This window comes from Schistocerca piceifrons, chromosome 11 (genome assembly GCF_021461385.2).
Source record: "Schistocerca piceifrons isolate TAMUIC-IGC-003096 chromosome 11, iqSchPice1.1, whole genome shotgun sequence".
NCBI classification, from domain to species: domain Eukaryota; kingdom Metazoa; phylum Arthropoda; class Insecta; order Orthoptera; family Acrididae; genus Schistocerca; species Schistocerca piceifrons.
The window spans coordinates 43,044,257-43,116,345 of NC_060148.1; the positions used below are offsets into that span (position 1 = coordinate 43,044,257).

The following is a 72,089-nucleotide window of genomic DNA, read 5'->3' on the forward strand; positions in this document are numbered from 1 at the left end:
TGCTTAAGAGCATGGTAGCTGTAATTAAATTGATGATGCCTGTCATTTTAGAGGTTTTTAATGTTAGACCTGAATAAATAACAATCTTTTTCATTGATTATGCAATCTCTCTTCTAACTCATTTGACACGTTTACATACATTTGATGCTTCATTAATCATACTTTCACATTATAATCATTATAAATAGTAGCGCGCATGATAATGGGATGTTTGTGCTAGAACACTTGTCTCATTAAATTTAATTTCATGATTCCCATCTCGAAAAACATGCTCAGCTACGGCCGATTTTTTGATGTGTCCTAAGCGACAGTTTCTTTTATGTTCAGCTAAGCGGGTATTTACACTTCTTTTCATTGTTCCAATATATACTTGTCCGCAACTGCATGGAATTTTGTATACCCAGGTGTTGCTATGGGATGTCGGGCGTCTTTTGCAATTCTTAAATATTCCTTAATCTTCTTGGTGGGTCTGAAGATTGTTTTGATCCCATACTTGGCCAGAACTTTCCCGACACGGTCCGTAACCTTATTAGTAAATGGTAGGAAAACTTTTCCAGTAGGTGACCATTGTTGCTCTGGACATAGCAGATTTTGTTGGCTCTGGCCACCAAGGTTTTAATGACACCTCTTTTTTGCCTAGGATGAGGGTTAGATTCCTTGTGGAGGTATCAGTCCATGTGAGTGTTCTTTCTATATACCTTGTGGCCCAGCGTCCCATCCACCCGTTTAATTACCAACACATCCAGGAAATTGAGTTGACCATTGCTCTTTTTCTCCATCGTAAACTGTATCTTCGGATTAATGCTGTTCAGGTGCACCAAGAAGACATCCAACTCTTCTTCACCATGAGTCCACACTACAAATGTGTCATCAACATAGCGGTACCATTTAGCAGGCTTTTTACTGGCAGTCTGCAGTGCTGGCTGTTCGAAGATCTCCATAAATAAATTGGCAACAGCTGGGCTGAGAGGGCTTCCCATAGCCACCCTGTCGATCTGTTCGTAAAACTAGTTATACTGGAAATAAGTTGTTGTCAGGCAGTGTTTAAATAAAGCCACTATGTCAGTCGTAAAAATATCTGCTATATATGAAATAGCTTCATTTACAGGCACAATGGTAAACACTACATCGAAGCTCACAAGAATATCACTTGGGCTGATGTTAAGCTCCCTCAGATTTTCAATAAAATGCGCCAAGTTGTTAATGTAACTGTCCGTTCTGCCGATGTGTGGTTGCAGCAAGCAGGTGAGGTATCTGGCCACCTCTTGTGTCGGAGATCCTATGGCACTCACAATTGGTCTCAACGGGACCTTTGGTTTATGCACCTTTGGGAGTCCAAAAAGTCTTTGTGGATAAGCTTCGTTTTGCAGAGTTGTTTTTTATCATCCAAAGAAAGAGAAGATTGTTTCACCAGTTGATTGGTATTTCTCAATATTTTGGTTGTAGGATCCTTCTGAAGCTTTTTGTACATAGTGGGATCCAAAAGGTCACTAATCTTGTGATAATCTTCAGTATTCAGGAAAACCGTAGCATTTCCTTTATCAGCTGCAAGTACAATAATGCTCTTACGCGCATTGATCTCCCTCAGTGCCCTCCTTTCCGATTGAGACAAATTGCTGGTAGATGGTTTCGCTTGGCGTAATATTCTGGCTGTTTCAGTCCCAACTGCATCCACGGAGTGCGATGGTAACAAACGGATTCCTGCCTCCACATTCGCTATAATGTCCTCCGTAGGAACCTTTAGTGGCGTGACTGGAAAGTTGCCTCCTTTCGACAGAACTGAATGTTCCTATTTTGTTAATTCTCTCCCAGACATGTTAATCACAGTTTGAGAGTTGCCAGCGACTGATGTTTCACCTCTGCCTTTCTGTAGGCCATGGAATTTCCTCTTATTGCCCATTAGTTGCCATTTCTGCACTGATCTCCACGGTCCTGAATGTTACAGTCCACCTCATTCCAGTCATAACACTGCATTGTGTTACTGATGTATAAATGGAGATGTAAGAGCTTACTGCTAGTTTCCGCTAGTTCTCGCTGCGTATGGTGAATTCGTTCAGATATCGCTAAGACTGCCATCCGTGCTTCTTCACAGAGCAGGCGAGCCACAGACCTCCACACTCTGTTAACTGGCACAGACATTAAACACCTTGTCACCGACTTGCGATTCCACCACCCTTCGACCACTGTCCGTAGATGCTAATGACGGCAGTACGCCAAAATCCAATGAACTGTGCAGTTTCCACAGTGCTCATAGCCACTTGTTCTCACATCACATACCTACAGTGCACCAGGCTGCACTGAATCTGGCAATAGGCAGCGGCCTCACAATTTTGTCCTGTCGGTGTAAACACGGATTACTGTCACGATACCGTGAACAGACTGCCGAGAGACCACCGCCGGAACATTGCAGAGACAGGTATCAGTTACTGTGTTAGTGCAGGGGCTCTGCGTACATGGTCGCTAGCCAGCTGTGCGATTGCCGTTCATGACGAAACGGTGACGCAGTTTTGCGGTGTTCGGCAGCCACTGTACGTGCGGTACCGGGGCCACCCGCTGGGGGAGTCGCGGTCGCCGCTTGTGGGGAAGCTGCTGGCACTGGTGTTCGGACTGCTGTTCCTGGGACTGGCATTCATGGCGCAGTTCCTGGGTGGCATGCTGCAGGCCAGCCTCACGATATTCGGCGCCGTTGGCGGACCCGTGCTCGGCTTCTTCTCGCTCGGCATGTTCCTGCCCCACGCCAACGAGCCGGTACGTACTCCTCGTTCTGCTGCCTCGCCAGAGACTCTGCTAGAGAGGTCTGGTGTGTAGAACTGGGATGCCGAGATATACCGGTAGTGAACTCACTTATCTATTGTTATTGGCACTGTGATGAAATAACTGAAGTAAAGCAGATGAGACATAGCAAGCCTGACAAACTCCCACAGTGATCTGTTTGTACCATTACCCCTCAGTGTTCTCAGAAGTAAATACAAGAGACGACATGAGACCTGTTTTTCTGTCAGTGTTGAAATAAATGATTTTGTTTTATCTGCCATTCAGTGTTAATTCATTATCAGGGTTTGTTGTGCCATGCACAAGGCATCTACAGATGCGGAAGAGATTTTAGGGTTCAAATTTCGTTGTGTGTACTATATTAAAGGATCTGTAACAGGCAGGTTACTTCTTTTCTCCACATTTCATTCAATCTTTACTGATAATTTACATCTATATTTCTACCATACACATCACTGTGAAGTGCGTAACAGATGGTATGTCCCACTGTACCAGTTATTAGGCTTTCTTCCCACTGCATTCACGTACGGACTGCAGGAAGAATGATTTTTGAATGCCTCTGTTCATGCAGTAATTATTCTAATCTTACCCTCACAATCCCTATCTGAATTGTCGCATCCTGTACAACACAATGCACCTTGCCTTTATGCTACACGGAAACTTACTTCCAAAACATGTCAGACTGTAACTGGTGCTGCTCGCCAAGGGTCAGTGGGTCCAAAACATCCAAAGATATTGCTTGCTGTAAGTATCAATCACATCGTAAATATAAGCAACTTCTTGCATATTTCATTTATAATTAATTTTTAATTTTTGTAGTTCAGTATCCAATATTAATGCCAACAGTAGTAGTAATTGTGGTGATGGTGAGGAGGAGGAGGGGGAGAATGTTTCTAGTTACATGAATGCACAAAATATGCATGACAGTTTTAAAATTACATTATTTGTGTGAAAATATTTTTCCTTATATAAATTTTTGTTAGTTTGTGTGTGAATGTTACACTAATTTTTTAATGTTGTAATCCAAAAAAATTGTGGAAGATATCTTGTTGTACCATAAAGGAAATTAGGAGTCTATCACATACTTCACTGATACTATTGAGCTGTTCCATTACATACTGAACATCACCAACAAACTGGTTACATACAGCTCTCCCCAAACACGTCATGTCTAAGCTGCTTAATGACTGCAACCTTCATCACTTGAACCTGCTTGCTGTGTTTGAGCCTCGGTCTCCCTCTGCAATTTCTGTCCCCCATACTTACCGTCTGTTACCAAACTGATGATTCTTTGATGCCTCCAGATGTGTACCACTCATCTGATCTTTTTTCAGGTGTGCCACAATTATTTTCTCTCCATTTTGATTTGGTACCTCTTCCGTAATTATCCAAACAACCCACATGTCTCTTAGCATTCTTCTGTAGCACCCATTTTGAAAACGTTCTATTTTCTTTTTGTCTGTAGTGTTTATTGTTTTTGTCTAACTTCCATATAATGACACATTCCAAACAAATTCTTCCAGAAAAAACTTACTTAAATATGTGTTAGAAATTAAGGTATTTCTCTTTTTCAGAAAAGTTTCCCTTTCCCTCCTTCATCCTCTCTGCCCTCATTGTCACAATCAGTGGCTCCTTTTCATTCTGGTGTCCAGGTGAGCTACCCCTCCTTCTAACATTCCCCAATCTATCCATCTCTGTTCCCTGAGAAAGGAACTAATAGTGCCATAGTGCCAACTGCAATGACTAGCCCTTTTGCTTTAGATCGGTCTATAAAATAATTGTCAATTAGGATGAGCAGTACTCTGATAGAAGTGTGAATAAATGAAAGATAAAAGGTATTATAAAAGGAGGGAACCTGATAGCACTCAGTTAAAAAATGGATGATAGCTTGTGTAGGCTTTCATATCACCTGTCCGAAGATAATACTAAGAATGATTATAAAATGAAATCTCGAAACCAGTTGTAGCAAAAGTTCTGAAAAACCAGGACTTGGGAGGGTCCTGAGAATATGCAATACATGTGTGAAGGGAAGGAAGGAAGAAAGAAAGAAAGGAAGGAAACATTAGTATTTAATCCAGTCAACATTGAGATCAATAGACGGAGCAGAAGCTCAGGATGTTCAAGGATGTGGAAAAAAATTTGCTATGCCCTTCCAAAGGCATCATCCTGGAGTTTGGCTGGATTCATTTTGAGAAATCATGGAAAACCTAAATGTGGATGACGAGACACAGATTTGAACTGTGGCCCTCCCAGGTAGGAGTCCAGCGTGCTAACCAATGCACCAGCTCGCTTTGTATCTGTAAAGGAATTGACGCATGAGACACCAGTTTTAGCCATGCAAGACTGCTATTCCAGTGTTAAGGTCAACTTACTGACCTGACGGCAGCCATCCGTGAAACTGAGACAGACATTGCGAGAATTGTAACAGCTCAGTATATGTCATATAACAGTTTTAGCTTACCGAACTTGCACATAAACATCTGCACCTTCTGCTGCTTGATAGTTGAATGTGGTGCACTGTTATTAAATGATATCCCAACACTGTGGAACAATGTGTTCGTTTCTCTTCACATTTATTAACACACAGCTCAGTTGATGGTCAGCTTTGTGAACTATAGAATGTCCGTATCTTTGCCAACATCATTAAGCGGCAGCAATCAGTAAAAAGTCCGCCAACACAAATGACACTGTTTTGCACTATTCCATTGTTGTTTCACAGTTGTGGGGCTATACCAATTCCTTCGTTTTTGCATCAGCTAGGTTGGTGATTGACATATGTCCAAGTGATTAGCAGTAACATAAAATAAACAGCGTGTTAGGAAACAAAAAAAATTCATGGGTCACGCACGAAAGTGACACAGATGGTGAGCTAGCAGCAAAACCCCCTAATGAAGCTGTTCTCTACGAGTTAATTAGTAATCAAATAATTGGTTGGTTGGGGTCTGATGCAGCTGTATACCATGGGTCATTACCGAGAAGTAACACCTATCCTTGGCAACAGATCGACGTAATGAAAGTTTATTTCATTATAGTTTAGTTAAGCAATGCTTTAGCAAGGGTATGTAAGTTTATTATACGGTTGTGTAATCAAACTAAGATTAAACAATGATTTTGCTCACACATCTTAATCTCGGTATCATAAAGACCACTACTCTTTACAAGTGTACAAAGTATACCGTATGCCAGCTTGTGTTACGAAAAATGGTGAACCCACTGCATGGTTAAGTTCGTTTCCCGTTGCTTCACTTTTAAGGGTAGTAATCAGTGACATTTTTCCTCGTTACTTTTCTTAACAATCGACACGAATTTCCCAAATACTTTGGTATCAGAAATGGCAGTATTAGTCTTGCCCAGATTGCATAAATATCTACAGATGCCCACGAGGCTTTCTCATCCTTCAGTTCTTTCTGCTCACCGTCAACTGAAAGAGCGACGTAAACTTTTCTCAGATGCCTGCAGACTCTTTTGACTATTTTTCATCACCTCTTCCCACTGAGGCCTACTGCTACGTGACGGTGTTGCAGGGAGCCATAACGGGCCTGGCCACAGGGCTCGCCTTCTCCATGTGGGTCGGCTTCGGCGTCCCCCGGCCGGACGCAGTAAGGCTGCCCACGAGGACGGATGGCTGCGACTTCAACATAACGGCCACACCGCTGCCGCCCACCCAGGACCCAAGGTCGGCCGCAGCATCTCCTCAAACATTTCCGCAGCGTCATAAATTAACACTGTACTTTTGGGTGCTCAGCAGAGTTGTCAGTTCCATTATTCCACACGATACTTCAACGACTGATGCAGTCATCTTCTTCAGTTGACGTGAGATGTATTGATAAGTGTACCTGCTGCCTGGACTCTCACAAAATTCAATTTTTTTCCCTTTTTTCACACATTATATCACCTTTGCTATCACCTGCATGACATTAAAATATTTAGTTTATAACCTTGAAGGCACACATTCTTTTGATCCCCTTGGGGGAAGGTTTGGGTCATAAGTTGTTAGTTCCACACCTCACGGGTTCCATGCTACAGAGGAAAAACTTTGCTTATTGATATGTAATTTTTAATAGCACATAGAACCTGTTTTGGGGTCTAGATTCTTCTTCATAAATCTCATTTCTTAATAACAGTATTGTGAAAAGTATAGTTGCTACTCACCATATAGCAGATATACTGAGTTGCAGACAGGCACCAGAAAATGAGGGTTTGGCCAACAAGACCTCATTGGGCGCACGTCCCCCCCCACACACAGACATTCAAATGGGGCTCACTCACACATGACAGCAGTCTCTGTCTGATGAGGCCACAAACCAAGTCAGGTCTCAGTAGCCAGAGACTGCAATTATCTTTTTCATAATGTTGTTACATTCCACACTTGATTTACCTTTTTTTTTTTTTTTTTTTAAGAAAGTCATACGAGGGCTATTCAGAAAGTAAGGTCCAATCAGTTGCAAAAAAGGAAACCACAGTGAAACCCTGATGAAGTTTTGCACAGATCTGTAGGACAGCGTCTGTAATACACCTGTCGACCGCGCGTCACGTCGCTCCTCACAGCTCTGAGTGCACAGTGAGAATGTAAAGATGCCCCAATTTGGAAGGGAAGGAAGGGGGGGGGGTGCACAGAGATTCCCAAGGATTCCACCTAATGACTTATTTTGTACTAATTGGTCTATTTTGTTGAGTAATGGAGGGAAGTTCCCAGATTATAGTTCCTTACATGGGTGCTGAAAGACATGTTCCCATGTTCGTATAGAATATGACTTTGTTTTTGACTTGGAGATATCTTTTTGTAAAGAATGATGTTAAAATTTGTATTACACCACTATTTATAGCTGAGTTTGACTCCTAGCTCCTGCTGCACTGCTTCACATGTTTGTTTTACTGAGATGACACAATTTTTTCTGAAATACACATTCTCTTGGTGTCCCAGATATTTTGCTAGCTGGTATGTAATGGGTCTTCTAAAGCCACCGTGTCCTGCTGTATGATTAAAATATGTTTGAATAACTGTTGCAATAAAAAGTTACACGTCTGTCTGTGGACACGATATGTAGAGTTGACTAAAAGAAATTGCAGGGCTCAGGTGCTAGAAATATTTCATTAACATAGTGAACAATAAATAGTTAAGAATAACACTAATCATAAGTACATTGTTGTACTTGTTGTTCTTGCTTGCTGTCTGGAAAAAAATGGGGTATGATTTTATCAAAAGGGTGTCTGGATCTTGACAACGTTTCAGAACAATATATCCTTCTCCTTCTTGGTCTCAGTATACTAGCACAATTCATTCATGCAATAAAATAGTCAACAATGCATTTCTGTCATGTTCTCAGAATTATCTAATCAGGTATAAAATAAAATTCTTAAAAAAAAAATAAAGAAATAAATAAAATAATAAATTTCAGTTTTTCAGATTTGTTCACACATAAACAATGTGTTTCACATGGGTGCAATGGAGAGAAGTTGCAGTTTTGCCTCCACATGTCTGATCATCAACACAGTTACAAAACGGGTTCCTTTCTCCACAGCTCACTGCCAACTACCTCCTGCTAGAGAAACATAAACCAAAGATATAAGATGGATTGTAGAGTATCACTCATATCAATATTTGTTCACAAATGGAATGTGTATAATACTTTAACCAAATAGTGATTTAAGTTTTGTTAAGCTTGAATAATCAATTAGTGTCAGATGCAATAAATTTAAAATGGGGTTTTAACAGTTTTAAATATTGATAAGACCAAAATTCTCTGCTGATAATTGATAAGTGGGAACATAATTTTTCACATATGGTTATCAGTATTTCATCCTGGAAACTCAAAATACAAAGGCATAGGCTTTCAGAAATAAAGGAATATAGTTAAATGTGACATAAGAAACATGGGTCCCCAAACATCAATATAAATCAATAAATTAAAACTAAGGAAATACACTTTGCTATTGTTACAAAATATTATAATAACAAAAGATATATTACTTTATACATTAGTTCCAGCTGAATCACTATCCGATGTACTCCAGAACTACACAGGTGTAGGCTCATTGTACTGTGCCATTATTACGAACTATGGGCATTGCAACAAAGCCTTCCTCGTGTAGTGTCATATCATGAGAGCACTGCTGCAGAATTATATCATCTACAAGAAGTGTATTGAAATAGAGGTTAGTTGGATTGGTACACTGAGTGGGCTTTGTAATCAACTCCTGAGATACAGGGGGGTGGGGAGGTGACATACAAATAATTACTCAATATCTACTGAAATTAGTACGCCTGTATGGAAAATGGCATCCACAGTCTTTCACTCACGTCAACAAAGATAAGCAATGTGGCTTGCAATATTAGAGATGATGTTCTTCTCAGAAGGTCAAGTGTATGTAGCATATCTTACATTGGGCAGACTAGTAGAACAATTGAGAACAGGTTCACTGGCACACCCAACTAAAACAGCTTGGCAAATCAGTTGTTGCTGAGCACTGCCTCTGATATAATCTCAAGATGAAATGCTCTAAGGCCAGTGTCCTCGTGTAAACACAAAGTTTCTGGGACACTGTAATTAAGGATTCTAGCAATACAAAGAAGTCCAAAAAGTTTAGTAAACTGGGATGGAGATAGCAGTTTAAATAAGGCTGGGCACCTTGCCCACCAGGGGTGGTAAACACTGAAGGCATTTGCATTTCACGGAATATCAGTGCGGTCTCTGAAAAACAAAAGAGGATCACAGTGTGTAACTGGCACTAGGAATCAGTCTCAGCTACGAATAACTGTGTGACGTAGACAGTGTTTCGGTCCAGTTGTAGGCCAGGCAGCAAGTATGCATAGTGACCCAGCTAGCAGCTCCCAAAGGTGACAACTGTATCTGTTGTTGAAATATCATACAGGAACGTGCATTTCGCAACTCAGCTGGTCACCTGGAAGCACAGTGTCAAGAGCTTCACTGTCCACGGTGGTGTCGGCCTGCAGTAGTAGTGGGGCAGTGAGGAGGTTGTGGACAGTGGGTGCCAAAAGTCACCCGAGCAGGCATGGAGCAGCTACTGCCACATCTCGTACACTTTCTACCTTCCATAGCATATAGGACTTATATTCATAAATCTTTTTAATAAAATATCGAGTAACAATTCAGCGATAACTTCAGCCTGGGATAATGTTAGCCACAGATAATGCAGTGTCGACACCACAACCTGCCTTCCTATGTTCTCACCTGGAACTAAAAGAGAAAATTAGTGAAGATCAGCTTTGCACTACCTGTCTTAGTTAAGGCTGTAGATCACGAGTGTGTAAAAAGAGCACCGATGCTATTACACTGAACGATATAAGGATTGGTTCCAGTGTTTATCACCACATGTTCCCATTGCACACCTGGACATGCACAAAATGTGAACATATATTTTGTTATTTATTATTACAGGGGGGTGGGGGTGGGGTGGGGGGGGAGGTTACATACAAATAATTACTCAATATCTACTGAAATTAGTATGCCTGTATGGAAAATGGCATCCACAGTCTTTCACTCACGTCAACAAAGATAAGCAATGTGGCTTGCAATATTAGAGATGATGTTCTTCTCAGAAGGTCAAGTGTATGTAGCATATCTTACATTGGGCAGACTAGTAGAACAATTGAGAACAGGTTCACTGGCACACCCAACTAAAACAGCTTGGCAAATCAGTTGTTGCTGAGCACTGCCTCTGATATAATCTCAAGATGAAATGCTCTAAGGCCAGTGTCCTCGTGTAAACACAAAGTTTCTGGGACACTGTAATTAAGGATTCTAGCAATACAAAGAAGTCCAAAAAGTTTAGTAAACTGGGATGGAGATAGCAGTTTAAATAAGGCTGGGCACCTTGCCCACCAGGGGTGGTAAACACTGAAGGCATTTGCATTTCACGGAATATCAGTGCGGTCTCTGAAAAACAAAAGAGGATCACAGTGTGTAACTGGCACTAGGAATCAGTCTCAGCTACGAATAACTGTGTGACGTAGACAGTGTTTCGGTCCAGTTGTAGGCCAGGCAGCAAGTATGCATAGTGACCCAGCTAGCAGCTCCCAAAGGTGACAACTGTATCTGTTGTTGAAATATCATACAGGAACGTGCATTTCGCAACTCAGCTGGTCACCTGGAAGCACAGTGTCAAGAGCTTCACTGTCCACGGTGGTGTCGGCCTGCAGTAGTAGTGGGGCAGTGAGGAGGTTGTGGACAGTGGGTGCCAAAAGTCACCCGAGCAGGCATGGAGCAGCTACTGCCACATCTCGTACACTTTCTACCTTCCATAGCATATAGGACTTATATTCATAAATCTTTTTAATAAAATATCGAGTAACAATTCAGCGATAACTTCAGCCTGGGATAATGTTAGCCACAGATAATGCAGTGTCGACACCACAACCTGCCTTCCTATGTTCTCACCTGGAACTAAAAGAGAAAATTAGTGAAGATCAGCTTTGCACTACCTGTCTTAGTTAAGGCTGTAGATCACGAGTGTGTAAAAAGAGCACCGATGCTATTACACTGAACGATATAAGGATTGGTTCCAGTGTTTATCACCACATGTTCCCATTGCACACCTGGACATGCACAAAATGTGAACATATATTTTGTTATTTATTATTATTATTATTATTATTTGTTATTGCTGTTGTTGTGGCCTTCAGTCCAGAGACTAGTTTGATGCAGCTCTCCATGCTACTCTAGCCTGTGCAAGACTCTCCATCTCTGAGTAACTACTGCAACGTACATCCTACTGAATCTGCTTACTCTGTTCATGTCTTGGTCTCCCTGTATGATTTTTACAGCCCCCTTCCCTCCCACCCCCACTTCCCTCCAGTACAGAATTGATCACCTGGTATCTCAGAATGTCTCCTATCAACCGATTACTTCCTCTAGTGCGGTTGTGCCCCCCAACTGTATTTAGTACCTCCTCATTAGTTACACAATCTAGGCATTAAATTTACAACACTCTTCTATAGCACCCCATTTCAGAGGCTTCTAGTCTCTTCATGTGTCAACTCTATCTTCCGAACATGGCTACATACACTGATAAAAATAGCTTCAGAAGTGACTTCCTAAAGCTTAAATTGATACTCAATTTTAACATAATTTCTCTTCTTCAGAAACGCCTTACTTGCCATTGCCAGTCTAAATTTTATGTCCTCTCTACTTCAGTCATCCTAAGTTATTTTGATGCCCAAATAACAAAACTCGTCTACTGTTTCAAGTGTGTCATTTCCTAATTTAATCCCCATAGCATAACTTGGTTTAATTAAACTATATCCAATTATCCTTGTTTTGCTTTAGTTGATGTTTATCTTATATCCTCCTCTCAAGACACTGTCCATAATTTTCAACTGCACTTCCAAGGCCTTTGCTGCCTCTGAGGGAATTACACTGTCATTGACAGACCTCAGAAGTTTTATTTCTTCTCCTTGAACTTTAATGCCTACTCCAAATATTTCTTAGGTTTCCTTTTCTTCTTGCTCAATGTACAGATTGAATAACATTAGTGATAGACCTACAATCCTGCCTCACTCACTCAATGACTGCTTTCCTCTATTCCCCCAACTGTTATATCTTCCACATGGTGTAAATAGCCTCTTGCTCCCTGTATTTTACCCCTACTATCTTCAGGATTTAAAAGAGAGCATTCCAGTCAAGGCTGTCAAAAGCTTTCTTAAGTCTACAAATACTGTAAATGTAGTGTTGCCTTTCCTTAATGTATCTTCTAAGATAAGTTGTAGGATCACTATTGCCTCATATTTTGCTGCATTTCTCCAGAATCTATACAAACTTTCCACCAGGTCAGCTTCTACCAGTTCTTCCATTCTTCTGTAAAGAACTTGTTTTAGTATTTTACAACCATGACTTACTAAACTGATAGTCTGGTAATATTCACACACGTCAGCAACTGCTTTCATTCTAATCAATACTAACTTCTTGATTATTCTTAACATTTCTGCATATATGAGTACTTCAATACATTTATACTGTTCCTAATAATTTATTGAAAAGCTATTGAAACACTGTGTACCTTCCACCTACAAGCAACTATTAATGAAATACAATGTCTCATAAAACGAGATTAACATAAAATCAGTAAAGAATATGCAGAAAACATTCAAATGTGGCTCATAATAGTGGAATGAAGCATCACCTGAGAATAAAAGGATGGAAGTATGAAAAAATGCACAGTGTATGGGGTAGTTTAGTAAACGGAAAGAGTAGCGTTCAATTAAAATTCCGTATTGGCAGTAGAAATGTTGGAACATGTGAGGCTATACTGACCCTATGACTTATCTTAGAGAATAGATTAAGGAAAGGCAAGCCTGTGTTTGACAAAGTTGATTGGAATACTCTCTTTCAAATTCTGAAGATGGCAGGAGTAAAATACAGGGAGAGAAAGGCTATTTACAATTTGTACAGAAACCAGATTGCAGACTTAAGGGGCATGAAAGGGAAGCAGTGGTTGGGAAGGGACTGTGACAGGGTTGTAGCCTATCCCCAATGTTATTCAATCTGTATATTGAGCAAGCAGTAAAGGAAGCGAAAGAAAAATTTGGAGTAGGAATTAAAATCCATGGAGGAGAAATAAAAACTTTGTGGTTTGCCGATGACATTGTAATTCTGTCAGAGACACCTAAGGACCTGGAAGAGCAGCTGAACGGAATGGACAGTGTCTTGAAAGGATGATATGAGATGAACATCAAAAAAAGCAAAACGAGGATAATGGAATGTACTCGAATTAAATTGGGTGATGCTGAGGGAATTATATTAAGAAATGAGACGCTTAAAGTAGTAAATGAGTTTTGCTATTTGGGGCGCAAAATAACTCACAATGGTCAAAGTAGAGAGGATATAAAATGTAGACTGGCAATGGCAAGAAAAGCATTTCTGAAGGAGAGAAATTTGTTAACATTGAGTATAGATTTAAGTGTCAGGAAGTCGTTTCTGAAAGTATTTGTATGGAGTGTAGAAACGTATGGAAGTGAAATGTGGATGATAAGTAGTTTAGACAAGAAGAGAATAGAAGTTTTCAAAATGTGGTGCTACAGAAGAATGCTCAAGATTAAATGGGTAGATCACATAACTAATGAGGAGCTACTGAACAGAATAGGGGAGAAGAGGAGTTTGTGGCACAACTTGACTAGAAGAAGGGATTGGTTGGTAGGACATATTCTGAGGCATCAAGGGATCACCAATTTAGTATTGGAGGGCAGCGTGGAGGGTAAAAATCGTAGAGGGAGACCAAGAGATGAATACACTAAACAGATTCAGAAGGATGTAGGTTGCAGTAAGTACTGGGAGATGAAGAAGCTTGCACAGGTTAGAGTAGCACGGAGAGCTGCATCAAACCAGTCTCTGGACTGAAGACCACAACAAGAACATCGGCAGTTATATCGTGATGTCACACGCACCCCACTCCTGGGATCCACATGTTACACGTATGGACAATACGTATTATCCCCCACATTGCAGCGAGTACTTCTACCTGTACCGCGTGTCGTACCTGTGGGTCGTCGTGCTGGGATTCCTGCTGACACTCGTCGTGGGCGCCGTTGCGTCGTGGGTGGCGGGCATCGCCTGCGAGGGGGACCGCAGCGTGCCGCCACCAGACCCCGACCTCTTCGTGCCGCCAGTCCGGAGGGCGCTGCTCGTGAGGAGAGGGGCAGGGTGAGTGGCAGTGGTAACAGTGGCAGCACTGTCTCCAGCTGAGCGATGCCCTGACAAGTGATTAGGCAGTCAATTTCAGATATAATCTGGTTATGAATCCTCACTTCATACTGGGAAGCTGCAGACAGCAATGCTTCAGCCTGCTCAGTGTGCCAGTGTGTTCATGTGTATCATGGAGGGCACTAGCATCACCGTGCACATAGCAGGGAAAGCTACAAACATTTTTATTCAATCAAAATATCTTGGGAATGTTTGAGGCCTCTGTTACACAGCATAATCATATAAATTATAAAATATGTCGGCAAAAAAATTGTAAAACCAAATAGACCAGATGTAAGAACATGTAACAACAAGCCCAGGATCAATAACCAAGCAAATATGACACTACATCTTTGAAAGGTAATCAAAGTTAGACAGTATATTTTAACGTCTTAACTCCAGCTGATTGTTAAGGATGTGTTTGGGGTATAGCTTTAGACTCCACATAATTTCAATCTCGTCCTTTAAAGATCTAGTCCTTCACTTCTCTGTGTAAGACCTTTAAATTATTGACTACACCTGTTATGGAGTGGCCAGAATCACATAAGTGGCTACTTAAAGTAGACCTCAAATTTCTCAGAATATCATGTTCTCGAAACGTAATAGCAGACCCTCTGCCAGTCTGCCACACATACCTGGCAGGACAATTGTCACAACTGATGCGATATATACCAGCAGTGTCGTACTTTTCACAGGCCACATACTATTTATTTACATGTGTTTGACCAAGATTCTGTGGGATAAAGAACACTAGCTTTATCTCTTTTGTCCTTAACTTTATTATTAAACTTAATTTATTTAATTTTATTATTAAATTATAAAGTGTCTTTCTCGACTGCAGAATGTATTTAGTCTAGTGGCCTAAATGGCTCTCAAGAGACTAATCTTGGCACTTAGTTTTAAAAAAAGTCACATGAGCCATTCTGCTGTGACCCCACTGGGGCCGATCAGACAACTCAGCTTCTATGATGTAGCTACACAACATGCTCTGTGACTTAATGGATGCTGAGAGTCAGAAGAATGGCTCCACTATATATGCCGATCATTTGTCGAAGGTCATCTCGCTCACCAGAGAGATTGAGCTTACAGGAAATGCCGTGTGTCATGTTGGATCGCATATAGCGGTGTCGGGGTGACCGAAAAGCTCAATATTTCTGCAAACAAAGCAACTTAAGGTAAAAGGAGAACTACCAAGAAACTGATAATAAAATGGGGAGAAAGTAAGAGCCTGACATATTATATTTAGACATGGCAGAATGTAGTGAGGTACAGTTCCTCCACTTACTGTGATGTCACCCATTGCATATACAGGGTATTATAGAAAATTGTTACATATACCTATAGGAGCTAATATTGGTCAAAAATGGAATAAAAGATGTGTTCAGAAACCAGTATCTGTTGAGATATGGCCCAATGTGTCCTCTCATTCCCATCTGTGTGTTACATAGAGGTATATGCTACAGGCATGCGCTTACCATGCATTCTGATGCATCCTTCAGTGCTACTTCACAGTGAATAGGCATTCTTTTAGATATACGGAGCACCATTTGGATTGTATATATATGTGCTACCCACTAACTTCCATTCCCACAATGCAGTGGTCAATTTTTTATTTTCAAATGGAAATCTTCATTTCATCGCAGATTTGGAGTCTATGCCAAAAAATACCTAGGGTTTACCTGAAACTTTCTTTTCATTTGTGGTAGGTGGGGCAGTATTGAACAGATTTCAGATTCTCTGGCTTTTTCAATTAAGAACTGACTCATTTCATTCTACATTGCATTTGTGATAAAAGTGTAAACTTTCCTCTTCTGAACAGTTGTGCTTGTGTTCAAAACTTGATTGCACAGTAAAATTTTTTCGTTTGGACCTTTGAAAATGTGGAAAAGAAGCTACTTTTACTATAACATGGTGTTCTGTTCCCTACAGCACCAGGATGATGTATTTTAGTGAGACCCCTCAAATCTCAATGTTTTCTTCCACACAATCCTAGTACACGCTTAAAATTTTGCTCATAAAACCAGAACCAGCTACATGTGCTGTTTTTTGTGCATCCAGCTAGTTGTTAATCAAAATAACTTAATTGCTTAATGTATATATGTTTTCTCTACTTTTCTGTCTTTTATGTTACTGTTGAAATTCAACAACTGCATAGTTTATTAAAATTAAAATTTAAAAGAGTCCTGATTTTAACTACTTTTAAGATCACTGACTATGTTTTCAAAAATCTTATACATAATTTATTGTTCTGTAAAGACAGATTTATATGCATCTGTAAATAGCTGCTGCTACAGAGCAGAGGTCAGTTCGTGCACAACCATGTACAGTCACTGGGTTTGTCAGCCAGTATAAAGTCACTTCTGCAAATTCCCAGTTGCACAATTACTTGAATTAGACAAAATATTATTGCTACTTATTAATTTTTTTAAACTTCTTCTGAAAAGCCATTGGCACTGAAATGTGAATTTGTCTCCATTATTCTTTTCTCTCTTTTTTTTATAAAGTGGTTTCACTGTTATGTTCTTTAATCATTCAGAAACTAAACATTCCTAAAAGAAGAATTACAAATTTGGCCATGTACTGGACCAACATAGGCAGCACATTGCTTTAGTATTCCGCTAGATAATCCATCATGTACCTGAGAGTTCTTAGTCTTCACTTATTTACTCAGTGACTGAATCTCCACCTTTCCAGTATCATAGAGGTGTATTTCAGATAGCAGTCTTTGAAAGCCATTTCCTAAGAGAATTAGATAATTCCCTGGAGAAACTAAGTTTTTATTTAACTTACCCACTATATTCAGAAAGTTACTGTTAACTACTCTACATTGTACTTATTGTTGAAAGTTACTTAAAGTTCACTTATAACTTCCAGCAACTGGCTTATGTAGTAGTAGTAGTAGTAGTAGTAGAAGAAGAAGAAGAAGAAGAAGAAGAAGAAGAAGAAGAAGATTTCAGAGTAACCAAACTAACAGAACTGTAACCTTAAAGAAAGGCAAAACTACACTGTACACAAACAGGCTTCAGTGATAGGCCTGGGTGTAGCTTTTCTGGCCTGCTGTGAAGGTATTGTGATGTGGTTGTGCTGCAAATGTCTGCATATCATAGACATTTGCAACCCAACATTTATTTTATGCACTGTGTGTCTTGTTTGGAAACAAATTTGTTCAATTTGCTCACAGTTCTTGCTGCCAATGTCAATAATGTCCACTTTAGTCCTTGCCCTCAAGCTGGCTTTTCAAACAGCTCAGTACTTTCTCAGGTTTCTTTTCTGGCAGTGTTAGCTGTATGTTAACAGTAGTGCAGAGTAATATGGATCGAGTTGGCCAATACATCTAGTGTGAAGGTTCACTGAATGCAGTGGAAGGAACAATACAGTGATGCTATAATGAAATATTCTCACATGGATGGCAAACCATATCATAATATCTTCATACCAGATCAGAAAAGCTACAACCAGTGGACAGTGTAGTTCTGTGTCTCTGTAAGTTCAATGTCCTGTTTATTAGATTGCTTTGAAATCATTATATTCTCGTAAAGTCAGTTGCAGGGAGTTATAAGTGACGTCCAAATAGCTTACCATGACAGTACAATATACAATATTTAACAATTAGGTCCCGAATATAGCAGCTGAATCAAATAAAAGCTTAGTGCACAGCCCAATCCAGATATGAAAAAAATTTGTGTAAAGTGTCAAACTAGATGCAGTTATTCTGTAACAAGCCACTGGATAGCATGGATTTCTCATAACAAAACGCTCAGAAATATTGCTCAACAATATATCACGTTTTATTTAGGTCAAAACAGTAGTGGGCCAAATACTGAACCTTGTGGATCTCCATACTTAGTGTTTCTCTCACTGTGAATTTGGTTTTGTTCCTGTATTACAATTTGTTAATGTGGTCTGTTTTCTGTCCTTGAGACAAGACTCTATTCACAATGCAACATTTTATAGTTTCTCTTGTAGAATTAAATGATCTGTGCATCTGAAGGCCTTGGAAAAGTTCCATAAAATATTGACAGTTTAAAGTTTCTCATATTTGGCTCTAGTACAGTCAGTGGCTACAGCCAGTATATATCTGTGTGCAGGGCTCCAACTCGCTGCAGCTGACACGTGTGGCCGGTGACCTGTCCAATGGTGTGGGACCAGCTGCAGACACCAAGACCCAGGAGGAGCCGCTCAATGGCATAGATGGCCACCACGTCGCCCCAATGTGATGTCGACAGAGTACAGTGGGGACTGCTGTGAGCTGAAAGGTGAATCCACATGGCATGTGACCATGAATTTTTGTTCCCTGTACTTGAGGGATCATCATAATTTGACCTAAGATAAACAACAGACCTGGTACTGTCATTTATGGGACCCACATTTGATGTTATACAATTGTCAAGTTTGTTTCGTTCTTGTGTCTAAGTGCACCAGTGTGACCCTCTACTTTCTATTCTGAAGGTTAGATGCCATTTGTAGAAGGCATGATGTCACAGACTGTAGCAAGGTCACAGAGTATACTGACTGGATAATTTTTCTTGTTTACCTGTGTCAGAACTTAATTTGTGAGGTCGTGCTCAGCTATATGTGCATTAGTCCTTTCATCACCACCACCTGGTGCCCTATTATATAAATATTTTTGTGGATTTGTGGATGTCAGAGCAACATATTTTCTAAAGCAAGCAGCAGATTTCCAACTTTAATAGACAGTTATTCAGTGAAGAATCACAATACTACAAGCATGTAAAAGTCCATGAAAGCAAAATATCAGAGCTATAGGATCTCATGGAAGACCTCATGGAAGAATTACAAAATGTGTGAAAAGAAATATATATATAAATGGTATGCAAATAAATGAATACTTGCTTTCCAAATGGTAATGAATCACACCACTTAATACCTCAATATAATGAACATTTGTTGCCTGTTTTCATAGAAGGAGTAATAACTCCATACACCAAAATTCCAGAGTTTATTTCTTGAGTCATTACTCTTTCCATTCACTGCAGTATTTTCAAAAATGGCATTCCTGTGATGCAACTTCCTTGGGGGTGACAATCTCCCATCCCCTTGCATCAGTAATTACATAAAGATATCATGCATGGGACAAACCAATAATATCACTTTTTATCCACTGAAATAATGCCTTTCCAGCATTTCCATAGTTTTGATATAGTCACGCTGTAGGAATGTCATTTTTAAAATGGATTATTTCTCTGTGTGTAACAATCTCCCTTACCTCACAAAAAAGACTTTGCATTTCAGACATAATACAGACAGAATTGTATGAGGTAATGGAGCAGGATGAAATGTAAATATGTGGTACAGTGGGCTGTGTCTTCTGCTGTGCACTTCATAATGGACTTCAGAATTAACTGAAATGTGTAATAAGTGTAACCAGTAGAGATGAAATCAGTGAAGATAGGAGGGAGGTCTCGAAAGTTCTCTGCCTCATACTGAAAAACGTGCATTTATGTTTCCAGAATGTTTTTCAACATAATCTTCTTTAACATTAACATATTTCATCCAGTGAAATTTCATCTTTGTAGTGTACCATTGGAAGGGTTCTCTTCCACAGCTGGAGTTGTTTCTGTGTTAGGTGAAAAATGCTGATGAACAAGAGCAACTTTGAATTTTAAGAAGAAATGCAAGTCTGAGTGAAACATGCCAGGGGAATAGGCTGAACTTTCATCCAACACTTCACAGTGCATATCTAAAAGTAAATTATGTCAAGGTTGTCTATTTACTGCCATTAGGGAAACTCTATGATATACAGTCACCGCAAAGAAACTTCTAAACAAACAAAGATTACTGCATAATAGGTGCAAAACAAATAGTAGGGCTATAGATAGATACTGAATGAAATGCATTTGGCTGTCAAGATATCAACTAGTGATGCCTTCAGTGACTACCATAGCAGAATATTGTGAAAATGACATTTCACAAAAACCAAAGAGATTCTGTTCCTGTGTAAAGGCTGTTAATGCACAGAGTTAGCGTCCAGCCCTAGTGAATGAGACAGGAACTGAAATTGAGGGTAGCAGAGCAAAAGCTGAAATGCTTAACTACATTTTCAAATTTCCTTTGCAAAGTAAAACCCAGGAGAATTGCTCCAATTCAGTCCTTGTACCACTGAAAAGATGAATGAAAGAAGTATTGGTGCCAGTGGTGTTAAGAAATGGCTGAGATTGTTAAAGCTGATCAAAGCTTCAGGCCCGATGGTATCCCTGTCAGATTCTATACTGAATTTGGCTGAGTCAGCCCATCTTCTAAGTATAATCTATTGTAGATCCCTCAAACAAAAAACTGTGTCCAGTTCATGGAAAAAGGTATAGGTCACACCTATCTACAAGAAAGGTAGTAGAAGTGATCCACAAAAATGTCATCTAATATCCTTCACATCAATTTGTTGTAGAATCTTAGAACATATTCTGAGCTCAAACAAAATGATGTACATTGAATAGAATGACCTCCTCAATGCCAGACAGCATGGTTTTCAAACCAAACTTTCACTTTTCTCACATGACATATTGAAAGCTTTGGATCAAGGAAACCAGGTGGAAGTGATATTTCTTGATTTTTGAAAAGCATTTGACTTAGTACTGCAGCTTTGCTTATTGTAAAAAGTATGATCATATGAGGTATCAAGTGAAATTTGTGACTGGATTGAGGACTTTTTGGTAAGAAGGACACAGCATGCTATCTCGGATGGGGAGTTGTTGTCAGATGCAGAAGTAATTTTGGTTGTGCCCCAAGGAAGTGTGTTGGACCCACGCTGTTGTTGTATGTTAATGACCTTGCAGACAATATTAATAGTAAAAATCAGGATTTTTGCAGATGATGCAGTTATCTATAATGAAGTACTATCTGAAACAAAGTGGGATAAATATTCAGTTAGATCTTAATAAGATTTCAGTGTGATGCAGAGATGATTGGCAATTTTCTCTACATGTTCAAAAATGTAAAATTTTGCACTCGACAAAATGAAAAAACTCATTATCCTATTACTATAATATCAATGAGCCACAGTTCAGATTGGCCAGCTCATACAAATACCTGGTTGTAACGATTTGTAGGGATATGTAATGGAATGTTCATACAGGCTCATTTGTGGGTAAAACAGCTGTTAGACTTTGATTCATTGGTAAAATACTGTTGAAATGCATTCAGTCTACACGGGAGATAGCTTACAAATCACTTGTATGGCTGGTTCAAGAATATTGCTCATGTGTGGGACCCATACCAGACAGGACTAACAGGAGATATTGAACATACATTCTGACAGCTATTTACATGGTTGGCTGCAGGGCATGATGGGAATTAGTATGTGGATACACACAGGTCTTTCACCATTTGCACATGAAAATGTCACAGTACAGCGTGCCTGAGTGTATAGCACTTGTAAAGGCCTACCATACGAGCAATAACACCCCAGCTGTGGTCCGAAGGAAATTTGCAACCGAGTTCAAGCTGAAGACAACTAGTCCAAGTGTGCTAACAATCAAGAATTTGATTCACAAATTTGAGAGAATGGGTAGTGTCGTGAAGACAGCGCCGGCAATATCGGTCATCGAAAGAGGCTGAAAACATCGAGGATACGTGTGTTGTGTTTCAAACCGGCCACAGGAAATTGATCAGATGAGCTGCACAACAGGTGGGGACCAACCGGAGAGAATTGTTGTTGAAACATGCGTCTCTTCCCATACAAAATTCAAACCCGTCAGCCATTAAGCCCCAAGGGTATGGAACAGTGGTTGTGTTTCACCAGCACTATTATCCACAGAACTGACAAACAGGACTTCAATCTGAATATTGTTCGGTTTAACAGAAAAGCGTATTTTCATTTAGATGAGTCCGTCAGTAAGCAAAATTGGTGCATTTGGGAGGACTGAGAATCTGCATTTCAATATCGAGAAGTCTCTTCACCTTCAGTGGGTGTCTGTTTGGTGTGCAATGCCCAGTCGTGGAATAATCGGTGCCGTATCTCTTGCTGGCACAGTAACTACCTAACAGTATGTGAATGTTTTGTAAAACGATTTTGTCCCCATTATCTAAAATGATCCTTATTTTGTCAGGAGGTGGTTCATGCAAAACAGAGTTTAACCTCATGGAAGCAGGAGAGTGTTTGATGCCCTGGAGGAGCACTTTGGGGACCCCATCCTGGCTCTGGAGTACCCATAGGCCACTGGCATGAGCCTCATTCCTCTCATTCAGGTTCTCTGGATCTGAAAACATGTGACTGCTTTTTGTGGGGCTATATTAAAGACAAGGTGTACACAATAACCCCAAAACCATTGCCGAGCTGGAAAATGCCATTTCGGAGGTCATCAACAGCATCAAAGTTCAGACAATTCAGCAAATCATGTACAATTTTGCTATTCATCTGCGTCACATCATCGCCAATGTTGGCAGACATATCAAACATGTCATAACCTAAACCCAAATATCTGCAGTGACATTTACATGTTGAATAGAGTGTATGCATGCCATAATTTGTAATTAATTTAACTTTTTTTCATATAGTTCAATAGTTGTCACCTTGTATACAGAGCAGGGCAGCTTGAATAATCACAGGTTTGTTTAATCCATGGAAGATTGTCAGAGAGATACTGAAGGACCTGAACTGGAAGACTCTCAAAGATATGTGTAAAGTATCCCCAGAATGTCTACTGACAGAGTTTCGAGAACCAGCTTTAAATGATTACTCTAGGGATATATTACAATCCCAAATGTATAACTCACACAGGGACTGTGAGGATAAGATTAGAATAATTACTGCGTGCACAGAGGCATTCAATCAATCTTCCTGGACTCCATACATCAATGGAACAGGAAGAAAGTTTAATAACTGGTACAATGTTATGTATCCTCTGCCGTGCACCTCACAGTGGATTGAAGAATATGGATGTAGATGTAGATATGAATTTCAGTTATACATGACTGAACATAATGAAAATAGTATAAAATATGCAACATGCCTTCTCATGGTAAAAGAGATTGAGATTAGGTTTGTATCAGCCTTATTTCTGCAGCAAAGCTCTACCATTTCTCCTTCCCTCCCCTGCAGATTCTCCCCTCCAACAATTCATTGCTGCCTCAGGATTAAGCCCTCGCAATTAAACTGCTCTTTCTGTCACGTTGTGCCATAAATTTCCTTTTTTTCCATAATTTGGTTTTTCCATAATTTGGTTTTCCAGTCTATCCATCTAATCTTCAGAATTCTCCTATAGCACCATGTCTCTTCCCAGAAATCGATATCATTGACATTAAACTTCTATACAGGGTGGAACTTAAGGGAGATACTTTCAGAACAGACTGACGTAACACTTAAATTTGTATTTGATGTTAATAAATTTCTCTTTTTTGGGAAAACTTATCATCCTATTTACATTTGACATCGTGTCTGCTTTGGTTATTTTGCTGCCCAAATAGCAAAACTCATCTGTAGCTTTCAGTGTCTCATTTCCTAATAAAATATTCCTGACCCCTCCTTTTTTAATTAGGCTACATTGCACTAGCCTTGCTTTACTTTTGTTGGTGTTCACCTTGTAGCCTCTTCTGAAGGCATTATCCACTCCATTCGTCTGATTCTCCTAGTCCTCTGCTGTCTCTGAGACAATTATGATGTTATCAATAAACAACAATTTTTTGTCTGCTCCCTAAATTTTAATTCCCTGTCCAAAATTGTCTGGTTTCCTTTTCTGTTGCTCAATGTACAAACTGAGTGACTTGGGAGATAGGCTACAACCTCGTCTCATTCCTTTTGTGTCCTTCAGTTCTTGTAACTGCAGTCTGGTTTGCTGCAACCCTGACTCATTCCTCTCACACCTTTTAATTCCTATAACTATACTCTGGTTTCTTTACTGACTGTAAGCTTTTGCATCCTGAATTTTATTCCTGCTGTCTTAGCAACTGCAAAGAGAATATTCTCCTCCAAATTGGCTTGTATGATTCTTTCCATTCTTCTATAAATAATTTGCCAGTAGTTTGCAGTCATGAATTATTAAATTTATGGTTCAGTATTATCACACCTGTCATTTGCCTTCAAACCTGTCACTTGCCTTTTTTGAAATGTTGTTGTTGTTGTGGTCTTCAGTCCTGAGACTGGTTTGATGCAGCTCTCCATGCTACTCTATCCTGTGCAAGCTTTTTCATCTCCCAGTACCTACTGCAACCTACATCCTTCTGAATCTGCTTAGTGTATTCATCTCTTGGTCTCCCTCTACGATTTTTACCCTCCACGCTGCCCTCCAATACTAAATTGGTGATCCCTTGATGCCTCAAAACATGTCCTACCAACCGATCCCTTCTTCTGGTCAAGTTGTGCCACAAACTTCTCTTCTCCCCAATCCTATTCAATACTTCCTCATTAGTTATGTGATCTACCCATCTAATCTTCAACATTCTTCTGTAGCACCACATTTCAAAAGCTTCTATTCTCTTCTTGTCCAAACTATTTATCATCCATGTTTCACTTCCATACATGGCTACACTCCATACGAATACTTTCAGAAATGACTTCCTGACACTTAAATCAATACTGGATGTTAACAAATTTCTCTTCTTCAGAAACGCTTTCCTTGCCATTGCCAGCCTACATTTTATATCCTCTCTACTTCGACCATCATCAGTTATTTTGCTCCCCAAATAGCAAAACTCCTTTACTACTTTAAGTGCCTCATTTCCTAATCTAATTCCCTCAGCATCACCCGACTTAATTAGACTACATTCCATTATCCTTGTTTTGCTTTTGTTGATGTTCATCTTATATCCTCCTTTCAAGACACTGTCCATTCCATTCAACTGCTCTTCCAAGTCCTTTGCTGTCTCTGACAGAATTACAATGTCATCGGCGAACCTCAAAGTTTTTATTTCTTCTCCATGAATTTTAATACCTACTCCGAATTTTTCTTTTGTTTCCTTTACTGCTTGCTCAATATACAGATTGAACAACATCGGGGAGAAGCTACAACCCTGTCTTACTCCCTTCCCAACCACTGCTTCCCTTTCATGTCCCTCGACTCTTATAACTGCCATCTGGTTTCTGTACAAATTGTAAATAGCCTTTCGCTCCCTGTATTTTACCCCTGCCACCTTTAGAATTTGAAAGAGAGTATTCCAGTCAACATTGTCAAAAGCTTTCTCTAAGTCTACAAATGCTAGAAACGTAGGTTTGCCTTTCCTTAATCTTTCTTCTAAGATAAGTCGTAAGGTCAGTATTGCCTCACGTGTTCCAGTGTTTCTACGGAATCCAAACTGATCTTCCCCGAGGTTGGCTTCTACTAGTTTTTCCATTCGTCTGTAAAGAATTCGTGTTAGTATTTTGCAGCTGTGACTTATTAAGCTGATAGTTCGGTAATTTTCACATCTGTCAACACCTGCTTTCTTTGGGATTGGAATTATTATATTCTTCTTGAAGTCTGAGGGTATTTCGCCTGTTTCATACATCTTGCTCACCAGATGGTAGAGTTTTGTCAGGACTGGCTCTCCCACGGCCGTCAGTAGTTCCAATGGAATATTGTCTACTCCGGGGGCCTTGTTTCGACTCAGGTCTTTCAGTGCTCTGTCAAACTCTTCACGCAGTATCGTATCTCCCATTTCATCTTCATCTACATCCTCTTCCATTTCCATAATATTGTCCTCAAGTACATCGCCCTTGTATAGACCCTCTATATACTCCTTCCACCTTTCTGCTTTCCCTTCTTTGCTTAGAACTGGGTTTCCATCTGAGCTCTTGATATTCATACAAGTCGTTCTCTTATCTCCAAAGGTCTCTTTAATTTTCCTGTAGGCGGTATCTATCTTACCCCTAGTGAGATAGGCCTCTGCATCCTTACATTTGTCCTCTAGCCATCCCTGCTTAGCCATTTTGCACTTCCTGTCGATCTCATTTTTGAGACGTTTGTATTCCTTTTTGCCTGTTTCACTTACTGCATTTTTATATTTTCTCCTTTCATCAATTAAATTCAATATTTCTTCTGTTACCCAAGGATTTCTACTAGCCCTAGTCTTTTTACCTACTTGATCCTCTGCTGCCTTCACTACTTCATCCCTCAAAGCTACCCATTCTTCTTCTACTGTATTTATTTCCCCCATTCCTGTCAATTGCTCCCTTATGCTCTCCCTGAATCTCTGTACAACCTCTGGTTCTTTTAGTTTATCCAGGTCCCATCTCCTTAAATTCCCACCTTTTTGCAGTGTCTTCAGTTTTAATCTACAGGTCATAACCAATAGATTGTGGTCAGAGTCCACATCTGCCCCTGGAAATGTCTTACAATTTAGAACCTGGTTCCTAAATCTCTGTCTTACCATTATATATTCTATCTGATACCTTTTAGTATCTCCAGGGTTCTTCCATGTATACAACCTTCTTTCATGATTCTTAAACCAAGTGTTAGTTATGATTATGTTGTGCTCTGTGCAAAATTCGACCAGGCGGCTTCCTCTTTCATTTCTGTCCCCCAATCCATATTCACCTACTACGTTTCCTTCTCTCCCTTTTCCTACACTCGAATTCCAGTCACCCATGACTATTAAATTTTCGTCTCGCTTCACAATCAGAATAATTTTTTTTTTTTTTTTTTTTTTTTTTTTTTAAAAAATAGCAGTTATAAAATTTTTCTTTATGTTTGTGGGTATTTCACCTGTATCATATGTCTTGCACACCAGGCAGCATAGTTTTGTCATGGCTGACTCTTCCAAGGAGCTCAGTATTTCTGGGGGAATTTAATCTATTTCCAAGTACCTTGTTTTCACTTACATCTTTCAATGCTCTGTCAGACTCTTCTCACAATGTCATATCTCCCATATCATGTTCATCTACTGCCTCTGTATATTTCTTCCACATTTCAGCCTTCCTTTCTTTGCTAAATATGAGTTTGCCCTCTGAGCTTTTCCAAAGGTTTCTTTAATTTCCCTTTACACAGCTTGTATGTTTCCCACAACCACGTAAACTGAATGTTTGAAATCCAGTATGTGTGGCTGTTTGTTTTCCCTGTTACTGTGTTGCAGGTGCTGATCTGTGGGTTCTCAGCCTGAGACATTCCAGCCTTCTCTACAGAGGCTGCAACAACTTGGTCCATTTATTTTCTAGTTTTGTAAAAAAGGAAAAAATTGTAAACACTCAGTATTCCTCAGTTTGTAATAGCTGTGCTTTTTATTGTCAGTTCTCTTCTGTTCAGCTGAATTGCTGCAAATAATGAAGCACTGCAAAATCAGTTTTATAGGTGCATGAAGCTTCGACAGAAGCAGCCAAAGAGAGTGGGAGAGATTATATGAGGCAGAAAAATGTTGCTAAAGTTAACTGGTGATGCAATACTGTGCAGTGTAGAAACTTTCACAAATGTAACATTTCAGTGGACTTATTAAATATGGGCAATTGCTTACCTGGTAAACTGTGAGCAAAAGTATGACAATAATTATTACAATATTGGAAAAAGTTCTGACCAGGAAATCAATAATCGTGTGATGAAGAACAATACTACAGAAGGGAGGAGGCATTGGATGGTGTAAAGATGGCTGAATAATATTGTTGAATGGCATAGAAAAGATGCCTCCAAAATAAAACTAGTTGCCTATAAAAGGTCACAGATACAAACCAATCAAAAAATTTGCACATGTACGTTTTCCATCATATTTACTGCACTGTAATTATTTTTCTAGAGCATGTTGCACTTTAGAAGAATCTGTCTTGTCTTGTGTGTATGGGTTCCTTGCCAAAGTAAATTTTTTTAAGGTTAAAACCATTTTGCCATTTCAGCTTTAAAATTTTTTTAAATATAAATGTTTCTTTATTTCATCATTCACTCACCCACTGTCAGCTGATTTTTGGTACCTGTATTAAATTGAGTAATTCGAAATCAAGCTGCATCTGTACTTCACTCTTTTGAATAATGCATCAGTTTAAATAGAACTCAATACAACACACTGCATTGCTATCTGCACCACTTCCGTCACGGCTGAACTTATACAAACACATATTGCATAAATGGCAAAGAAATCAACAAATATGGTATTTCTAATGTGGGTTCAACTTGTACAGTGTAAAAAGAATTTAGTGGTAAACATGTTTTTCATCCATTCATTCACCCATTTTGTTCTGGCTCCACATTAGGGGTATGGAGTGAGTTAAAGTATTCATTAAAAGGTGTGCGTAGAGACATGAAATTTGTCGAACATTGGCTGTTGTGTTATCCCTGCTTTTTTCAAGTCGTCTTTACTGTCATGACAAGTTCCATTGTCTGTATTCTAGCTTTACTGCTGGTTTTGTAGAGCTCCACAACTTACCTGGTTAATCTGGTTGACTCTATTCTTGTAATATCCCATAGAAGTTTAGTGCATATTTTTACATGTGAAGAAATATTGATCTAATTTAGAATCTCCTTGTTTGCTCCTTCATCCATCCTTTTATTAACAAAATAATTTGTGATTACTTTCTTTTCTTTTATATTTCCTCAGCGCCTCTTTGCCCATTTGAAATACTTTGTCAGTGGGCTACATCCATACTGTTTTCAAAACTAGTTCCTAGAACAATTTATCCAAATATTTGACTCAAGAATCACTTAATTGTTTTGTATTTAGTTTCTAGAATTTTGTTTGGCAGAATGTAGTTGGACATTAGCAACATTATTATTTTTTAAAGGAAATTACTGATCTTCTTATCATACTACTAGCTGCTGTTTTTATCTAATAGTTTTGAGTAAATTTGCACAGAACAGTGTCAGCTGTCTACAGAACATTAAAGTTAAAGCACAGTTTAACATATATGGTCATGATATTCATTGCTGTGGGAACTGTTACTGTCTGCAAGCTGGAACAACACTAGTGCACATTGCAGCGAGAAATCCTGCAGGATTATTGCTTTTGGCATTTTATTGTAATGTCTGTGTGGTTTCACCTTCAGCTGCATCTGTGGAGGCATATGTAGTACATTAAATAATGCAGGTATTGCGTTTCAAATAGCTTTCCTACATTACATATTCTCTGATTTGATTGGAACTGTAATGAAAAGAGTTAACATAATTGAGTAGATACTCAACATGGGTGTCTTTCTGCAAAAAGTCAGTTCTTCTGCTGTTTACTAGTACTTTTTGTTCTTAAGACCTTAACCCAAAACATCTCTCAAGTATGTAACAAGAAACATGTCTCCTAAAGTTTGTAATATTGTTATCACATATCCCCACATTAGCTGACAAAAATTAAGTGAATAGTCAACTGTTTCATATTACGAGTAGATGCAATACTATTGAGAACTTACAGTATTCAAAATGAATAAAAAACATATGTGCAGTCATTTAGTAAGAATCTTGAAATGATTTAATATTGTGACATCAATCACGATGTACATGAGTATAAATGAAAGATTGCAGAAAATGCAAACAAAAGCAATTCAGAGAACTTTTTCACACTCGATGCACATCTTCCTATTGCATTCCATGAATGTTGGCTGAGCACAATTGATGCACTTATGAGACCACCAGTTCCTTTTTTTATGCTGGGTACTTTATACACATCTTCTTCTTTTCCATTCTATCATTTGGTATGCCTCTAAGGTGTCATCAAATAAATTCTCCTGTGTTTGAGATTTAATAGGCATTTGCACCAAAATTCGATTTTTGCTTTTAGTAGAACCATTCCTCTTTCCAAAATATTATGCTGAGCTGTTTTTCTTGCTGTAACAGACTGAATGTTTCTACTTGAAATTATCTTTGCCATAAAATTACTGTGTTTGCTGTGAGTAATTAGCTGTAGTACAATTCAAACAGGCTCTCCTTCCAGTAAAGCAACGTCTTTATTGTACCACTCCTGTTTTGTGGTGACCATCAGCTACTACAAAGTCAGAATCGATACTAGAATCATCAAAAATGTTATTGTTTTTCCCATTTTCTGCTTCCTCTTCTTTGGTTCAACTGCAGACCCCTTTGTCTTCTTATAAAGTTGCTGCATGCTGAAGCTAAAAATAGCATAAATTCACACATACAATAAAATGCTATAAAGTAAGAATATCCAAAATATCAACTGAAAGCAAAATATGTACTGACTAGAAACATGCAGTGTGTTGGACCTACCTAATTATTATACATAATGTGAAACGTGGTCACAAAGGCACTCAATTTTGCACTAACTTCGAAATGATATGTCTTATTGCTAGGCTGACAAAGTCAAGCTCATTGTTGAATGTTGCCACATGTTTTAGAATGAATGTTTAAAATGAATGATGGGTCTGAGAGACCATTGGTTTGGGTTAAGGGTTAAAAAAAACATGCTTCAGCAAATATCTGTAGGCTATAAGGGAAACATAAACAAACTATTCTGTAACGGACTGTTTCATACCTCCCAAGGCCCTTAGGAAACTAAAGAAAGACAAATGTGGTCTCGCCCACCCTTCCTTCTTTTTCTTTCTTAGTTAGTGCTTATTTTTACGGCAGTACATGAAGTTCCCTATTGTAAAAGCTGTTAGAAATCAACATAAATGGTACTGTTTACACTAGTCTGATACCATATTTGTAAACGTACCTTTCTGTTGGCTTGGAACACTGCTGTTGCAATATATAACATAAATGAGTCGGAATGTCACGACTGTATGTGTTAGACCGTAGTTAAACCTGACTAATTATCAGTGTTAGGGCATTTAAAACTCCATTGTTCTGATAACCTGTAAGTGTGATGGTACCACTGCACCTTAGTTTTGAATATTTGGAGATTTCCATTTCTCTACCTGATGTCTGTTGGCAACCTTCCAAAAACATTTTCACCAGAACAAAAAACTCAGTCCCAAACCCCAGTCAGGATTCATAGTCTACATGAAAAGCATTTTTACTTCTAGTATTTTGGCAGTTTGTCCTAAATTCATTATTATTTACCTCAGATAAGACAAAAGAGTGAACATATGTTTATCTGTTGATGTTGGTTTTTCCACTTTACTCAATATTCTCACTATAGACTAAGTAGTTTTTTGACCTCTGCTTCTCTGCGATAGAGCCTCAATTGGTAGTGAGTGTGCTTTGTGGATGTTTCCTAGACTGGCTGCTTCTGCCTGGTGATCCATGACTCATATCAGCCCGCATTGCTGCAGGCTCTGCACTATGATGGGATTTACCGTACACAGTATGTGAATTAATGAATGAGTGAAGATTATGCCACAGGCCAACACTGAGTGAAAATGTGTGAGGCACACTGTTACCAAGCACTCAAATTCCACAGACTGTGTTCATTTTCTACTGGAAAACACAGTAAGTTTTGGATGCAAATTGTGTTCAGAGAATTCTGGCTGTGATGAAAAACAGTGACAACATTGCATTGCAGACTGAAGTACAGAGCTGCAAAAATTAGCCACATGTTTACTACTTTACCTGTATGTGCATCCACTGCCTAGAACCTCTTCTGAATCCTATGTGGTTTTCTTTTTGTATTCCACTAGTTATATAATCCATCCAAAACTGTCATCACTTCATATTTTGGAAAATGTGGCAAAGGGACCAACAGCATCCAAATAAATGTCAGGCCGATTTATTTTTTAATGTTAAGTATTACATCATCCTCCACAATTTGGCACCATCGACATCACATTCCGCATGTTGTCATCCCTTGGCCGAACATCTTTCAATATATAGCCCCTCTGTCTTTCATTAAAGTTGCATCCTGTCTCTAAGTCTCTGGTAATCTGTCCACTAGTAAACACTGTCTTCAGTTCCCACTGAGTGGCTATAGAGTTTGCAGGGGGTACACTGATTGCACCACCAGTGAAATAGGTGTGGGTTACAAAATATCCCCAGTCCAAAATAAACTTTTTCAAGACAGTGGTAAAACCTGCTCAGCACACAGTTAATGCTTTCATGGGCAGTTGTCATAGTTGCTAACGAATCTTCCAACTTGTGTGGTTAACGTCCAGAGCTGTGTTTTGACATCTTCAGAGATGCTCCTGGTGCCACTTTGTTTTGCCAAATGAAGAGTTAGGCATTGGAAAGAAATATAAATACAAATATTTCATATTCAGTGATCAAATGTTGTCCACAGCTATATAGAGAAGCCATCAAAGTACATAAATACGTGGATGATTTTAACAGAAAAGAAGCCATGAGACTTAGTGGTATGTGGATTGATAAAAATATTTAATAATGAACATACAGCACTGGAATTGTTACAGATCTTAGCCCTCTAGACAACACAACTATTCAACACAGTTGCCATGCATTTATACACATTTGCACCATCATTGAACCCAGGCATCAAAACCAATTTGGGGGAAAAAAGTCACACTTTTGCTTCTTAACCTATTTTTGTCACCATGTCTGTCACTGTGAATCACTTCAACAACACATCAATTGACATCTGTGACATATGTTGGCACAGCAGTATCTGTTTCTCTGTAACCCATCTCTTTCACGCAGTACCACACACAGCTGGTGTTGACTGCAGCATCACCGTACGCTTGGTTGATGGATGACATAAAATCAGCTTTAAAACGGTGGGTCAAGAAGCAAAATACTGAATTATTCCAAACTGGCTTTGATGCATGTTTTAAACAATGGTATAGATGCACTGTCAGAATTTTAAATACCAGTGTTATGCAGGGACACTTTGGTCAATGATCTGTACTAATTCTGCTGTTCTTTGTGCACTATTAATTTCTTTATGAATCAAGAATCAATAGTTAAGTTTCATCTTTGATGGTGATTACGTCTGTCAATCACATTAAAACACGTACCATGCCCCCTTTTCACAATATTCGTGTCACATGCCTGACCTGAATCTCGGCAAGACATGGCAGAATCAGAAGCAGCTGTGGAGATATCTGACTCTGCTCTATATGACATGTCAGGGCCAAAAACATTTGTGGACCATGAAAGTACAACCCCAAAAAATTTGCCAGCAACTAAAATCTTCTCAATCTTACTGTCTGCTGTCTCGTCTCATTACATTTTGTATGTTACTTCCTAATCCTACTAGCATGTGCCTTTGGCATCTCAAGTAATGTAATTTGTGTCCTAACAAAAATAAATATTCTAATAAAATACAGTCCTCAGTGATGAATGTCTTGTTACAAAATCATGCATGGAACATATCAAGTTCCTAGAAAAACAAAAATTACATTAGAAATGCAGAAAACTCTGCCATTTATGTTGCCTCGCAACTAGTGTTGTCAGACTCACTCACTACCAACTTTGGTCAATTTTCTACTTGTCCCAGAGCTTAAAAATGAAGATAAACAGTCTCGACTGCAAAAAACTTTATTTTTGTAGTTACTGGTTTCTGTCAGTTACTGACCACCTTCAGACCACATATAATGCTGACAGGTGTTGGCAGAGAAGAGAGCAGGCATTACAAAATGCATTAATGTCCACTGCGGAGTTTTGTGGAGTCCATACCACCTACCATCAGATAGTAACAGAAGGAAACTAGCAACCACAAAAATAACGGTTCTTGTGGTCGAGACTGTTTATGTACATTTTAAAGTATTAAGGAAAACTACTGTTCAAGAAAATTGTTCTCAAAAATTACTGTCCCAAAGCTATCACTGTGTTGAAGTTTTGGGTTGAGAAAGGAGAGATGAATTTGAGGTGGGCTTCTGACTTAATAATTTCGATCTCCTTCTGGTAAACAGTTGAAGAGACTTCATTTTGTTCCAGAGTGCAATAGATCTTGAAGATATGCATAGCAGTTCTGGCACATACTGTAGCTGCATACATTCTCAATATTTTGTGATTGTCATGTTTTTTCACTGGACATATGAAAGGCTGAGCAACAGCTTCTTCCCACATGGAGGACTACTCTATATTACAGATACTGAAGGGTACCGGATATTGTATAGAGGAAGTAATGACTGTATCCTAGTCATTTGGTACTATGACAATTAGATTCTTCACAAAGGAAATTAATGAGAAATCCTGATTTGGGGGGAAAATGGCCTCTGTTGGGTTGAAGGTAAGCTATGATGGTCAGGTAGTGAAGCAATGAATGACTTTGAATTCATGCTAGCTTTCTCACAAAAATAACCTGTGTCAGATGACAGAAACTCTTTCTGCCATAAACTTTTTGGAGACAGGATTTTTTTAACCACTCTAACTGTGGATTAGAGATGTAACAGGGTGGTGAAAATTTGGGTTTCAGCCATGGCTACTGTGATACTGGTTTTCTCAGATGTACTTAATGTGGGTCATCTTCAAGGATCTTAGGGACACATTTAAACATGAAAACCCTTCTTTTAATGGCAGAAAATGAGATGAGTCCCTACTTGAGTGTACTGTACATGAGTTTGTTTCAAATTAATTAATTCTCAAGAAAAAATTAAAAAAATGGAATATTAAGTTTCATAAATACTGTCACAAATACTGAGAACTTACCCGCTTTTAGCAGTTATTTAAGACTGTCATTACTCTCCGCTATTGCCCCTGACCATCAGTCCTCACTTTCATTCTTCATCACCATCCATTTGACACCCACTACTAAATAAAAGCTGCCTCTTCACTTTGCCACACCTTACAAATTTTCACCCACATCCATTCCTACTGCTGCTGCTTGTCATTTTCTAATGTCATCTACTTATTTGTGTAGCTATTGGCTTCCATGTGCCTCCCACTAATTCCCAGTTTGCTTGCTGACGATCCTCCCAACATTTGAACAGAACTCTCTTTAAAACTGCAGGTTTCACTCCAACTCCATCTACCAACCTACTATACTACACTCAGTCTAAAACAGAGCATTGGCTCAACAGAAATGCAGTTACCTCAGCTGGATCTTTGCCTGGAACTGTTAGCTGTTATGTAGTGTTGTTACCAAACCGGGCGGTCTTGTGTTGCCATACTTGTGTTTATGTGAGTTCCATTGAAATGTGAGGACACAAGTGGCTAAAACTCACGAGAAAGATCCACTATTTTGTACTCGAAGTCCTAATTATTACTGTAGGCCAATTTGTTGGAAGCTCACTGATTACACTTATGTGGCCAGGAGCTCGGAGGTATTGTGTAATGTGAACTCTTTGTTGAAAATGTTTGTTGCAATAGTAAAACAATCACAAGCATATCATTTCATAAAGAGGACTTGTGCAGATTAAGTGAAGTTGTGTGAGGCCAAGAACTTGCCAATACAAGTGGAATGTTTTGGATAAGTGTTAAAATAAGAAAATAAATTTTGGGTAACGTAAATTGTGGGGAATTAATGTATGAAAGCTGTACTTTGCTCCATTGGCATATTTGGGGAAAATTTTCTATTGTATCCAATTAATCTTCTCATATCCCTCTGACGCTGGGTGATCCACATCATAAGAACTGAGGGCAGCCTTCTTCTGTAACCTTTGAACCAAATGTTGGTTCTCTTGGATTATCTCATGTCCTGTGCCATATGTTTCATTTCTGTATTGGGTTGATGGTGTAGATGTTCCTTGATCAGTGTACAACATTCTTGGTACTGATCTTACATCCTAACAGGCTTCAGGACATTCTAATATGGTTCATAACATACCTCCATCAATTATAGGACCAATGCAGGAGTAGTGGCATGTTGTAATGGTATTTGAAGGTTGTATCCTGTTGGTGGAATACCCTGGCTGCTCTTGACAGGCAGTGGTACCTCTGCCATCTAAAGACGGCTCCATATATCTAACATGTCTGTCCTCTGCTCTCCTACTTCTCCACTAGCTGTTCATCTTTCATATCTGTAAAAAGACACATCACACTCAAAACTCGTAGTAAATCATTCCCAAAGGTAAATACTTGTGGTGAACCCCTTCTTTTTTTAAAGCTTTCCTTTATCAGATTATTCCACATGGTATTTCTTGCAGGCTGCTATTTATTGTGATAGCATGGCAACCAAAATGTACAGATGAACAAATAAAAAATGAAAAATAAATAATAAAAAAGCTCTCATCAAGTATTACATTGAGGTTTTTGAATATCCATTGGTTGGGGAAAGAACACTGATGAGCTCTATAGGGATGTATCAAACAGAAAGGAGTAAGAGCCACTTTAGGAAAAACTTGATTTAAATCATTCCTAATGTAGTTTGGTGATTATTGGCTATGTCTTGTTGTTAAGTTATCCGCACATAAAAATATAATGTGATCGTGTATGACTGTCTTATTGTAGTGGCACATGGCAACTGGTAATGGAAAATACTTTGACATGCTGGTGCATCCTTAGGTTCCTATTACCCTGTGTGTGTGTGTGTGTGTGTGTGTGTGTGTGTGTGTGTGTGTGTTGTGGATCTGCAGGAGTGGATGTGCAGTGTTTGTTGTACTTATGATTAAAAGAAATGTGCTAGCAATTTGTTGTTTTAAGAAGATAAATGTGTATCCACTTCCGAAATAACTGAGAAGCTGTTTCCTGGTCAGAACTTTGTAATCAGTTTGTATTGGCGTGTGTGTGTGTGTGTGTGTGTGTGTGTGTGTGTGTGTGTGGATGAATTCTTCTGCACATGGGTTTCCAGTATTGTTATTGCAATCCGTGTTTGGCAATTACCAACACACACACACACACACACAGACAGACAGACAATACCATATGTAGAAAATGCACTTCTCCATTGAGCTGTTGGTAATTGCCTTTTGTCTGTCATTGATAATTTTGCAGTTCATTGCAGTAGATTACTTGTTAAATGTCTAATTTGCACAAAAAGCTTGTACTCTTTCCAAATGTCTTACAGCAACAAGAAGTGATGAAGAGAATGTGTGTTCAGTGAAAAAAATTTATATTAGTGTATAAGTGAGAGCATTTAGCAGTATTATAGTGACAACTGTGGTATACAGAATGTGTTAGTGATGTGGGAAAAGAATAATAAACTTTTTGAGATAATAACTTATAACCTGTGCTGTAAGTCTGCAGACCACTTCAACAATAGACTCCTACTCCATTCTTCCTTCCTCATGGTTTTATTATTGTTATTGGTTAATATAACTTAATTTGTTACACAAAAGGTGTCCACTAAACTGCATTTAATGATCATCACACGGGCTGTATTTTCACATCGTTGGAATGTGCAAAGAAGATGTAAGCAGCAGTTGCAATCTGAAAACAGTGAAAAGATGGCAGGAAGTAGTCTCCATCTACTGAAGGTTCAATATGGTGCATCAGGACCAAAGCTTCCTAGAGCTACTATTCAATGCTGAATACAGTGCTTAATAAGGAACAAGGAAATTATAGGAAAATAATACATTGGGATGAACTGTTACTAAACCTTTTAATATGCTCAGTGATTATGCCCGCTAAATGAAATATAGTGAATCAGCAGGAATGCTGCCATTTTTAACAGTGCTACTACTGACTCAGTTGTACCAGATATTCACTGTTTATCTTGTATTGGTAGCTTAATGTTTACTTGAGCGGATTTCCGTGTTTTGCAGAAAATGTTTCCCTACACCTGTAACAAAGTTGTTGTTATGTTATATCACCACTTGTGCATCCTTATAGCCAATACTGTTACTTGTCAGTAGCTGACAGTAACGTTTAAACCCTGAATGTAGGTAGTCAGGTCAGTTGTGGAGGAAGTGCATTCATTTAATTTTTTGTTTAACTGGTGGCAATTTGCAGTGTCATGTTTTGTGTTAGGTGGAAGCTAATCCACCGACATAAATACAGGAGGTACATAAAGTCCAGGAACACTTTCAATTATTTATTGCACAAAAACCAAACACTGTTAGATATCATACATATGTCATTATGAAGAGAAACCCTGAAAGTTTTTTTTTTTTCTTTCTTCACTTATTCCGCCACAGTGTAGTTTGGTAATTTGCCGATAGTCAGCGCCAGTCGCAGACATGGCGAGTTCAGGTGCGGAGCAAGCTTTCTGTGTGTTGGAGTTCGAAATGGCCTCCCAGATCGCCAGATGTCACTCGGTGTGACTTCTTTCTGTGGGACATTAAAGATCTGGTGCATGTACCGCCTCTACCACGTGATGTAGGAGATCTCCGGGAGAGAATACTGGAAGTGACTGCCACAGTCGACAATGCAATGCTCAGACGGGTATGGCAGGAATTTGATTACCATATTGACATCTGACAGCTCACTCATGGTTCACACACCAAATGTTTGGGGGGGTGGGGGGGGGGGGGGGGGAAACACTTTCAGATTTCCTCTTCAAAATGCCATATGTATGACATCTCTACAATATTTAGTTCTTGTGCAATAAATAATTCAACGTGTTCCCAAACTTTATGTACATCCTGTATTTTATTCCTTTAAAGAATTTTCCCAGTCAACATACTATTAGTCTGTAGAAATGTCATTGCTCGAACAGCATAATTTCTCTGGATGTAACATACCCCTTTACTTTACTATAAATACTTTGCATTTTAAACACAGTACAAACAGATTTATACAAGCTAATGGAATTGGAAGACTTATCAATATCTATTACAACAGGAAGTACTTTGTGCCATGCACTTCACACTGACTGCAGAATACGATGTAGCTGTGAAAATATCACGTTTTTTCCCATAATCAGTAGCTTTTACATATATACATTATTTTAAAACACTCCTTCTGTCAAAAAAGTTTCAGGGCGGTTTTTTCTTTCTTTGTTTGTAAAAATGAAAAATGTTATTTTTACGTTATGTGGTATGTGTATGTCCTTCAAATAAACTTGGACAGGTTGCCATACAAAATCACTAAGTGAAAGGACTGAGCTTAGGAATACACTGTTTGGGTTTTAGTTATGGTCACACAATGAATGCTGATTGTGAGCAATGAATTAACATTATGTTCTGCTTTACGCTCTGGAAAACCACTTGTGAAAATTGGACAATCCCTCATTTCTGTAAAAGGTTATTACTGAAGAAGAAAGTTGGTGCTACCAGTATAGCCCTCACACCAAGTGTCAAAGTGCTGAATGGCGGAGACCTGGATTACCAGCCTATAAAAAACAAGTCAAATGACAACCTTTGAGAATATAGGAAATGTTGACCACATCCTTTGATAGGGATTATTCGCCATGAGTATGCTCCTACAGTTCAAACAGTGAACCAAACTCTTTACACTGAAGTCTCGAAACATTTACAACAAGTCATTTGATATCACCACCCTGATTTGTGACATTCTCAGTACTGGTTTTCACTGCATGACAATGCAATACCCCAAAGCTGGGCAGACATTCTGTTATTGCCATCCCACATCAACCGTATTCACCTGACCTTTCACCTCACAGTTTTTTGTTTTTTCCGTGTTTGAGTGAAAGGGTGACTGAAAGGAAAGCTCCATCAGGATATTGCAGGCATCCAATGGGCTGTGAGAAATGACCTTACAGCAATTGCAGTTAAAAATTTTCCTGCTTGCTTCCAAGACCTCCAGAAACATTGGCCACTGTGTATAGAGAGCCAAGGGGACTAATTTCGATAGGAGCTAGGATAACTACTCAGTAAGTGTAATTTTCTATTTTATTAAAATACCTGTCCGGGAACTTATCTGACAAAGGGAGTAAATTCACACCAGAAACCAATGGACTCTGAAGCATCATACTGAACAGATTTGCAAATTATGTGGCAACAAATTCAAACTATGGCAGTTTGTTTCAAAAATACTTTTATAAGCTCACCAGACCCAGAACAACGTGACGTGATAAATCTCAAATTGTTGAACCACTCTTTGTATGGTAAACTTTATTATTGCAGGCAGAATAACGTTTACTGGACGCTGCATTACATTTCCAAGTGACACAGATATGTGGCACTATTTTTTTCAGCACAGTCGCAAAGTCTCTAAACAATGGTCAGAACATTGAACAGTCGTTCAGTTCCTCAACAATAGAAATCTGCTCCTAGGCCATGGAACCATGCTGTATGAATTATGAATGTTGACACTATTGGAAAAGCTCTCCCCCCCCTCCCCCCCGACTCCCCCCCCCCCCCCCCCCCCCCCACCAGTAGTGTTTTCCATTGCAGATTTAGTCAGAGCCACCGTTAGACTCTGGGCTTCAACTACTTTCTTACCTTAAATTTTCTATACCGTCAGATGTACACCATTGGTGAATCAAGATACTAATTATTTCAAGTAATCCATTCCAATTTGCACTTTTTCTCATTCATATAGAAGACAAGGCTCACAATGCAGAAGAAAAATAATGTTCATTATTGTAAATTTTTAGCCAGCAAAGTTGTATGTAATTCAGAATTCTGTTGATTCTTTAGGCCATGAAAATCTAAATTCCAATCAAGCCATATTTCATTGCATTATGTTCTTTTCTAAATAATAACTCATTCTTACCTACATCTATAAGTAGTTAGACATCACCCAGAAAAGCCAGTCCACAGTTGAATGGACTGGCAAGTGAATGGGCAACAAGTGAATGGGCAACTACTATGTTGGAGGTGCCAGCATTTCAAGTTACTGTCAACAGGTTCGTTTCATTTCTCTAGACAGCAAATAATGTCTTGTTTTTCCTCACTGTCTTTGTGGGTGTTCTACCTTGTATACTGAATAATATAAATAGTAATCCATAAAGATCACAGATTTATTTTGTAACGATTTTAAGTACAGTATCCTAAAACCATTTTACAAAAGTTCTGTGCCTCACCTCTTCTTCGGAGGTCTTCTGCGAACTTAATAACAGCAGACAACTAGGAATGAAACTTTCTGAAGTTCCAGTGTGCTCTACAATTATTTTACTTCTCTGTGTCAGTTTGAGCTGCCACACTACTGCTGATGGTATCATATTTACAACCTTTTCCAAAGCTGTGTCCCGCTTTTACCCAGGTTTCATCAAGCCAAATGATTTTGTGAAAATTCGTCCCTACTGATTCACTCAGAAAACGGCAGTGCCAGGCTGTAGTATCTTGGTGCTGCATTAATAACATCCAGCCACAAACAGGCATGTAATGGAATCCTAACTTTCTTACAAATTGAGGCAATAACGATTAACTACCCTGAAACAGGTCTGCTGCGACAAGAGATGCAGATAGTTTTATATGCATTGGCTGTTCCTTTCTCGAATAATACACAAACTGTATATTTTATGATGAGAAAGAATACAATTTGCGACTGTCCTCTTGAGGGGCTTCTGCTTCCCAAGCATCACCAATTTAGATGATGGCTAATCTTCTTTTGCTAATGTCTCACTGTCAATTCTTATTATTTGTCATTCACTAATTTTTAGAGCATCAGTAGTTGCTTATCATTTTGTCCAAAGACACGAGAGATGCACATGTGTGCAGCATATTGATGCATTTGAACTTTGGTGCTGACAGATTACTGTACATAAAACGGATGGAAAGAAGAACAGATGTTTGTTGTCGAGCAACTGAATATCTCCAGACGCCTTTCTTCTTGTATCAATCAAAAAATTCTCCACCCTTTGGCCATACTGTGAGAAGATGTGGAGAAAATAATCTCGGAAGGGAACATCGAGGGCAAGAGACCGAGGAGAAGATAATCTCTGGTCTACTTCTTCAACAGGGCCTAACAGGATGGAGACACTCCGTTTGTGGAGTCATAATGCTCCATGATGAGCATGAAAACTTGTGATGATGAAATAACAAAATAGCACCAGTTGTTATTTCCCGTTATCTATCTAAGACATCTGAGTGTGTAAATCACAACATTCTTGTAGATGATCTGAGGTTTTATGGAATTGATGGCACAGCCAACCAACAGATAATATCATACATAACCAATGGAATGTGAAAAGTTATGCATAGTAAACCAACCAATGCAATCAGGGTAGATTCTTCTAATGAGAGAAATCATAATAGGGTTCCCCAAGGTCCCATCATAGATCTGCAATCATGTAAATTGCCACTCGTCTAACACACAACAAACAGAGTTAGTTCCTTTTGTAGATGACACTAGTTTTGCAATCAATCCAAGCATGTATACAGCAGGGTAAGAAATGAGAAACAATCTTCTTTAACATATCATTGATTGTTTTCTTCACATGGTCTCGCTCTCAATTTCAAAAGGCACAAATTATGCAGTTCTGCCCTCTTAGGGGTACTAAACCCATGATAACTGTAACAAATTGGGGGGGGGGGGGGGGTGATACATAGGGTGGAACATCAAAATTTTCTTAATGTCTATATTGATAAGACTTACAAGGTAAAAAAAAGGTTTTCGTAAGCCCTAAAACAAGTTAGTTCGGCCACGTAGATATTGGGGAGAGGCAACATATTTTCCATACTTGCATTCAATAATGTCACGTGGAATAAAGTTCTGGTGTAACTTATCCTTGTTTGAGGTTGTCTTTTGCACAAAAAGTGAAGCACAATATTACTGTCAAAATTTTCATCAGAGACATGTGACACACGGCAAAGTTAAATTTGAAAACCAACTGAAAAGATTCTCCTCGATAACAACTGTTCTGTATTTCTGTTTGTGTACCAATAATGTGTAAAATGTGATTGGTAGTAATTAGTAATTAACTTCTTTATACTTAAAAAATAATAAAAACACCCAGTAAATAGTCTGGATGTAGCAGCATATTGTAAATTTGTTACTTGAGCGTAAAATGATTCTTTCCACATCATTACAACTTGTTGTGCAAATGATCCAGGGAATACGAAAGTACCGTACTGATTTCAAGTTTTTTTCTTTTTCATAGTAGTGCAAAAAGTAATAGTAAATGTAGAAGTCCTATAATACTGTACTGTATATATGTGTTATTAAAACTGTCTAAATAACGAACTGCAGAAGGACTGGAATTGGTAAACAGAATAAACCAATTAGGTCAATTGGGGTTACTGATTCCAATATTTGTTACTTTCCCATAGTAGTTCAGAGAGTAATCATTAATGGTGAAACCCTATTACCCAGTGCCCAAACCTGCTGGATAAACTATATAAATAATGAACCATGAAATGGCTGGAATCGGTAAATAGAACTGACCTACATCATTTAATGCTACTTACTGATGCCAACATTTGTTACTTTATGTGACTGTTCATTACCTGTATACCGACAGCTCTTTCAGGATTTGTGTGTCAGTTTCTTCACATTTCTTGCTACTGTTTTTTTTAATGTTTCATATATGTTACGATTTATTTCATTTTCTGTTATTGTGTTACATTTTAGTTTCTCCATGCACAAAAACTCCCACTTTCCCCCAGTAGAATTTTTAGATTCAATAATTATTACATATTAACACTATTTTATAACATAATGACTTCACCACATGCTCTACTGTAATAGATTTAAAGGTTATCTGTCCTTTTCTTACTCACATAAATTACGATATTAATTTATTCCAGACATGGATATTACTCTTTTTCTGTTATTTATTTTCGTTACCTTCAGTTCTTTCCAATATAAATCTCGGCTAAGTAATTAATCACCTGTGATTGTACATAATTTTATAGTATGCTACATTTTTTTTTTTTTTTTTATCAGTTACTTTTTTGATCAGTTACTTTCAAAGATTACCTCAATGTAGCGTCTTTGCCTTAGATATGACATCACTGTTCAAAGCCAACGGTTGGAATCAGACACTACAATTGACCCTTCAACTGGATGTCGTAACTTATGTGAACTACGTCCCTTACTCTGTCAGTGTAGTCTTGTCTCTCCTGTTGCCGTCTGCTGTGTAGTGACTGTGCACCGCAGCAAACACAAGCGAACGAGCAATCCAGACAACAGTTCACTACAATTCGCTTGTACTTACGAACAAGTGTTTACACTAGACGAGCGAAAGAAAGCACTGCCAAACAAGTATTGAGAGAGTGAACAAAAGCGAAGTCTGCGATTTTGTTTCTTTGGTACTAAACTTACATACACAGATACCCGATAGAACCACACCGCAGTGAAATAGTTGCGATGAAAACAGTGATATCTAGACAGGATTGTCGTGTATGTCAACTGCGCTGTTGCTGATGCAGGAAATAAAGCAGCGAAGGAAGAGAAAAATTTCGGTCTGAATTTTTGTGGAAGCGTCAGATATGTGGTGGCAGTTCACTAGTCACTAACTTCATAAGGCCTGCTTCGATATGTATGTCGGTGGATGATTTTCACTGGTTGGTAACACGTATTGAAAGGAAAACTAAAATCAAGACCGTGGCTATAGACTAGAGACCTCGGCTGAAGAGAGACTCGCACTTACGCTCCGTGCCAACAACTGGAAACATTTACACAAGTCTAAAACATTTATTTCGAATTTCAACAACAGCTGCATCACACAGAGTTCCTGAAATCTGCAGTGGCACATATGCGAAGCACTCGAGGATTATATCAAAGTCGGGAAAATAATTTCAGTAAATATGAACAATGTAAATTTAAAATATAGAAATGACCTGCTATAGTCGATAAAGTATATGTTACTTCTTGCCTGTGGTGGCAACCATTATAAGGTCATTGTCCCTATCCCCGAGTGTGTAAGGTATCAGCTAATTCCATCTCCCTCCTATATCACAGACATTATTGCCAAACTTAATTTTAGAAAAAAATTTGATTAGTTTTATTTATAAAATGATTAAAGATAAATAATATTTGGTTCTTGATTCTATTATACTGAACCAAGAACTAGTGAGTCTGTGAGATATGGGTGCTGCTTATTTTTATTCATTTTTTTTTACATCTGGTTTCTTCTCAGGCACTACACATTGTAAGTCATGTACAAAGTCTATTCAGGTTCTTTTTGTTTCATTGATATCATAATCAAAAATCTACTTTCAAATGAGTATATCTTGAATGTAGTGTTTCTCAAAAATGTTCAATTGTGTGTGAAATCTTATGGGACTTAACTGCTAAGGTCATCAGTCCCTAAGCTTACACACTACTTAACCTAAATTATCCTAAGGACAAACGCACACACCCATGCCCAAGGGAGGCCTCTAATCTTTGCCGGCACCAGCCACACAGTCCATGACTGCAGTGCAGTGTTTCTTTCAGTGTGTGTGTGTGTTGCAGCAGTCTGTGAAATAAAATGAACGGTAAAGTAATACCCAGTGCATCACAAGTGCCATCAACAACTCCACCTCAGAAAAGAAATGTGCACTGTCCTACCTACTAGCATTTACTTCTTCCACACACTTTGCCCTCAGATAAAATCAACACAGTTAAAATGTGGTTCTTCCTGTTTGGAAATTATTTGATTGCTGGACAACCTTCCATACTAGCAGAAATTAGAAGGCTTCAGCATGCCAATGCTTCATGTCTGAGCACTCCCACTAAATAATAATAATAATAATAATAATAATAATAAGATTAAGCGTGGAATATACCAAGGAGACTCATTAAGTACTTTGTGGTTCTGCCTTGCTCTGAACCCACTATCCAACAATTTAAATAATACAAATTATGGATACAATATTACTGGAACATACCAACACAAAATAACACATGTGCTATACATGGATGATCTAAAACTAATGACAGCAACAACTCAAACAATTACAGAAGTATTCAGCAGTGATATAAATATGGCTTTTGGAATAGACAAATGTAAGAAAAATAGCATAGTCAAGGGAAAACACACTAAACAATTAGATTACATATTGGATAACCACAGCGACTGCATAGAAGCGATGGAAAAAACAGATGCCTATAAATATCTAGGATACAGACAAAAAATAGGAATAGATAATACAAATATCAAAGAAGAACTAAAAGAAAAATATAGACAAAGACTAACAAAAATACTGAAAACAGAATTGACAGCAAGAAACAAGACAAAAGCTATAAATACTTATGCTATACCAATATTGAGCTACTCATTTGGAGTAGTGAAATGGAGTAACACAGACCTAGAAGCACTCAATACACTTACACGATCACAATAGCAAAAATATAGAATACATCACATACATTCAGCAACAGAAAGATTCACATTAAGCAGAAAGGAAGGAGGAAGGGGATTTATCGACATAAAAAACCTACATTATGGACAGGTAGACAATTTAAGAAAATTCTGTATAGAATGAGCAGAAACTAGCAAAATACACAAAGCAATCACTCATATAAATACATCGGCTACACCATTGCAATTTCATAACCACTTCTACAACCCTTAAGATCACATAACATCAACAGATACAAAGAAAGTAAATTGGAAACAGACAACACTACATGGCAAGCACCCGTATCATCTAACACAGCCACACATCGATCAAGACGCATCCGACACGTGGCTAAGAAAAGGCAACATATACAGTGAGACTGGAGGATTCGTGATTGCAATACAGGATCAAACAATAAATACCAGATATTACAGCAAGCATATTAGTAAAGATCCCAATACGACAACAGATAAATGCAGACTTTGCAAACAACAAATAGAAACAGTAGATCACATCACAAGTGGATGTACAATACTAGCAAATACAGAATACCCCAAAAGACATGACAATGTAGCAAAAATAATACATCAACAACTTGCCATACAACATAAACTAATAAAACAACACGTTCCCACATACAAGTATGCACCACAAAATGTACTGGAGAGTGATGAATACAAATTATACTGGAACAGAATCATTATAACGGATAAAACACCACCACATAACAAACCTGACATCATACTCACCAATAAAAAGAAGAAATTAACACAACTAATTGAAATATCCATACCCAATACAAAAAATATACAAAAGAAAACAGGAGAAAAAATTGAAAAATACATCCAACTGGCTGAGGAAGTCAAGGACATGTGGCATCAGGATAAAGTTGACATTATACCAATTATACTATCAACTACAGGAGTCATACCACACAATATCCACCAGTACATCAATGCAATACAGCTACATCAAAACTTATATATACAACTACAGAAATCCGTAATTATTGATACATGTTCAATTACTCGAAAGTTCCTAAATGCAATATAACATATACCATACAGTTAAAAGGAAGTCACGCTTCATCATGGTTAGCGTCACTTGCCTTCTTTGACCAGATGTGGCGTCTGAGAGGGGAGAGAAATAATAATAACTTATAGATCACTGCAGTAGCCATTACAATGTTACCAGTGGAAGCTGCTGTGTCAGAGCACAAGAGACCGTGAGCACCCTAACTTTTGACACCTTCTGGATTTACTGTTTTCTTTTATTTCTGAATGCTGTTAAAATGTAATGTATAATCTGAAATACACGGCACTAAGTCTACCGTGCTGTGCTGCATTACTCCTCTAGATTTGGTGGAAACTGGCATCAGGATCGTGAGCTTACCTTCACTTGTGCAATTTTAAGGAGCTTCTGTGCATGCACAACTGGCGTGATGTAATTGCCTTACGGGCCAAATAGATACAAATTTGATAAACAACGTGTAGTGTTCACAGCGTGCACAGCTATACTCCATACGGCGAGAGAATAGCTCCGACAGTTGACACGGCCTTGGCGCACTTGCTTCGCGCATCCGCGACGGCCGATTGGATCATGAGCTTTTGTTTACGTTACCGTGGCAATGGCCGAGTGTTGCCGTAGTACTCGCTGGACCACTGCTTTCAGTCAGTTATGCCTCGTGCTACGTTCAGGTTTGTGTGTACACGTGTGCATGCTGCTACATCTGTGAGTCTTGCCGTATAAGTGCAAAAGTGTGTATAAGGGGAAAATGGCTTTTGGGAAAGGAGCTACGCTGAAATCCCAAGCACACGAATTTATATACAGATTGCGTGTTTACTTTGAAAGGGAAAGGGTCATTGGTGGGCCTTTTGTTATCAGTGAGAAAATTGGTTGACTGAAAGGCAGAAGCATTGCACATCTCTGCAGCAACAGTGAAGAGAGTTACAAATGCTGAAGAAGCTGCCAATTCAGCTGCGAGCCCTGTTATTGTGACGCCTGGAATCTCCAGGAAGAGATCGTGTTGTGTGACTGAAACAGACAACTTTGTCAAAAGTGCTATCAGGCAACACATATACGCGTACTACAGCAGGAAGGAGAAATCGAAACTTAAAAAGTTGATGGCAACACTGTCAGACAGTGGTTTGTTCGCAGGCAGAACGACAAGTCTCTCCATTGTTCTGGAAAAAAAAAAAAAAAAAAAAAAAAAAAAAAAAAAAAAAAAAAAAAAAAAAAAAAAAAAATTTGCTTCCATTGGAAAAAGTTCTCAGTAATAAAAGTATTAACGGAATGCAGAGACACTGTAGCACGGAGATGTCGTTTCCTGTGCAAGTTGCTAGCAGTCAGTCTGGAAAATGTAATATGGATGGTCGAAATGTGGGTCAATGTGCGTCACGCACGTTCTGTCACAAGGACAGATGACATGCACCACGGAACTATGTGTGTACCAACTGGTAAGGGAGGGTGACTAATTATATGCCATGCTGGCTCTATGAACGGTTTTGTGCCCAGTGCTATGATGATGTTTCAGTCAATAAAATCTCTCAACTACCATGAGGAGATCAATTCAGATACATTCAAAGACTGGTTTGTTACTTGTTTGCTACCAAACGTCAGTTCTGGTAGTGTTTTTGTAGTGGACAACTCGCCATACCATTTGTGTAATTAGATAAGGCGCCAACAGCTGCTGCAAGGAGAGGCAGAGTATTCAACTGGTTGAAACATAATAAAACAGGCTTCGAACAGAATATGTGGAAATCGGAACTTCTGGAAGTAGTCAAATGATACAAGCCACAGAAGACGCATTATGTAATTGATATGTTAGCAGATAACCACGGCTACAAAGTTATTTGTCTTCCACCGTACCACTGCCATTACAATGCAACTGAACTCATCTCGGCTCAAATAAAAGTAGATGTTGTGGAGCGAAAAGAAAACTTTACACTGGGTGACACAGAGAGTCTCGTAAATGAGGCTGTCATATGAATAACGCCAGAAAAATGGAAGAATGTCGTGAACCAGATTTAGGAGATGGGTAGGGTTTGGGAAAGCCACCCAGAACACTGGGTCTGGGGAGACTTGCCAGATGGATGAGAAGGAAGAAGTCTTTCCTTCTTCTGGTTCAATCTACGTTATACTGGGAAGAGAGGGCTGTGTATGTGTAAGGAGATCTTGGCTGCGTCACATTTTAACAACCACCTTACAATTTTTTGACCTCTGATTTCTTTTTGTACATCTGGGAAATTTGAGGGGACTGATTTGTTAGGTTTGGTTTTTGTTGGGTTGCTTACATTGGTCAGTAAGAGATCTTTGCCTTCTTCATGGTCCAAAAGTTTATTAAATATTTCTGTCACAGTTTCAGCATTTTCTTTGTTACTGTGTGAGTGTCTTCTAGCTTTATCCTCAAATATTACCGTAGGTAGTTAATACTATTGCAATTAATTCCCAAGGATTTTGTAGACTCTCCTGGAATTTTTGTGATTTTGAGGTTTATGGTTCTTTTTTTTGGGGGGTGGGGGGACTTGATATCAGTTTGTCCAGGTCATATCTTAATTTAATGATTTGTTTTATTTGGTGGTACTTCTCATTTTTAATCAACTGATGTAGGTTGAATCTAATTTTCTTTAAAGGTGTAAATATTATATTAATTTCAGCTATGTAGTGGTCTGAGCGTGTCTTTACCTCTCATTGATGACGTAATGTAATTTTGTAGATGCTTATCTGCTCAATAACTGGTGACGGGAGAAAAGATATACAAAGATTATAGAAATGTGCAAGATTTTGGAGGCAGTGGCTCCATCTCCTTGTAGAAGGATTGAAGAGGAAAGAAGAGGGGTGAAGGAAAAGGGCTGGTTAGGTTTAGGAGATGGGTAGGTTTTGGGAGAGGCACCCAAAAACTGTGTCTGGGGAGACCTACCACATGGATGAGAAGTAAGAAGTCTTTCCTTCATCCGGTTCAATGTATGTTGTACTGGGAAGAGACAGCTGTGTTTAATGCAGAGAACTAGCTGTAATCAAGACTTTAAAATTGCCCATGGACAATATTGTAAATAACTTGACCCAGTTATCAAAAGATAACAACTTTTAATAATGGACTAAAGTACTTGATCCTTCAATTACCAAATGTGGAGCACTGTTACCCACGAAACAAATGACATGTAAAACAAATGACGATCAACTCCCTAATGACAATAGCTGAAGGATACCAATTTTCTTGTTGTTCATCTTATACACTCTTTTAGAGACACTATTCCTTCCATTCAACTTACCCTCCAAGGCCTCTGCCAACAGTGATAGAACTACACTGGCATTGGCAAAACTTATAGCTGTAATTTCTTATTCATGAACTGTAAAAATCATGTCAAAACTTTTCTTGGTGTCCTTGACAGATTGTTCAGTGCACAGATTGAATGACACAGTGAATAGGCTACAACCCTGTCTCAGTCCCTTCTCAGCCACTGTTCTACTTTCATGCCCTTTGCCTCTTACACTGATCCATCTGTCCATTTTATGTCTAACAACATACGAAATCCAGAGTATTTATGGCTGCAAAATACTATCAGGAACTGTATACAGAAGTAGTGAATAGATAGTAAAACATGACTTCAAGAAAGACCAGATAAGATTTAGGAGTAAGGTAAGAACACAAGAAGCAATACTGAATTAATTTGTAAATGAATGGGAATATTAAGAAAATACACACATCCATTTTTTGACAACATTGAGTTAGGTACGGTTTTGTGCTATAAGGATGTAGCCTGATAAAGATGTATAAAAATCCCATATGTTCTGGTACTTTTTGTATTGTTATGCAGTCATTGTTATCACTTTCACTGAAGAGAATGCCCACAGGTACAAAAGACTGGGGCTCTCACCAAAATTTTATATTGTCAGCACAATTTTAAGAAGGGCAAATAATCATTATTGCCTCATTCTCATTGATTAATCTCTATTGTCATTGGTGATAAAATGTCAGACAGTCATAATGTTAGTGACAAATGTCAGGGAGTGATGAAGAAAGAAAGAATGTAGTGCAGCTCCCAAAACATGTAGCCATAAAGCGAGCAGAGTGAAAAATGAAGCTTGTATAAATTGGAGAGGGAACAGAGTTCAACCAAAATGTCATGGTTCTAACAGCATGTGAGTTCTAACCTGAAATGTAGTATTACTTCAGAATTAAAGTTTAACTACCACAGTGAACATTATAATGTAGAACATTAAGTTCAGCTGAATATGTCATTCTGTTTCCACTTGTCAGATGAAAGGCATGACAAGATAACAGAGGGCAGCACAATAGAACAAAAAATGAACAGGATGGAATCATTCGAAGCCTCATAGAAGTAAAACAAATGGCAAGGAAGAAGCCTAGAAGTGATAAGGAATTTAGGTGGAAGAAACCAAAATTGCAATCATGCATTTATCGGTTATCAAGGTCTGAAAAAAAGATTCAGTTTTGGAAAACAGCCTTCCAAATTGTTGGTGGTGTCAGCAATGGCCGAGTAAGGCAATATGTTGAAAGAAGGTAAATCTCCAAGAGATAAGAGGTGAAAACATGAAATGTATTCACAGTTGTGAATATGGACAAGCTTCAGCTGTATGATGGAATGACGACAATGAAAACTTGTGCCATACTCGGACTCGAATCCAGATAACCCACCTATTAAGAGGGACATTGTATCGTAATTCAGAATAACGCAGGTGCTGGAGCATTGCAAGAGGGGAAAATGACATACTGGCAGTGCAAAACCAGTGGCTTAAGAAGTGGAAATGAAAAATCACATCAAATCATTTCCAGTCCAGAAAGCACATTATGCCAATGAAGAATGGAATTATCTTGACCATAAACATGTGAAGATTATGTGGCAGATGTTCAAAACTTTTAAACCGGATATTTAAGTTGATTATAAATTTTATCTGAAAATTAAACATGGCATTTTAATTTAAAATTTGGGCAACCACAAGTGTCTGCGAGCAGTACATGTGAAGAGCCTTGGGTACATATGAAAAGTCCATCTCTGAATAATGCTGCTAAAAGGACAGCATAGCTGAGTTAATAGTGCACAAGAAATTACACCCAGTTACAGCAAAAACTGACACTGATTCTACCATTGCAGGCCTCTCGTTTGATATAATGCAGAATTTGCAATTACCTCAGATACAAAGACAACTTACATTTCACTTGTGGCAGCTTTCATTAATTCTTTTAATGCGCACGAATTACAGAGTGGTACAGCCAGGTTTTTATCTGCATCATGAAGGAACAGCACAAAAAAACCCTGATGAAGCCTGTTCATTTCTTTTTAATTATATAAATGAAAATGGTGGACAACGTGTTAAAGACTTTCACTCATTCTCTGACTATTGTGGAGGCCAAAATAAAAACCATTCAATGGTGAGGTTTGTTTAATGCTTGTGGCACAGGGAAGGTTTCAGTTCATCACCCATTACTTTCCAACTGGAGGGTAGTCCTACCTTGCACATGATAGGCATATCAACAGACAAAAAGGAAAATTAGCAAGGTGGATAGGATATATGTTCTGAAAGAATATGCAGAATTAATAACTGAATCCCGCACAAAGAGGAATTTTGTAGTGAAAATATCAAAAACAGAAGAGGTTCCAAATTTTAAGGAGTGGTGGCCAAAATTCCATAGAAATACTAATATTTCTGTTGAAAGGAAAGGAAGGGCTTCACACAGAAACTAACAGCTCTTTTATGTAACACAATTTGTGCAATTCTGTTGTTCACAATACACTCGTGTTGGTGTTAAAGTTAAGCCATTCATTGATGTGGCAGAAGAGCACACATTCCAACTTTCTGATCAAACTGCAGTTCCACCAAGCCCTGTAAATCAGGCTCAATTGGGCTCATTTAATGATAAATGAGACGAACATGCACCATCTAAGGCGATTTCTACCATTCCTTCCAAAACAAGACATCATAAAGAACTTCTATTCTAACATATACAATTGGTCACATGTCAAAGAATGAACCATGAGGGGAGTATAATGCGAAAGACAATGCGAATTAACCATAATTTACTTGATTTTCTCCCATATTACAATATATATTTTTTTTCTTTTTTGTTTCTTTATTGTATTTCAATTCCCCATCGGGGCTGGCTGGCAGCAGCATATGCGCTGCTCTTCAGCCGAAAGACATAGAACAAACAATAGAAGACATTTAAAAATAACAAAGGAGAGAATATGGTGAATATATATATATATATATATATATATATATATATATATATATATAAAAGGGGGAACATCATGGAAGGCAATAGACAAAAAACGGGGTGACTGTAAAATGGAGATAAAAAACTGTTTAAAAGTAGCACACACAAAAAGTCATACACTGCGACAGTTAAAAGAACACAAGGCACAGTATGACTGGAACATAAAAGGTATCGACGGATGGCGTAGCACATAACAAACACTGACGGTGAACCTCATGGCAGTACTCAATTAAAATCACACCTCTTGATGCACAGGAGCCCATATTACAATAAACTGAGTTACGTATTGATTTATGTGCATTTATTGCACTGTATTCAAGAAGGCCATATGTTCAATTATTAAATTTTAACAGAACGTCAAGAAAATATATTAGGTTTACCAGCAGAGCATTTGCATTCACCCTTCCATAGAATAATGCTAGTGTTCACTGCAATTAGTCTGTGTTTGCTCCGCTATACAGGCACTGCAGAGCAGACGGTGACAGGGGATGGAGCATGAAAGGCTCGCCATGTTTTTCCCGGCAACGTGCCACGCTGACATCTGTCGGCGACACCAAGCAACAGGGTCTTCAACCGACGGCCAATTATTCGATGTCGAAATATGAATCATAACAGGAAATGGTTGGAAATAACAAAAACCTCCTTAACTACTGCAATTGAATATGTTTAGTTTCTTAACAAAGGTGGTAAACTCATCCCTGTCTCTTTTTTATTTGTAAAGACAATTTTTCATACTCAGCAATATTTGTGGTGACATGTTGGTTAAAAATGAGAAAGACATTAACAAGAGTTTTTTCCGCCAGCACCGCCTCCTTCCCGTTACCCAGTGTGGCTTTCGGCCGTCCTTCTCTTCTGATGACCTTCTCCTTCACCTCACTCATCTCCTTTCTGAACAGCTTAATTCCCGTCACTCTGCAATCTTCCTCTCCCTGGACCTCGAACGTGCATATGACCGCATCTGGCATTCCGGTCTCCTCTTCAAGCTCCAAACCTTCGCCCTTCCCATTAACTACGTCCGTCTGATCGGCTCCTTTCTCTCCCGCCGTCCTTCGTATGTCATCATCCATAACACAGATTCCTACACCTTTTTCCCCTCCGCCGGTGTGCCCCAAGGCTCCGTCCTCTCCCCCCTCCTGTATCTTTTGTACACGGCAGCATGCCGCCGCCGTCATCCCCCGTCCACCTTCTCCAGTTTGCCAATGACACTGCCTTCCTTGCCCTTGCCCCCACCCTGCAACGCTCCCACCACCTCCTCCAATCCCATCTTGACCGATTCACCCCTTGGTGTAACCAGTGGTTGCTCAAGGTCAATCCTTCGAAAACCCAGGGGATCATTGTAGGCAAAACCACCCCTTCCTTCCGCCTCCTTGATTTCTATCTCACCGCCTATGGCCGTCCCATCGCCCTCACTCCCACCCTTAAGTACCTTGGCGTCACCCTCGACCGTCGCCTCTCCTGGACTCCCCATCTCCGTACAATCCAAGCCAAGGCACGTCCCCAACTCCGTACCCTCAAGCTCCTTTCCGGCCGTACGTGGGGTCTGGACCCTTCCACAATCCTCCACACCTATAAATCCCTCATCTGCCCTATCCTTTGTTATGCCCATCCAGCCTGGATCTCCGCCCCCCCCCCCCCCTACCTTTTATAAATCCCTCCCAATCCTTGAACGCCATGCTCTCCGCCTTGCCTATCGCATCCGTCTCCCCTCCCCCATGCAGATCCTGTATGATCTCATCCCCTTCCCCCACCTCCTCCTTTTCCTTGAAAGGATATGGATCCTGTACACCTCCCGTAAACTTGATCCTCCTCACCCGGTCGTATCCCCGATCCTCTCCCATCCCCGCTCGCTGCCGTGCCTGTATTCCCACGTCCCACCCGGTCTCCATCTCTCCACCCTCCTTACTCCCTCCCAAGGTGGCTTCCGCCAGCTCCCCCTCCCTGATGATGTCCTCCTCCCCTCCATCTACCCCTCCTATCAACTTTGAGCCTGCCCCCCCCACTTCTGGTGTCCTTTCCCTTAGGCACCCTCCCTCCCTTCTCTTCCCTTCCCTTCTCTTTCCTTTTCCCCCGTCCCCTCCCTCCACCCCTCTTCCCCCGGGCTTCCCCTCCCCCTTCCTCTCTCCCCCCCTCTCTCCCCTGCCTGTAGCGTCTCTGCTCTCCCCTCTCGCTCTCCCCCTGCCCCTCCTCATCCTCCTCCTCCTCTCTTGGCAGGTCCCCGGACTCGCACACGCATAGTGAACATTCGCGCGCCGGAGATCATCGCCCTCGGTTTAGTGTCTGTGCCGTCATGTTTGTGCATCAGTGTTTTTCGCCGTCCACGCTCTTTCGTTCACATGTGTCGTCTAACTCGTCGGTGTTTGTGCACAGTGCCGACAGTTTTCTTGTTTGTTTCGTCGAGTGTGAACGGCTTCATGTTTTTTTAAATTATTGTATCTACTGTTTTTTAAACCGCCAGTCTGTTACTTTACTGTCTCCCTTTCTCATTTATTGTACTGCTTATGGCTGAAGAGCGGAGTACACTTTTCCGCTGCCAGCCCACCCTGTATGGGGTGTTCAAATTACAATAAAGAAAAAAAAAACGAGAGTTCATATGGAGGGTTGGATCCCTTCCTTCGAAGGCGTCAGATTGCAAAGCCTGGGCTACTCTCAGGTTGGAATCTCCGTCTTCGAAGATTCTGTCTGTCTGCCCGCCGCTGCTCTGTGGCCGTCCTCGTCTTCCTCCGTCTTTGTCTTCGTCTGTCCCCTGTTTGTGTCCTTTCCTTTTCGTTCTGTGCGTTATTGTTTCTCCCTGACGTCATGTCGACCCCCACCATCACCGCCACCGCTACCACCACCGCCATAGTTTACACTTCCCCTTCTGCCGCCTCCACCACTATAACGTGGTGTGCCCAGTCCCACCCCCTCCTTCCATCCCTCCTCTTCTCACTGTCCCTTCGCCCTCGCTCTTTGTTGCCCCCTCTCCAGCTTCTTCCTCCCGCTCCTCTCGATCTGATCCTTTCCCCCCACTCCCCCAGCCTGTCACTGCTGCTCCGGCTAGGGTGGTGGCCCGTTGGGCCACTGTCCATGCCCAGCTCTCCCCGTCGCCACCGCCACCGTCACCGCCACCGCCACCATCACCGTCACCGTCTCCGGCGCCGACTGCTGCGTCCACGCCGGGACCTGTCCCTTCGCACCACCTCCCTATAGCTCCCATCCCTCTTGTCACCACCCGCCCTTCTGCCGCCGTTAAGCGCCCTAGTCGCACCACCACCTACTCCGCCCCCAAAAAGGCCCCGCCCCGTCCTCCTTCCCCCCCCAGGATGCCATGGATGTCTCCCCACCTGGCCCTGCTCCCTCTGCCTCTTCCTCCTCCTCCTCCCCCCACCTCTTTCTACAAATACCACCTCTCCCGTCCCGATCCTTCTCTTCTTGAGGCCCGGAATCTCTCCCTCCTCCTCCGCCAACACTTCCCTGGTGCGCCTATCTCTCTCCTCACTCCCAGACGGGATTCTGTTCTCATCTCCTCCCCCAGCCCCACCCTCCATACTGACATCCTCTCCCGCCTCCCCATCACCCGTTTTGGCCCCAACGCCTCCCTCACCCCTGCTCCTTCCTCATCTCCTACACGCCAACCCCAACCCCCGCGTCGCCCACCGACCCTCACCGCCGTGATCACTCGGCTCAGTCCGTCGATTATGGAGGAGGAGGTGTTGGCGGAGCTCAAGGCGCATCCCATGCTGGAGGTGCGGGCAGTCCGCCGCATTTTCAACTCGGCCGGCCCCACATGCCTTATACGGGTTTTCTCCGAGGACGACCCCTCCATTGACCGTCTCCTGAAGGACGGTGCCCTCCTCTTCCACCAGCGTTACAAGGTCGACCCCTCCCGCTCCCCTCCTCAATCCCTGCGCTGCCAGAGGTGTCTGCGCTATAACGCGCACCCCACAGCTGAGTGCCGTGAGGCCCCCACCTGCCCGCATTGTAGGCAAGCGCACTTCCTCAGGCAGTGCCCCAACCTCCAATCCCCTCCTTCCTGCAATACCTGCAATCTCCCCCATCCCACCTACTCCAAAAAGTGTAAAGCCCGACCCCCTCCGACCACTCCTGAACTCACCGTCCCTGTCCGTCCTCTGGACGCCCCCACCCCTCCTGGAAATTCCCTTCGTCCCCCCCCCCCCCACCACCGCTGAGGACATCATCCGGTTCCTCACCATCGTCCTCCAGAATGTTCATCCCTTTCAGCGCCCCCACACCCTCCAACAGGTATCCCTCGCCGCCCGTTCCATTTTCCACCTCAAAATGTATGCCACCTACTCGAACAACCAGGCCCATTTCACCTTCTCCTGCCTTGACACCCTCGTCTAAATCCCTGTCATGGTGTGACAGCAACGTATCCTTTTCAACAACATCTGCTCCCTTCCCGCCAACAAGAACCTCTTCCTGCACATCCTTGCCACCCGCCGCGTGGATGCCTTCCTCCTTAATGAAACCTTCCTCCAACCCCACCACTCCATCCACACTTCGCCCTATCTCCTCCACCGCTCTGATAATCCCCTCCCAATTGCGCGTGGCGGAGTAGCCATTGGTCACCACCGCCAGATCCCCGTTCGGCTCCAACCTCTCCTTCCCGACCCCACCACACACCTGATCCTTAGTCTCTTCTTCCCCGGCCGTAACATTACCTGTGCCACCATCTATGTCCGCCCCAACGCCCCTATTCCCTTCGACTTCCTCTCCCACATCGACCGTACCTTCTCCTCTTACGTGATCGCCGCCGACCTCAACATCCATAGTCGTTCCACCGCCCAGTTATGGCGGTGGCATCAGTTCCTCTCCTCCCTTCAAGGCGACCTAATCCCCATCCCCCAGCACACCCGTTCCGAATCCAATTCCACTCCTGATGTTATCCTCTCCTCCCCCAACTTCCTTGGCCGCATAACGGTGGATGTCCTGGAGCCTATTGGTAGCGACCATCTCCCTGTCCTCTTCACCGTTTCAGACAGTCGTCGCCCCCGCCCTGACCCTCGTCATGACCCTCCCCCTAAGTATGTCCATGACTATTCCTGTGCCGACTGAAATGCCTACCGGGATACCCTTTCCACCCAGGTCAATAGCCACCCCTTCACCTACCACCACCCTGACGATGTCACCCACGTCGCCTCTTTTCTCCAGCAGACCTTGTCTGAAGCCGTGGAGGCCCACGTCCCTACTGTCGCCATCCTTCCCCACCGTCCTACCTTACCCCCACAGGCCGTCCTCCTCCGTGAATCCCGTCGTCTCTTCTGTGCCTTCCTCCGCACGCGTGACCCGGACACACTACGACGCCACCGGCAACTCCAGCGACACATTCGTAATTTGCTCGCGGCTGAGAAACGCCGGGACTGGCGACAGACATGCACCAGTTTAAATGCTACCCTACCAATAAACTCGTCCAAGTTCTGGTCGGCCTTCCGTCGCCTTACCGGAACTAAACCCTCCCCCTATTATCCTCTTCTCCATGATGATCACCCTTTCCCTGACACCCTTAGTAAGGCCAATCACTTTGCCTCCTACCTCTCCAATGTCTTTTCCATCCCCGATGATCCCCAGTTCGATTACTCCCTCTTCCCGAATATCCGCAATCGAACTGACACCTCTGTCCCTCCCCTTGCTCCTGGTTTCCAGTACTTGGACAACATTGCACACACGGAACTCAATGCCCCTATCACTACACAGGATCTCATTGATACACTCTGCACAAAATGCAACACCGCTCCTGGTCACAATCGTGTCACCTACCGTCACCTTCGTGAAGCTCCTGTCTCTTTCCTCTCCACCCTGGCCAGCCTCTACAATGTAGTCCTGTCCACCGGTTACTACCCCAACCTGTGGAAAACCTCCCGTATCCTCATGTTCCTTAAACCTGGCAAACTGCCGTCCGCCGTCTCCTCCTACGGTCCCATCAGCCTTACCTCGGTCTTCAGCAAGGTCCTGGAATCTATCCTCACCCGACGCATCCACCAACATCCCCGCCAGCACCGCCTCCTTCCCGTTACCCAGTGTGGCTTTCGGCCATCCTTCTCTTCTGACATCCTGCTGCTCCACCTCACTCATCTCCTTTCCGACCAGCTTAATTCCCGTCACTCTGCAATCTTCCTCTCCCTGGACCTCGAACGTGCATATGACCGCGTATGGCATTCCGGTCTCCTCTTCAGGCTCCAAACCTTTGCCCTTCCCATTAACTACGTCCGTCTGATCGGCTCCTTTCTCTCCCGCCGTCCTTCCTATGTCACCATCCATAACACTGATTCCTACACCATTTTCTCCTCTGCCGGTGTGCCCCAAGGTTCTGTCCTCTCCCCCCTTCTGTACCTTTTGTACACGACGGACATGCCGCCGCCGTCACCCCCCGTCCACCTTCTCCAGTTTGCCGATGACACCGCCTTCCTTGCCCTTGCCCCCACCCTCCAGCGCTCCCAACACCTTCTCCAATCCCATCTTGACCGGTTCACCGCTTGGTGCAACCAGTGGTTGCTCAAGGTATATCCCTCCAAAACCCAGGTGATCATTGTAGGCAACACCACCCCTTCCTTCCGCCTCCTTGATTTCTATCTCACCATCTTTGGCCGTCCTATCACCCTCATTCCCACCCTTAAGTACCTTGGCGTCACCCTCGACCGTCGCCTCTCCTGGACTCCCCGCCTCCGGACAATCCTAGCCAAGGCACGCTCCCGACTCAGTCTCCTCGAGCTCCTCTCTGGCCGTACATGGGGTCTGGACCCCTCCACCATCCTCCACACCTATAAGTCCCTCAACCGCCCTATCCTTTGTTATGCCCATCCAGCTTGGATCTCCGCCCCCCCCTACCTTTTATAAATCCCTCCAAATCCTAGAACGTCATGCTCTCCGCCTCGCCTATCGCATCCGTCTCCCCTCCCCCACGTGGATCCTGTACAATCTCATCGCCTTCCCCCTCCTTTTCCTTGAAAGGATACGGATCTTGTACACCTCCCGCAAACTCGATCCTCCTCACCCGCTCGTCTCCCCGATCCTCTCCTACCCTCACCTGCTGCCGTGCCTGTATTCACACGTCCCACCCGGTCTCCATCTCTCCACCCTCCTTACCCTCTCCCAAGGTGGCTTCCGCCAGCTCCCCCTCCCTGATGATGCCCTCCTCCCCTCCATCTACCCCTTCTACCAACTTTGATCCGCCCTCCCTCCTCCTGTGCTTGCTCCTCTGGGCACCTTCCCTCCCTTTTCCCTCCCTCCCTCCTTTTCTCCCCCTCCTCCCCCGGGCATCCCCTCCCCTGTCCCTCTCCTCCTGCCCCCGTCTCCTCAGCCATTGGCATCCTTTTTCTCCCCTCTCCCCCACCTCACCGCTGTTCACCTCTTGGCAGGTCCCCGGACTCGCACACGCTACGTGGACATTCGCGCGCCGGAGATCACCGCCATCAGTGTTTTGTGTGTGCCGTCGTGTTTAGTGTTCAGTGTTAACCGTCCACTCCATCGTTCACCAGTGCCATCGTCATCTTCAGTGTTTGTGCGTCGTCTCATCAGCTAGCAGAGTGGATTATCAACGAGTGTGAACGGCTCCGTGTTTGTCTATATGTGTCTCCTGTTTTATTGCCCACTGTTCTGTGACTTATGTGTCTTCTCACTGCTTTTGCTCCTTGTATATTCTATGGCTGAAGAGCAGCGGAGTGTGCTGCTGACAGCCTGCCTGTTGTACAGGTTTTAAAATAACAATAAAGTAAAAAAAAAAAACAATAACGAGAGTTTGTAGATCCCATTATATTACATGCAATTTTTGGAGAGTTCATGCCATTAGGTGCGAACCGGCAAAAAGATTAATAATAATATGAGGTAGTGATGGGCTAAACTGCGATGTTCCGATATCAGTGATTTTTGTGAATGCTACTTTTCAGTATCTGTTATTCTTAACTGTGATTTGTCGCAGTTAAGAGTCGCAGTTAAGGAACATAGGTCGTGAATCCCTCTGCCACTGCTATTTGTGCGATTTCTGCGACTTCTGCTATTTCTGTGACTTCTGCGATTTCTGTGACTCCTGCGATTTCTGCGACTTACCACTGTATGAAAAAGTTACATCTGTCAACTCAGAAAATTGCATCGCAACAAACCTGTCATTGGCAAGTATGTTTTACGTTTTTTCTCCCGTTGGCTTTAATTTTGTATTAAAGAAACAACTGTGAAAATATTAATAGTGTAATTAATATGTAAGTAGCCGTACAGTACCGTAATAGTTCGTGTTTAGAAAATGAATTCTAACATATTGTTATGCTCACAGGTACCTGAACTACATTTCAGTCACTCAGTAAAGTGATAACTCAAAATATCGTTGTCAACAGATCTGAAGAAATTGCCTCTGCGTCTTTAGACTGTTTTCGTCAGACGAGAGGTTAGTTTCTAAGCGTTTCGATGGACTTAATTACTTCAGTGAGATCGTTCTTGCAAATGTGACATTCATTATAGCAAATATTAGCAATCTACTCTGTCAATTATATTGCTAGTAATTAGTGACACCAAAAATTGTTTAATAATCCTTGTGTTTTTGCAGACGCAGTTCTGACTGATTACTGGTTGCTGTACGTATCTATCCACATCAAGGCTGTTGAGAGAGACTCGTGAAGATTCAAGACAGGTCTTAGAGGATATTCAGTTTAAAAGTGAAATAATTGTGAAATAAGTGTGTGAATGATTAAACTGTGTTTTATTGAAGTTGTTGTGCGATTTTAAAGGCATAATAAATATTAAATACAGTGAGTGAATAATAAAAATCTCATTTTTAACATGTTAAGTCGTCCAATACCCGTAATTTTCCGCCACTTACTTATTGGCAAAACACTTGTTGGAGAGTGACATGCCGCCCCTCCCCCCCCCCCCCCCCCTTTCTCCACAATCTTGGTGTGACACTGACCTGTTACATATCCTGAAGTATACAATATGCATTTTGAGGATGTTGATGTGAAAGTGGGAAGTACAGATCTTCCAGTTAAATTGGGAATAGCTTAAGTGCATTACTTGAAAGTAACACAGGAAAAGCTTACTTATGTAGGTGGTAGTAGTGTCGGCAAGAAGTTCTTGTGTGTGAAGTTGCCATGTAGAACACCAGGTGTAAAACTTTTCTCCCGAGTCTTGAACTGTGTCGGAACAAAAGTGAGTCATTCATATGACTGTTTTCATTTAACTACACTTATACAGATGTCTGAGTCCTGCTGTGTTAACATTGCAAAGTCCTGTAGGCATGTGGAGTATTAACCAAAACTGTCATATTGGAAGCAGAATCAGACACATTTGTTACGTTACTTGTTATTTTCAGGAGAAAAAGGCAATGTTGCTTCTTATTAATATAATACATTCAGAGTCACAGCAGTATTTGACCAACCATAACTGATCCTGAATGTGCATGTCGTCATATAATATGAAGGGCTTATTTCAATAGTGGTAGAAGTCCATTACCTCCACTTTTCTGTCTATAATGCTTCTGAAATTAATGATCCAAACAAACATAAATAAAGGTTCATCTCTAGTAAGAAGCCATATGCTTGAATATTTCTGGTATCTCAACTGCAGATTTTTCAGCGGTCATTTAACTTTACGACTCTGTATCTCAAAATGAACAATAATGGACTTGTACCACTATTGAAATAAGCCCTTCATATGCACACACAGCACATCGATCTCGTGAGGCACAAGGCTCTCATAACGAAGTACGTACGTCGGTCAACAGATGGCATTAGAAAAAGTATGTTAACTGCGCTTTTTAGTTGCTACTTGCGACTCTTAGTTGTGACTTGTCACGGAAATCGCAGTTTCACTCGATAGCGTGTCGCAGAGATGAGCGTAGTACGAACTTAGGCCTACCGATGGCAGTGCTAACTGCTCTTTTTAGTTGCTACTTGCGACTCTTAGTTGCGACTTGTCACAGAAATCGCAGTTGGACTCCGTAGCGTGTCCCAGAGACGAGCGTAGTACGAACTTTGGCCTACAGAAGAGTTGCGATTTGTCACAGAAATCGCAGTTGGACTCCGTAGCGTGTCCCAGAGACGAGCGTAGTACGAACTTTGGCCTACAGATGGCAATGTTAACTGCGCTTTTTAGTTGCTACTTGCGACTCCTAGCCGCGACTTGTCACTGAAATCGCAGAAAGGAGTATGGAAATCGGCCAACAAATGGCTCACGGCGTTGAATGTGAAATGCTACTTGCGACTGCTAACTGTGACTGAAATTGCAGTTAGATTTTGTAAAGTTGTTATTGTGATATCTGTGACTTCTCAATCACTGTGATTTCGAACAGATACGCGATTTCCTGCCCACCACTAATATGAGGTGTAAAGTGGTAAGGGATGTTAGTCAAAATTACGTGTCTGTAAGTACACGGTTTTATTTTAATTTGCTGAATGCACTAGATAGCTCCCCATTTCTCTCCAGCTACCATGCATGGAGAGCTGCATCGAGCCAGTACCTGGACTGAAGACGTCGACAACAACAAGCCTTGTCCTGAAGATGGTTGCTGCTGCATATGTTATTTCTGGTCGTGTGATTGTCTTACAATGTTTTAAATTTGCAACTACAGACAGCCGTTTTTTGTTGTATGTTTTCTTGCTGATTTAATTTTCCTCAGTGAGGTTTTTTATTCTATTTTGCCATGTTCCTCATTTAGATTTCCCGTTATGATGTCGCCTAAATATTTAAATTGATTTTTCGATATTGACTTCCTGTTCTTCCGATGTATTTTTGTGGACCAGCTGGCATTATTTGTTTTTGCAATCGATATTCTGAGGCTGAGTTTCTGTGCTATTTTTTAATGTTTTAACTACTTTAGTAGTTTCTTGAACGTTCTGGACTAGGAGCATAATATCAGCAACAAATCCCAAGCAGTTTAAGCTTTTATCAGTTTTCACACTTCCAGTTCTTATGTTCTTTGCGTTATCCTTGTACCATTCTCTCATTACATATTCCAGTGCTCAGTCGAACAGTAATGGTAACAGGCCTTCACCTTGTCTTATGCCTGTTTTTATGAGGAATGTTTCAGAATTATTTTCTCTAAGCCTTACTTTCAATTTAGCGTTGTTTAGAGTAAGCTACTAGTTTAATTAATTTTGGATATAGTCTTATTTTTCTTAGAATTTTTAAAACTGGAGTTCTATGGAGACATTGGATGGCTTCTTAAAGTTTACAAACGTTATTGCCAGAGATTGTTCTGTCTTCTAAGCACACCATAATCAACTTTAAACTTATGATCCGCTCTGCACAAATTCTCCATGGTCTGAAACCTTCCAGATTTCCTCGTAACTCATGTTTTAGTTGTACCTAAAACTTTAAGTCGACAAACATTTTCAGCTACAATAAGCACATTAGGCCATAGGAGCAATACGTAAATTACAATTCAAGGCAACAATGACAAATATATTTAGCAACTCGGAGAGTATATTTGTTTAGAAACGTCAACTTGCACGATGGCCAGAGCTATTGGACTACCTTAGTGGTCATGGTTATTGTTTATGACAATGCTGTGTACAAATTATCCAGTTACTAAGCACTTTAAAACAAATGAAAAGGCATTTGTGATAAGATTGTATAGAAAAACCGTCTCTAATTCGTGATTAATGAGTTAACTTCGTAAAATAGAGGTATGAACCTGGGCATCCATGATGCCCTTTTGCCTACAATAGCTAAAATTATCTTTTGCATTAAAATTTTTAAAAAATAGTAAGTCATAGCACTAAATTGGTATGCAGTGCCAAATAAAAGTATTTCTACTGATACCACATTCGGCTGTGTACAATTAGTAAATGTTCTCAAAATATTTGTTGTCTTGAGAAATAATACTTTATACTCCTCGTAACATTGGCCGATTTAGAAAGAGATTTAAAAAATTTTTACTTATATACCAAACTTTGAAGTTTGAAGTATCACAGATTTTTAGAAAATGGAGTGAACGATTATTCAAGACTTGTACAGAAACCAGACTGCAGTTGCAAGAGTCACAGAATGTGAAAGGAAAGCGGTGGCTAAGGGTGAAAAGTGGGTTGTAGTGTACGACTGGTGTTATTCAGTCTGTACACTGAGTAAGGAGAAAAGGAAATCAAGGAGTAATTTGTGAGCGAAATTAAAGTTCTGGGACAAACAACAAAGGCTTTGAGGTTTTCTAATGATATTGTAATTCTCTCAAAGACAGCAAAGGGCTATGAAGAGCAGTTGAACGGAATGGACAGTATTATGGCAAAAAAAAGCATTTCTTGTTGCTGAATAATGCAGCTAGCTACGAATACTTCCGAAATGTTACAAAATAACTTCACGTACTGAGACACTATATTGATATCAGCCATTTGGACCAGAAGAAAATTTGTGCCAGACCAGGATTCGAACCCAGATTTGTCGCTTACCACAAGCGCTTGCCTTAAGAACTACAACTACCTGAGCACACTTCCGGTATCAATCGAAACTTACACGTGTCACATAGTCACAACCCTCATACTTGCACAATTCGTGATTTCCACATGGGGAAAACCTCTAAGACAGAAAAGAAAGCAACTCACCTTGAAGAAATTGTCCACTTGGGACTGAAATTGGTAGACGTTATGTACTTGTACAGCCAACCAAATGGTTACAACTGCAAAAAAATTGGTCGACTTATTCAAGTGAAAGAGCTCCACAAATTGAGCAAGTCAGTAAAGTGTTGGTCTACCACTGGTCCTTATATTAGCAGTTATTTGGCTTGGCATTGATTGATAGATTTGTTGGATGTCCTCTTGAGGGATGTCGAGCCATATACTGTCCAGTTGGCGCTTTAGCTCATCAAAATCCTGAGCTGGTCAGATGACCACACCAATAATGTTACATACGTTTTCAGATGGGAGCGAACCTGCGACCTCACTGGCCAATGAACGGTTTTTAAGCATGAAGACAAGCAGTAGAAACTATCGCTATGTGCAGATGTGCATTATCTTTCCGAAAAGTAAGCCCGGAATGGCTTCCCATACAGGGCTACAAATGGGTGCATAGTATATCACCGACATACGACTGTGCTCTAACAGTACTGTGGATGATAACTAAAGGGGTCCTACTACAAAATGAAATGGCACCCTGGACCACGGCTCCACATTGACGGTCAGTGTGGTGGGTGACAGTCAGATTGTTATCCCATGGCTGTCTGTAGCGTCTCCCGACACTTCTTTGCTCCTCATCCAGGCTGAGTTACAAGTGGGATTCGCCACTGAAGACAATTCTACTCCAGTCAACGAAATTCCAGGTCGAATACGTGTTTCAAGACGCCCTGGACAGCAGTGGGATACCAACCTGAATGTTGCCCACCATGTGGCGTGACAACCATATGGTCTGGGGTGCCATGTCTTTTCATAGCAGATCCCCACTGGTTGCCATCTGTGGCACCCATACAGTACAGAGATCAGTCGAGGAGATTCTATGCACCATTTTGTTTCCCTTCATAACAAGCCACCCTGGTCTTACATTTCAGCAACATTATATGCCTGTACACTGTGAGAGTTTCTACTGCTTGCCCGCATCTCATGGTCATGCGGTACCGTTCTCGCTTCCACGCCCGGGTTCCCAGGTTCGATTCCCGGCGAGGTCACGGATTTTCTCTGCCTCGTGATGGCTGGGTGTTGTGTGCTGTCCTTAGGTTAGTTAGGTTTAAGTAGTTCTAAGTTCTAGGGGACTGATGACCATAGATGTTAAGTCCCATAGTGCTCAGAGCCATTTTTTTCTACTGCTTGTCTTTGTGGTTGTCAAACCCTATCTTGGACACCATAGCCGCTGGTTCTCTCCCCAACTGAGAATGTTTGGAGCATTATGGCTAGGGCAGGGCCATCAAACCAGCTCAAGATTTTCATCTATTGATTTCTGTCTCATTTCGCCATTTCATGCATAGTATTATTTTGTGTGTGTTATCTCGTGATTTTTACGGTAGAGGAATAGATACATCATTGATTGTTCCAATATTGTGTTTATGCAGTGACCGTATCTTTACAGTATATTCCTTCAAACATCCATACACATCCGAGAGAGCAGAAATCTCACTGGCCGTTACAGCAGTGGTAAACATTACAAAATAGCTTTGGATACTGCGACTGTACATTGATGTCAGATGTTTGTGACTCGTGAAAATTTGTTCTTGTCTGGGACTCAAACCCGTAATGTTCACGACTGCTATAATTGTCAATGACAGTGCCCGTTCCTTCCGATTTGCATGCCGTTCTGAAGGACATAGTATTGTGAAGACACAGATACCGTATAAACAGTTTCGAAGTGCCTTGTTTCAGTGCCATAATTGGCCTTACGAATCTGTGCCCATCTTCACATGGCTGACGTTTCCAGTTACATTTATGTATTCATCAAAAGCATGTTGTCAGCTCCAGCACTATGTTCCAGTAGACTATGCTTCGTCTTCCATCAATACATATGTTTTTCTGCGACCTTAGCAAGACAAAGCGTTGTGCATTGGAACAAATGAAATAATTGACATCTCAGAAGAGTGGCATACCCAAGGGGAGTACAAGTTAAAAAAATGCAATACTAAATGGTTTACATAAGAAAAGGGTTCCACAGCATAATAAATGGCAGGTAATGCATAATATAAAAATACCTTACCAAAACTGCACGTAATGCATAATATAAAAATACACTGAACAATAAATAGGAAAAAGTGACTTAAAAGTAAAATAACCAAAACCAAAAATTTTTAAAAACTCACATCAGGATGTCAAAGTAATTCTGATTCTTCCAATTTAACAAGAAGGTCATTTTTATTGCCGCTTTCTGGCATAATTCAGAATCTGGAGATCATCCAGCATGGGTGGCCGATGCCCTGTTGACTTAAAATTCTCGACAGAGCCAGAATGCTGCTTCATCTGGCCAAAGTTTTAAACCTCCCACCAGTCATAAAATTTTTGGCAGACATTACACTCCAGTTTATATTCTGGGAGGGGGAGGGTAACACTTCTGTGTTTATGAGGCTATTCAGTAGGAACATGATTGTGCTGGGTTTTGATCTCGACTTCTAGAAGAATTGTAAATTATCAAACATGGATATGCAGTTAATGATCACCTGCTTAATGATCAGCTGATTAGTAAGGGTCAGAACTACCTTGACACCACAATGTCAATTTTTGAAATATTTACTTACCCAGTTTTTTTACTTTAGTTATTCTGCATTTAAATTGCTTTTTTTTTACTGTGTATTAATTTATGTATTTTTACATGATGCATTTCGAGCCAGTTTTAATGCTGCAGCTCCCTTTATTTATGTTAAGTGTTTGATCAGTTTATTTGAGCATTCAAATTGAACTCCCCTCAGATACCCCTATTTTCTAAATGTTAATTTCTTTATATTTTTTATCCTGTAGATATATACATGCAATCATTGTATTTTTCTAAGGCTACAAATTTACTTTTTAAATTTTAACTGCCAAACAGGGTTTTTGTCATTGTAATTCAAGTTTAGGTGGTAACACTTGCATATTTTACTTCACTTTCTCCTTCTTGGGGATCATGTCACTCGCAATCTTGTGCACTATGCACGTGGCATTATTAATTTGTAATGTGTATCCTGTCAATCTCATTATTTCACTATAGTTGTTTGTTTGTCCAAAGCTTTTCTGCTAGTGACAGCTTCCCAACGTTTTGTGAACTTCTGCATTCCGGATAGAGTGCATTCATTGTTGAGCTATCTGATTATTGGGGTTACCTCACTGAAAGCCCCTGTACTCTTACGGATTTATGGGCAGCTCGGCAGGGTTCATGGTGTCAATTGCTTTTAGAAGTACTTCAGATGTTAGTTGAGTCCATGCCACGTCGTGTTATGCCACCTCTACATGCTCGCAGGTGCCTCGCACCGTATTAGTCAGGTACATCAGTTTCTTTGCCGCTTCAGTATATGATAGAAACATATACTTCCATAACGTAAATTAACTACTATCTGCTCATTATCACATAGAAAAAATGTCCAATAAAGTCGTACATCCTGCCACTGTGTCATAATGAACCGCACTCAGAACAATGTGTTTTGGAGAGATCATGAGTGATGTGTATCACTGAAACTACATATTTTCGTAAGACGCATGTATAAATATGAAAAAAATCATTTACGGCCTGTTCGTTTCTAAGGTGGTGGTCCCTTCTGACTCTAATCACTGGTCAGAGTAGGAAAGTGGCTTCACAAAATAATAGCGATTTTAATATTTGTGGCACGGTGTTTATCTTTCATCCCGTATGTTTGTGAAACTTGTCTGGTAATTACAGTAACTGCGGACAGAGTGTGCAGTACTCGCCACGTTCGTTTCGAGACAGATGCAGCTGATTTACGTGCATCTTATAACAGCAAAAGCCGAGCTGCAGCACTCGTCTTCAAGCACAGAGGCGCCGTGGTATCCATCCCATCATTGTAGGTTAGAATATAGCCTACTTCATACATAAAATAGGTTCTGACCTAATCTAACCTCCTCGATCTCATCAGAAACTAACGAATCAGCTGGGACGCAGAGTGACCAAGCTGTCAGACGATGTTGAAGGGCAACCTTTGGTGACGGAGTCTGACAACCGTTGTCGGTGACAATGTGAGCGCAGCCCTAAAGCACGTCCCACCATCTTCTGCACCACTGGTCCATCATAAGTCAACGCGGACGGCTTGCCATAGACGAAAAAAAATTAATTTCTTTGTTCTATCGTCATCTGAATAGCGAAGCAACAGAGGACTGACCCTGAAGCAATTGGAAGAAAAATGCAATTTCACGGCACTTATCCAGCACTTGACATCGTAATGCGAAAGTCATAGAAGCTCTTTAGTTTTGAAATTTGTGGTAACTGAAGTTGAAGATTGGATGGGTAGGGAAAAAAATAAACAGCAGAGTAAAAAATTATTGCGCTGCAGTTCTGTAAACTCGATAGTCCTTATAAATGAAGCAAGAGTGTCACATCTTCCCGAAGGGTAAAGTTGTGAAATACTACAGCTAGCGACTCTCACGTTTTATTGCGAGAACTATTGAAAACTGAGGTTTGGTTTGAGAGGAATGTGGAGGTGCGTTTGGGAGTTACCAGCATCACACATCTCACGACTCATGAGCATGCAGTCACCCACATCACACTCACTAGACCGAGCGAGGTGGCGCAGTGGTTAGAGGGCTGGAAGGACGGGAGGACGGCGGTTCAAACTCGTGTCCGCCAACCTGATTTAGGATTTCCGTGTTTTCTTCCCTAAATCACTTCAGGCAAATGCCAGAATGGTTCCTTTGGACGTCACGGCTGACCCTTTTCCCATCCTACCCTAATCCAATGCGACCGACGACCTCACTGTTTTGTCCCCTTCCCCTAAAACAACCAACACCTACTTACAATTATCTATCGTCTACCGGCTTGTATCACAGAATACAAGCTGTCCAAAATTGTCACAAATGTACACGAAATCAAACACGAAGATTATCCCCACATTGCGAACACATCACCATGAACGTTGCTGACATTGACATCATAACCAAAAATTGGCTTTCAAATATCTGTATCTTGAATTCAGTATTCCTTTCAGGATGCTATGTTTGAGCTAACATGAATGATGTAGCAATTCTTGATGCTTCCTAAGTGGTATCAACAACTCTTCCTCAGGAAAGGGAGCTGCACTGACCTACCTACTGGCATTTTCTTCTTCCACATCCTCTACCCTCAGGTAAAATACAGCCCAGTAGAAATTTGTTGCTTGTTATTACCTTTTGCACATTATTTAATTGCTGGACTTCCATACTGGCAGAATTTAGAAAACTTCAGCATGTCAGTACTTCATGTCTATGTACCGGCACTAGTAATATTGCATAAAGCAGTACAGTAGCTATTACATAGTCCCTGTTGTTTTACCACTTAGTATGTTTATCTGTTTCAAAGGGAATACTGAACAAATCGAATTCAGTAATCGTCCACAAACACACACACAAAATCTTGACACAGGGCTAATAAAGTCTGTAGCTGTAATTCAATGACTCGTGAACTGCCGCCACGTATTTGTCAGCTTCTGTAAAAATTCAGACGCCCATAATTTTCTTTTTCTTCGCTGTTTTACTTTCTGCATCACCAATAGCACAGCTGACACACAACAATCCTGTGTGGATACCACTGCTTTTCATTGCATGTATTTCCCTACAGTAGTTTTTTTTTTCTTTATTCTAATTTTAATCACCTATACAGGTGGGCTGTCAGCAGCATATTACGCTGCTCTTCAGCCTTAAGTGGAACAATAACATGACATAGAAGTGATACAGATAATACAAAAAGCGGCGGGCAAAAAAATGGAGATACAAAAAACAATAAACATGAAGCCGTTCACGCTGGAAGATAAAAACACTAACACTTGTTGACACGGCGCACAAAACACGGAGGACGGCGACGGCACATGTGAACAGTGGAGTTGTAACTGCGAAAGAACGCGAAACACAAAATGAAGCACACACACGAGACACTGATGGCGATGATCTCCGGTGCGCGAATGTTCACTATGCGTGTGCGAGTCCGGGGACCTGCCAAGAGAGGAGAAGGAGGAAGGGAAGTGGGAGAGCGAGAGGGAGAGCAGAGATGCCACGGGCAGGGGAGATAGGGGGGAGTGAGGAAGGGGGGAGGGAGGAAGGGGGAGGGGAAGCCCAGTGGAAGAGGGCTGGAAGGAGGGGACGGGGGAAAAGGAAAGAGAAGGGAAGGGAAGAGAGGGGAGGGAGGGTGCCTAACGGAAAGGACACCG

The 72,089-nt window shown here is 40.7% G+C and overlaps 1 protein-coding gene across 1 annotated transcript; it reads left to right on the forward strand.

The window, feature by feature from the left end:
- Positions 1 to 2,700: 2,700 nt before the first annotated feature.
- Positions 2,701 to 28,167, forward strand: LOC124720083 (putative sodium-dependent multivitamin transporter). Its single transcript, XM_047245358.1, has 5 exons — positions 2,701 to 2,748; positions 6,297 to 6,448; positions 14,235 to 14,429; positions 18,557 to 18,724; positions 27,468 to 28,167. The coding sequence occupies exons 1-4, from the start codon at positions 2,722 to 2,724 to the stop codon at positions 18,576 to 18,578; spliced, it is 396 nt and encodes a 131-aa protein (XP_047101314.1). The 5' UTR covers positions 2,701 to 2,721; the 3' UTR covers positions 18,579 to 18,724; positions 27,468 to 28,167.
- The last annotated feature ends 43,922 nt before the right edge of the window (positions 28,168 to 72,089 follow it).

Coding starts and splice junctions, on each gene's coding strand:
- LOC124720083 (XM_047245358.1), top strand. CDS start 2,722: ATGTTCCTGCCCCACGCCAACGAGCCG. Junction 2,749..6,296: donor TGCCCCACGCCAACGAGCCG/GTACGTACTCCT, acceptor ACGGTGTTGCAG/GGAGCCATAACGGGCCTGGC. Junction 6,449..14,234: donor CCGCCCACCCAGGACCCAAG/GTCGGCCGCAGC, acceptor CCCACATTGCAG/CGAGTACTTCTACCTGTACC.